Genomic DNA, 64,661 nt, shown 5'->3' with positions numbered 1-64,661 from the left:
TGTACTTGCACTTGTCTGGGGAGGAGCAGCTTCCAGAGAGGCCCATCTTTGTTTTATTAGTAACCCTTGTAATCGTAGTAGAAAACATGTGTGTTCCTTTAAAAAAAAAAAGCCTTTCCTGGTGATTCTCTGGGTGATTTCTATCCATACCTCTCTGAGCTTTTATGTTTGACAGATAACGGAGTTTCCAAGCAAAGCTTTCTCTTTATTGTTGCTCAGAAATAGCCACAGATTTCTTTCTGAAGCTTCCCCGAACAGGCAGGTGGAAGAAGCTGCTGTCTGTACAGCAGCAGGGGTGACCTGGCACCTGGCATCATAGCCCCAATCTTGCCTCATTAAGGCACAAAGCAGTGACAGGCTGTTTAGGGAAGATAGCATACTGAGTATCTTCTAATGCAAAGAAGTGCAGGGGGTGCATTTAATAAGCCATTAAGGCAACACCCTGTTAACTCTAAGTGCTAGAGAACATCTGGTCTGTTTTCCCTCTAGACTGTGGGCTGGCTTGTTTTCATTTCTTTGTGTTACAACCTTAAGACTGTCCCTTTGCCAAGCATTTGGAGAAGCCCTGCAGTGAATTAAAGAACAATGCATAAATAAATTGTATTAGCTTACACTTAATTCAGCTAGGGTCTGTAAAATACAATTTAGTCTCTACTGTCAGTCTGTGGTGAATGGGTGTTTACACTTGACCCTAGACAGTGGTCTTGGATTTAGTCACAGAAACTGATCTTGGGTGTGGTGGGGGGAGGGAAGAGGATGTACACATGGAGATAGAGGTGCCCTGAAGCAATATTTGTGCCACTGATGGAAGCGATGTACAACCTTTCTCAGAGAGAACTTCATAGTTCAGTTCATTAAAAAAAAATTGTCTATGTATTCCCAGTGCCTGGCACATAGTAGGCACTGTATAAATTAATTATTTATCATAATTAAATTATTGATTTCCCTTATAGTAATTTTCCATAAATATGGATTTCAACTGCTTTGTATCAATGAAAAATACTTATTGAATGAGGTCATTCATTCATTCAACATTAATGAGGATGCACAGTAGGCACGGTGTTGGGGAAAATACAAGGTGAAGGTAAGACACAGTCTACTTTCATGGAGCTACAAGTCTGGTAAGCCAATAAGACACGGACGTAAATAACCATTGAAAGATATCACTCCTTTTGTATTTTGGTCTCTGAAGGGGGATAAAAAATAATATTTGTATAAGGAGTGCTGATAAAATCAGCTTGAGAAGACACATAACCCAGAGAGAAAGAGTGAGTGACCATATCCAAAAAGGGTAATACCAGATTTTAAACATGAGAAATGACTAAGAATGTATGGAAATATTGAAGAAAGAAAGAAGAACACATTTACAAGGAAACATAATAAGCTCAATGTGGGACAAGTTATATAGGAAGCACTGATGGAAGAGCCAATTGGAAATGTCCTACACGTAGATGGAGAAGTCAGTTTGAAAGTCAGTTGCACAGTGGTGACAGATGAAACAGAAGGGCAACATGGCATAGTAGATAATGTACTGGACTTGGAGTCATGTAGGGATCAATTTTCACCTCTCACCTACTGTTTAGCCATAGTCAATTACTGGGAAGGCTTCTAACTTATCCCCATTACAGATAATTTTGTTTATGGTTTTCTATAGATACTACTTATCATTTTAGGAAAAACTCCATTTATCCCTATACTCTCTAGCGTTTTTAATAGTAATGGGTGCTTTATTTTGACAAAAGCTTTTTCTGCATCTCGAGATAATCATATGATTTCTGTTGGTTTTGCTTTTGATATGGTCAATTACGCTAAAAGTTTTCCTAATATTGAACAAGCCTCAAAGTCCTGGTATAAATCCCGCTCCATCATAGTGTATTATCCTGGTGATAAATTGCTGCAATCTCTTTGCTAATATTTTATTGAAAATTTTTGCATCAATATTCATTAGGGAAATTGGTCTATAATTTTCTTTCTATGCTTTGGCTCTTCCTGGTTTAAGTATCAGCACCATATTTGTGTCATAAAAGGAATTTGGTAGGACTCCCTCTTTACCTATTTTGCCAAATAGTTTAATTGTTCTTTAAATGTTTGATAGAATTCACTTGGAAATCCATCTAGCCCTGGAGATTTTTTCTTAGGGAGTTCATTGATAGCTTGTTCAATTTTCTTTTTCTAAAATGGGGTTAGCTATCTTATTTCCTCTTCTGTTAATCTGAGCAATTTATATTTTTGTAAATATTCATCCATTTCACTTAGATTAGCAGACATATTGGCATACAGTTGGGCAAAATAGTTCCTAATTGTTGCTTTAATTTCCTCTTCATTGTGATGAATTCACCCTTTTCATTTTTGATACTGGTAATTTGGTTTTCTTCTCTTTAAAGTCAAATTAACCAAACATTTGTCTATTTTTTTTAAAAAACTAGCTCTTAGTTTTCTTAATTTCAATTTTATTAATCTCTCCTTTGATTTTTAGAATTTCTAATTCAGTGTTTAATTGAGATTTTTAATTTATTCTTTTTTCTGGCTTTTTAAATTGCATGCCCAATTCACTGATCTGCTCTTTCTTTTTATTTATGTAAGCATTTAGAGATATTAATTTCTCCTAAGTACTGCTTTGAGGGACTGATAGGTGACACAGTGGATATAGCACTGGCCCTGGAGTCAAGAGGACCTGAGTTCAAATCCGGCCTCAGACACTTGACACTTAACTAGCTGTGTGACCCTGGGCAAATCACTTAACCCCATTGCCTAGCAAAATAAAAAAAAATTTTAAAAAGTACTGCTTGGCTACATCCCATAAGTTTTGGTATGTTGTCTCATTATTGTCATTCTCTTTGATAGAATTATTGATTTTTTTCTATGATTTGTTGTTTAACCCACTCATTCTTGAGGATTAGATTATTTAGTTTCCAATTAATTTTTAATCTATCTTTACATGGCCCTTTATTGCACCTAATTTTATTGCATCATGATCCGACAAGGATGTATTTAATATTTCTGCCTTTCTGCATTTGACTGTGAGGCTTTTATGCTCTAATACTTGGTCAAATTTGTGTAGGTGCCATGTACCACTGACAAAAAAAGGTATATTCCTTTCTATTCCCATTCAATTTTCCCCAGAGGTCTATCATATCTAACTTTTCTAAAATTCTATTCACCTCCTTAACTTCTTTCTTGATTATTTTGTGGTTAGAGTTCATTCGAATTATGAGAGGAGGAGGTTGAGGTCTCCCAGCTAGTATAGTTTTGTTGCCTATTTTTTCCTGTAACTCACTCAACTTTTCCTCTAAGAGTCTGGATACTATGCCACTTAGTGCATATATGTTTAATATTGATATTACTTCATTGTCTATGATACCTCTTAGCAAAATGTACTTTCCTTCCTTATCTCTTTTAATTAGATCTATTTTTTCCTTTGGCTTTGTCTAAGATCAGGATTGCTATCACAGCTTTTTTTTTTTTTTGCTTCAACTGAAGCATAATATACCTTTACTCTGTGTGTCTCTACTTCAGATGTGTTTCTTGTAAACAACATATGTAGGGTTCTGGTTTTTAATCCACTCTGCTATTTGCTTGTTTTATGTTCTATGTTCGTCTCATTCACATTCACAGATATGATTACTAACTGCGTATTTCCCTCCATTCTATTTTTCCCCTATTTATACTTTTCGCTCTCGTTCTCTCTCTCTCCTTTAAACCTGTCTTTCCTCACTAGTGTTTTGCTTCTGGGCACTGCCTCCCTCAATCTGCCCTCCCTTTTATCAGCCCACTCCCCTCCCCTTTTCCTTTGCCCTTTCCCTATAGGGTAAGACAGATTTCTTTACCCAATTCAGTGTGTATGATATTCCCTCCCAAATCTGATGAGAGTAAAGTTCAAACTGTGCTCACTTCCTCCCTTCTTTTGCTCTATTGTGATCTAATATACCCCATTCTGCCTCCCCCTTTCCTCTCCTCCCAGTACAATCCTTTCTTCACCTCTTAATGTATTTTTTTGTCATCACATCAAAATCAATTGATATCCACATCCTCTAAGTGTACTATGCCCTATTAGAGATACAGTTCTTAAGAGTTACAAGTAGCATCTTCCCATGTAGGGATGTAAACAGTTTAAAATTACTGAATACCATATTTTGTTTTGCTTTTCTTTCCTGTATTACCTTTTTATGCTTCTCTTGAGTCTTGTATTTGAAGATCAAGTTTTTTGTTCAGCTCTGGCCTTTTCATCAGGAAAGTTTGAAAGTCCCCTATTTCACTGAATGCCCATTTTTCCCCCTGAAAGATAATAACTCAGTTTTGCTGGGTAGTTGATTCTTGGCTATAATTCAAGCTCTTTGGCCTTCCAGAATATCATATTCCAAACCCTCCAATCCTTTAATGTAGAAGCTGCTAAATCCTGTGTAATCCTGACCGTGGCTCCTTGATATTTGAATTGTTACTTTCTGACTACTTGCAGTATTTTCTCCTTGACCTGATAGTTCTGGAATTTGGAGGTGATTGGTGTATTCTTTCAATGAATATTTTACTCTCTGGTTCTAAGATATCAGGGAAGTTTTCTTTGATAATTTTTTTTTGTCAGTACTAAGTCACTTTATTGGGATGTAAATGGTGGTAGTTTTTTGGTACAGATTATGAAAAGGTCAGATAACCAAAATATGCATGCACTGAAAGACAGTAGGAGTTATACCCACAGTTCCCAGGTGTGGGGAAAGGGAGGTGTGGCTTACCTCTCCTGGTCACTGTCTCCAACGGTGTGCTTGTCAAAAAGATATTCTGCAATGCCAGAATGGGGAGCCCAGGGAGCTATTTTGCGTAGGTTACTTACGTTTTCACCCAGTTGTCTTATGGACTTAACCTGTTCGTCCGGGTAGTGGGTTTAGATGAAATCACATAAATGGGAGTTGTTCTTGTCAGTTGCCAGCTTGTGCAATTCCAGTAAGGACTGACTGACTTTTTTTTCCCCCCAAGTGCAGAGCACACTCCATTGCACTCAGTCCACTCTCCCAGTCATCTTGGTGTGGTTTCCTGATATTTTGCAGGAAGATCCAGCTGCCTCGCTGGTTTCAGAGTTTCATCAGCTTCTCAGCATGCTCCCTCCACTCGTGGGATTGATGTAGGAAATACTTGGCAAAGTTCTTCAATGCCACATCAATTCAGCCAAAGTAGTATGAAGTGGACAGGTAGACATAGGAGGCGTAGAGGTCCAGGTTGATCTGCCGGTTGATGGCGACCTCCGAGCCCTGGTGGTAGTTCTGGCACACCTGAAAGGGGGACGAGGTGGTGGTCAGGGCTGCGAAGAGGGGGCAGGGGAGGAAGGGGAGGAGGAGGAGGAAGAGGGGGAGGAGGGGGAGGAAGAGGGGGAGGCTGCGCTGCGGCTGGGGCTGGGGGTGGGGGATGGGGCAGCAATGGGGAGGAGGGGGGAGTGGCAATGGCCAGAGGGGCTGCTTGAACAGGAGCACAGAAGAAGCGTAGGTTAGTGCAGGGGAAAGTGGAGAAGTGTTGAAAGGTGATAATTTTTTGAAAGATGCTGTCCAGGCTTTTATTTTGATCATGGCTTTCAGGTACTTTAATCTTTTTAAAATTATTTCTCCTGGATCTACTTTCCAGGCCAGTTGTTTTTCCAATGATGTGTTTTACATTTTCTTCTATTTTTTCCGTTCTTTTAATTTTGTTTCACTGATTCTTGATGTCTCATAGAGTCATTAGCTTCCACTTGCCCAATTCTAATCTTTAAGGCATTATTTTCTTCAATTAGCTTTTGCACTCCCTTTTCCTTGGCCAATTCTACTTTTAAAGGAGTTGTTTTCTTCAGTGGATTTTTTTTTCCAATTTGGCCAATTCTCTGTTATAAGGAGTTGTTTTCTTCAGTCAATTTTTGTGCTTCCTTTTCCAAGCTGTTGACTCATTTTGTCATAATTCTCTTGCATAACTCTGATTTCTTTTTCCAATCTTTTTTCTACCTCTCTTACTTGATTTTTAAAATCCTTTTTGAGCTCTTCCAAGACAACTTTTTGGGCTTAAGACCAATTCATATTCCTCTTTGAGACTTCACATGTAGGCATTTTGACATTGTCATCCTCTTCCGAGTTCGTGTTTTGATCTTCCCTGCTGCCATAGTAGTTTTCTATGGTCCAGGGCTCTTTTGTGTTTTTTGGTCATTCTTTAAAGTTGAGCTCTGCTCCTGGGGTAAAGGGGACACTGTCCCAAGCTTCTTACACTGGAGGCCGGGAGCCGGGTCACTGGCTTTCTGTGCTGGGGCCTCTGGGGCTGGCAGCTTGCCTGCCGTGCTGGGGCTGGAGGCCTCACAGCTGGCCTGCTGAACCAAGACTGCAGGGCCTGGTTGCTGCTTCTTGCTGTGGCTAAGAGCTTCCTTCTGGCTTGTCTAGATACCTCCTTCACTGGGCTGTGCTCCCCTTTTACCCAAGTAAGACAGACCTTTACTGAAATCCTTCTCAATTATTTTGGGCTGGAAAATTGTTTCACTCAATCTTTTTGTGGATTCTGTCACTTCAGAATTCTTCTAGAAGCTTGATTTAGCATTGTTTCTGAGTGAACCTCAGGCAACTTCCTGGCCTCTTATCTGTGTCCATTGTTTTTTGAAGAGGACCAATGACAACAGATGTCCAGACTTGCTCATGAATTGTATTTAAGTGAGCCAGAGTTGCAAGAAGTCCTCAGCCTCACTGTCTCTTCCAGAGTCATCCAAGTCCAGCAGCAAGATGAAAGATTGGTGATGATGTGGGATTCATGCAAATATATCATAGAATCATAGATTTACAGCTGGAAAGAACCTTAGACATCAATTAATTCAAACTCCTCATTCATAGACAGGTGGGGGGAGGGGCAACTAAGATACAGAGAGACAAAGAGAATTGCCAAAGGTCATTCTGACAGGAAGCAGCAGATTTGGGATTCAAACCTAGCACTTCTAACTCCAAATCCTGTGTTTCTTAGGGATTGAGTGTAAAGGGAAAAGAGAGGGCCAAAGACAGAACTTTAGGGAAAACTATTTTATGGAGTTGAAAGGAGGATAAAAAGCCAGGGAAAGAGGCAAAGACCATGACTTTCCATTAAAGCAGCACTCATAAAAGTCCTTCCTGAACTTAAAATGTATGTATGTGTGCATGCATCTTTTTTTTTTCAAGTTCAAATCTCTGCTTCATCTTCCCCACACCCCAGCAGCACCACTGGGAGATGCTGCCCCAATAGAACCACTTGAGATGTTAAAAAATATCTTCCATGGTAACAGCAAGTTGGTGATTGAGTTTGGAGCTCTATGGCCATATGTCCTTTTCCATTATTTTATGCTGTTCCTATTATTCTCTTTTGCTGGTAGGAAACTCATTGTGGGATTTCATCTTAGGCTCAACTTAAATAAGTATATCTGTGCCAAAGAGTTTCTCCTCCACAGAGTCTCCAGTTCTATGGGTTCCTTAATTGAGAAGAAGATGAAATGTCAAAATAATTGACATTAACCGGTCTTTTCCAACAAAAACTGTCACTAAAAATGGTGGCAATAGCCATATTACCAGTAAAAATCCTGATAAAATGACTAAATTTAAAAAAAAAAAGTTGTTGGCCTTGCCCAGAAGAGTTCTGAATAACGTGCTCTCTAGTCATCTCTTAAGAATAATAAGGGGGGGGGGGAGTGCAGAGCCAAGATGGCGGAGTGAAAGCAGTGACTTGCTTGAGCTCTCCTCCAAACCCCTCCAAATACACATAAAAAATGGCTCTAAACAAATTCTGAAGCAGTGGAACCCACAAAAAGACAGAGTGAAACAAATTTCCAGCCTAAGAAAACCTGGATGATTGATCAGAAAGGTGTATCATGAGGGGCTGGGAGCGTAGCACAGTGCGGTGTGGGCGCGCAGGCTGCAGTGAACCTGGAGTAGGCCTCAGAGGACTGAATCTTGGGCAGCTGTGGCAGTTTCCAGGCTCCTCAATCCATGAATGCCAAAGACAACTTAGAAGGTCAGTGGGGAAAGTCTGTTTCTGTCAGTGCTGAGATAGGAAGGTGGGGTTTCAGCTCCATTCCCCAAGAGCATGACGGGGGGGGGGGCAGCTGCTTCCTGAGCTTCCAGCCCACAGACTGAGGGGGAATCCAGTGGCTCAGCAGAGAGGGACTGCAGGGATCTCTTTGCCAGTGCTGAGGCAGGAATCTCTTGCTTTGCCTCTGTTTGGATCTGGGTCACAGTTCTGGGACGCAGTGCTGGGGTGAGGAGGAACGCTGGCATGGTAGAGCTTAGAGTGGCTGTGGAGAGAAACCCTTCCTCACAGTTACAGGACAAAAAGGAATACTTGTGGTCACAGGCCAGGAAAGGAGTAAACACCTGGCGCCTTATCATACCACCTCGGAAGAACTGAAAATTTACAGGTCCCTACAAGTATCTCTGAAAACAGCTATACAAACCCCTGAAGCTTGGGACAGTACATTCTCCACATTGGAAGCAGACTCTTACCTTAACAAAGAGTTTAAAACTCAAGTAATTAGCTGGGATCATGAGCAAGCAACACAAAAAGAGTTAAACCATAGAATCTTACTTTGGTGAAAAAGAAGATCAAAATATACAACCAGAAGAAGACAACAAAGTCAAAGCTCCTACATCCAAAGCCTCCAAGAAAAATATGAATCAGTCCCAGGCCTTGGAAGAGCTCAAAAGGGATTTTGAGAAGCAAGTAAGGGAAGTAGAGGAAAAACTGAGAGTGATGCAAGAAAATCACGAAAAACAAGTCAACAGCTGCTAAAGGAGACCCAAAAAAATACTGAAGAAAATAACACCTTAAAAAATAGCCTAACCCAAATGGCAAAAGAGGTCCAAAAAGCCAATGAGGAGAAGAATGCCCTAAAAAGCAAAATTGGCCAAATGGAAAAGGAAGTCCAAAAGCTTACTGAAGAAAATACTTCCTTAAAAATTAGAATAGAGCAATTGGAAGATAGTGACTTTATGAGAAATCACACACAGTAGAACAAATCCAAAAGAATGAAAAATTAGAAAACAATGTGAAATATCTCATTGGAAAAACAACTGACCTGGAAAATAGATCCAGGAGAGAGAATTTAAAAATTATTGGACTATCTGAAAGCCATGATCAAAAAAAGAGCCTAGACATCATCTTTCAAGAAATTATCAAGGAAAACTGCCCTGATATATTAGAACCAGAGGGCAAAATAGAAATTGAAAGAATCCACAGATCTCCTCCTGAAAGAGATCCCCAAAGGAAAACTCCTAGGAATATTGTAGCCAAATTCCAGAGTTCCCAGGTCAAGGAGAAAATATTACAAGCTGCCAGAAGGAAACAATTCAAGTACTGTGGAAACACAATCAGGATAACACAAGATTTAGCAGCTTCTACATTAAAGGACTGAAGGGCATGGAATATAATATTCCGGAGGGCAAAGGAGATAGGATTACAACCAAGAATCACTTACCCAGCAAAACTGAGTATAATCCTTCAGGGGAAAAAATGGTCATTCAGTGAAATAGAGGACTTTCAAGCATTCTTGATGAAAAGACCAGAGCTGAATAGAAAATTTGACTTTCAAATACAGGACTCAAGTGGAACATGAAGAGGTAAACAGGAAAGAGAAATCGTAAGAGACTTAATAAGATTGAACTGTTTACATTCCTGCATGGAAAGATGATATTTATAACTCATGAGACCTTTATTAGTATTAGGGTAGTTGGAGGAAAAAATTATATGTAGATAGATAGATAGAGGGCACAGGGTAAGTTGAAGATTAAGGGGTCATATCTGGAGAATAAAAGTAAGGGATGAGAGAGGATTATACTCGGAGAAGAAGAAAGGGAGAGGTAGAATGGGGTAAATTATCTCACAAAAAAAAACAGAAAAGTCTCTTACAGTGGAGGGGAAAGGGGAAGGTGAGAGGAATGAGTGAATCTTATTCTCATAGGATTTGGCTTAAGGAGGGAATAACAACACATTCAATTGGGTATGGAAATCTGTCTTACCCTACAGGAAAATAGGGGGAGAAGGGACAAGAGAGCAGGGGATGATAGAGAGGAGGGCAGATTGGGAAAGGGTAATCAGAAGTAAATACTTCTGAGGAGGGACAGGGTCAAAAGAAAGAATAGAATAAATGGGAGGGCAGGATAGGATTAAGGGAAATAGAGTTAGTTTTTCACAACATGTCTACTATGGACGTGTTTTGCATAACTGCACATGTACAACCTATATTGAGCTGCTTGCCTTTTCAATGAGGTGGGTAGGGAGGGAGGAAGAAAGAAAATTTGAAACCTAAAGTTTTAAAAACATATGTTTTAAAAAAATGTTTTCACATGCTACTGGGAAATAAGAAATACAGGAAATGGGATACAGAAGTCTATCCTGCCCTATAGGAAAATAGAAGGGGAAGGGGATAACAGAAGGGGAGAGAGATAGAAGAGAGGACAGACTAGGGGAAGGGATATTCAGAATGCATGCCATCTTGGGGTGAGAGGAGGGGGGAGATGGGTTATAAATTTGGAATTCAAAAACTTGTGGGGAGTGAATGTTGAAAGCTAAAAATAAATAAATTTATATTTTTAAAAAAAAAGAATAATAAGAGGAGAAAAAAGAATAATAAGAAAGGCAGAAAGTGGCAAGACCTATCAGATAAGGATCAAGTAAACAAGATAAAACGTCACCTGTCCATAGAGAATGATAGTGGGAATGGAGGACTAGGCTTACTAAATAAACGTTGGAACAGAATAAGACAGGGTAGGAGATTGAAGGAGTATACTGGCTTCTTAGTGCCTTTTAACCAATAACCCCAGAAAACAGTTTTAAAAAAAAGGCAACATTTCGCCTGGCCTCTGATTGTGGATTGTGCCCAGTCTCTTTTCATTGCTCTGATGCTCAGGGCTAAGTGAGCTTCATCTTTAAGCTTAAGGAGTATTACTCTGCTAAAATCACATGAGCATTCATCTAAGCCTATGTTTTCTAAAGGGGGAAGTGAGGAACAATGCATGTAGCCTGGGAAAGTTTATACCCAGCTCCTCCGGACCAGACCGGCAGGAGAATGGGAGGAGCAGGATATACTAAGAGTACGCCTTGAGAGTTCCTTGGATCACACATTTACGGTTTAAAGGAACTATAGAGGCTGTCTGGTTTGACCTCTAGTCCAGACTCCTCATTTGATACATAGGAAAACCTAGAGAAGGGGGAAGCTAAGTGGCACAACGGATAGAGTGCTGGGCCTGCAGTCAAGAAGACTCATCTTCGTGAATTCAAATCTGGCCTCAGATACTTCCTAGCTGTGTGACTCTGGGAAAGTCACTTAACTCTGCCTCAGTTTCATCATCTGTAAAATGAGCTAGAGAAGGCAATGGCAAACCACTCTAGGATCTTTGCGAAGAAAACCCCAAATGAGGTCACGAAGAGTTAGACGTGACTGAAAATGATTGAACAACAACTGAACAAAACCTAGAGAAGTTGTGACTTACTCAAGGTCACATAGGTCACAAGACAAAGGAAGGGCTTGAACCCAGGTCTTTTCATTCTTCTTCCAGTGCTCTTTAAAGAACTTGTAGATATTAACTCAGTTGCTAGTACTCTAAATGTGAGATCCTTGTCCAAGAACTCATATATAGACAACCAACCAGAGGTTCTGAGCCCTCCCACTCTTGAAATTCTTATTATAAATGAAACAAGAAGACAGACAGTGTACTGGCTTCTTAGTGCCTTTTAACCAATAACCAAAAATTATTGTTAAATGGAAGGATGGCTCACAGGTTATCCTTGAAGAGGCAAATAAATAAAATGCTAGAATTGACTTTATGATGTAATAATAATGCACTAAGAAACATCATTTCGTGGGATAATTAGTCACCTCACATCTCGATGCTTATTATAATTATTTGCAAAAAGACCACCAAAGTAATTACAGTATACGTTATCAACATCTGTTGCAGAAGATGAAAAGGTAGAGGAATTCAGGAATAACTAGATAAGATCCTCCAAATTAAATGAATATATACTTTGATTCTTGGTGATTTCAATGCAAAGGTATAAATAGGTAAAGATGATCAAATATATATAAATATATGTGTTCACGTATGTGTATCTGAACAAACACATATATGAACAATATATGCCAACATACATGTGTGTATACATACGTGTTTGTATACATGGGTGTGTATATGCATGTGTGTACATATAATTCCTATATATAGTATGTATATTTACAATGTACACACATACACACATATATGTATAGTTGGAAGGTATTGTTTAGAAGTAAATAGAGAGAAAAGCCAAAATCTTGTAAGATTGTACAGAAACTTCCTGTCTCTACCTCATAAATGAGAAAATAATCAGAAAGTGCTAGACATGGTGAGTACTGAATCATTTCACAAAAATGAAATTGATTACACATTTTAATAACAAGCAAAAACTTATTGCCAATGTGGAATCCATTCCTAAATCCACTGTCTGTGCACAGTTAGACCACCAACAAGAAGAGATAAAAATAACACAAGAGTGGGCTAGTTAGGTGGCACAGCAGATGAAGCACCAGCCCTGGAGACGACTTGAGTTCAAATTCATCCTCAGACACTTGACACTTACTAGCTGTGTGACTCTGCACAAGTCACTTAACCCTGATTGCCTGGCCAAAATAATAATAATAATGATAATAAACTAGCAGAAAGAATAAAAAATGAGATAAAATGTCATGCAGTTGAAATAACTCCTACCCGATCTATTGAAACAAGTTATTTAATGTTACCAAAAAATGAGAAATGGATGGAGGAAAGGATGTCAACTACAATAATGTCATAGAGAAGTTTAAGATGCACCTAGCACAATACTCCAGTGACTATTAGTGCCTGGCATGTAGTGAGCCTATAATAAATATTTGATTGATTAATTAATGTAAACTACTTGCCCTAATGAAAAAGATAAAAATGAAGAGATTGAAAAAGCCCAGAAATCATCTTAGAAGTCATCAATAAAGACGTGACTCTTTTGCTAGGTGGAAAGACATGGTGACAAAGAGTAACAGTGGCTTATAATAGAAAGTTGTTTACAAAATTTTACAGAGAAGTATGGTGGAAGACCAATAAACCATAGTGCCTTAAAAATAGAGATAAGCATTAGACATTAAAACCAGTTTTAGAAAAATTCGACAAGAGACCAACAAAGCAAACACATCCCAAGGCCATTTAAGGATGACACTGGAAAGAGGACAACAACTAGATGAAAAATGGGAAAGATCTGCAGTATTTTTCTTTTTAATAAGAAACTTTTTTCACCGTGAAGGACAATGGAGTCCCCACATTTAGACTCTAACATCACAACTTGGATTTGCTTATAGAGGAGACAGCACTAAAAAGAACAAAAATGGGAAGAAACAGCTGGACTAGCTCAACTGTACACAGGGAGGCCTGTGCTGTTGGTGACACAACTTTGCAGCCTTGAAGGAATCATTTCTCAAAGTATTTTAATAGAGAAAGACACCGAAGGTATAGGAAAAAATCTTCCACACTATTACCAAAAGAGCAAATGAAGGAACGTCAGTTACTACTGAACTACATGTTCACTTTCCAATCTGTAAACAATTTTTAATTAGAATGGTTTACACAAATACACATTGAGGACATCCTATTAGACAGGAACAGGTCAATTTTCGCAAGTGATATTTCAGAGTTGATCACATCTTAACTATCACATAATTAACTGAAAGATATAGAACATGCAAAATCCAAATGTGTTTGTTGTCTGTTGACTAATTTTTAAAATTGAGTCAGTAGAGCAAAACTTCACCTCAAGGATCTCCTCTCAAAAGGTGTCTCCAATGAATTTTTCAAAATTATACAAGATTACTTTAAAGCTATTCAGAAATAACTTTGTCAGCCCTGTGATTATTGAGACATAAAAGAGGAAGAGATGTTTGCCAAAGTGTTCACTGCTGTCAGCAGAGAAGATCCAACACAGTCCAAGTTGAAGAAGGATTCCTCATAAATGATGAGGACCTTCAGTACTGCTCTTGCAAATGAGATTTTGTAATGAAATCAAGTCCACAAACATTTCAGGGCTGCCTGCATGAGACAGAAAATTTTTAAGAAAAGCCTAACTATAATACAGGAAAAAACAAATAAAGAATATCTATTTCTAGACTATGATATACAGTTGGATTGACAACTCATAGCACTTGTTTATATAGCTCTAGGATAGATGGGCGATAAGCTGAGCCTAAAATTTAAGAGGAAGAAGATGGTGAGCTAGATTGCCTTTGGGAAATTTCAAAATTCTTTTAATGACTCCAACGTTCTCCCTGAAACAGACTCATTTTTCTAATACCAATGTTCATCAAGTGATGTTGTGTAGTTATGAGTCATGTAACACTACAGAGTCAGAAAGACTGAAGTGGAGGATTACCCAAAAGGCAGTGGAGAGGCACATGGTGGGTAAGCAGGCCTGTCTGCAACATGTGGCAAACGAAGAATAATGAAAGAACTATATGGTAAGGGGCGTTATCAGGGAAACGGACGAGCGAAAAAGAAGATGGTGTTGTTGTGGCCCAGAAGCAGTGGCTATAGAGCACATGAGAAGGAATTACTAGCATAAAAATGAATAAAGGGTTTACCACTCTGTCCATACCTTTGAACATCCAACCAATTCACTTATAGAAAAGTAGTCTCCCTGGCTGTTTGGCCTTACGTCAACCCAACAAACTGATTGAGGCAATTTTTCAATTGGCTATTTTCATATCTTGCATATGGGCTGAGTCAGTCAAGGATATTTAAGAATCACATTTCTCTATACCCTTACAACCCTAACATGTGTTGTTGAGAAAAAGGAATTTTAAAAGTTGCCAGATTTTCCTATCCTCTGTGGGCCATTTTGCTTTTCTTAGTACCTTTTCCTGGCTTCTACTCCAAAGAAAAGTGATGGGACTAAGATGTTTTCTCCTTTCCTCCCTTTATTTCTATCCATCCAAAGGCTCTGGGTGATTTCCTGCCGCCTTGGGTGGAGAACAAGCCGTAAGTTCCTGTTAACGAGTTATTTGAGGGCTGTGGACAAAGTTTTGGGGCAGTGTTTCTCTGACACATTTTTCTTGACATTAATTCTACATGTGGTAAAGAATAATCACATGGAAATACTCTCTCTTTGTTGTCAGTTTATTGTGTTGTTATTTATAACCAGAGTTGACATTTATGTAAGGCTTTAAGTTTTACAAAGCGTTTTACAAACATGATCTCATTTTATCCTTCTAACAGCCCTGTGTTACAAGTGATGCAGTTATGATTATCTCCATCTTACAGAGGAAGAGGCTGAAGTTCAGAAGCCTGGCTCTGCCCAGGGTTATGCAGCTAGCAAGTGGTGGAGAGGGGATCCAAACCCTTCTTCTCCATCTGTTTCCTAAGATTGCTGCATGCGGCAAACAACAACAACGTTACAAAACTTCAGCATTACTGCCTGGTTAGGGAATGAGATCACCATGCCACAGAGGAACCCAAATAAGATGGTTTGGGGGGATGGGGGTGGATGACTCTGTGGGAATATTCTATCCTGGGACAAAGAGGGATTCTCCACTTCATGATTCTGAGGAGTTCCCATCTGGAAAGCTGCTGTCTGGAATTTGGCCACTTAATCTCCCCTCCCCTCCCCTCATGATATAGATTGATGCGGAAGGACACCAGAGAGGCAGCATCCGAACACAGAATCAGGAAGAATGGAGGCACTGATTTATGGAGAGGAGGTTAAAAAAAAAAAGATAAATAGCGGCATCACAGCCAACACAGAAACAAGGCAGCATAACTCTGTGCCATAGGGGCAATGCCCTGCTATTTGAGAGAAAGGAATAACATGGGGTCTCTCAGGAAATGTTTGAACATAAAATTCGTAATACTACAATCTCTACTGAAAAACCACTTGCCTCTGCATGTGCTTTACCTGACTTTTCATACCTACCTTAAGGTGGCATAGGACAGAGAGTGCTCCACTTGGAGTCGGGATACCTGAGTTCGAATCCTGCTTTTGATAAGTCCTAGCTGTTAAACCTTGGGCACATCACTTAACCTCTTTCAGACTCAGTTTTCTCATCTGTAAAACGAGAATGGTTAATAGCACCAACTTCATAGGGTTGTTACAAAGATTCAATGAGCTATTTGCAGACCTCAAAGCTGTATATAAATTATTATTATTAATTATTATTACTTCCACCTCTTAATGCCATTGTAAAGCAAATATTCTCTCTGTCTCTCTTACATGCACACACACACACACACACACACACACACACTCATTTTCTAATATGATATAAAAGAATTTGGAACAGGAAAAAATTGTCCAAGTCCCATAGTGAAAATTCAGGGACAGCCATGGGCTACAGAAAAGTATGGGAGCTTTATTATTAGGGTGGGAGTAGGGGGAGGAATCACAGCTAAGGTAAAGTCTAAGTGTCCCATAAAGTCTCAAAGTCTCTTCCCCATTTGGGTTTGATTGTCAATGAGGCCTATAAATATTCAAAGCTATGATTGGGGAGAGCCCAGCCATAAACAGCTTATTTTAATAGGTTTGAGAAGGGGGAAAAATACAAACTGCATTTTGGAACTACAGTAGAAGCCCCTGGGTAGCATATCTGCATTGGTTCCCCTTCTATTAGCCTTTCTGTGTTTTGTTTCGGTAAAGGGGGCATGATTTATGGTCAGCTCAGTTTTACCATTGATGGGGATGGGAAGCACCTGGAATAGAGCCCAATCTTTTTCAAGTCTTGCCACCCAGGGTGCCAGTTCCATGGAGGAGTGGCTGTATTTAGCTGCGGGTATAGGCCAGGGAGGAATCTTGCCAGTTCAGGCCACCTGGGTCGATTTGGCTGCTTCAGGAGAAAACTCATGATGAAGCTTTGCCTGCCCCACCTTCTGAGGTCCCATTCCCTGGGCCAAATTCTCCATAGGAGTACACCCTGCTTCCCATCCCAACATTTTTCCTGGAATAGCTAGAACACCATGCTGTACCCTAGAGATACTACCAAAGGGAAACAGCTTTCAGAAACTGGGTTATATTTTGAAGGGAGTTGTCTAGGGATTGACAGTGGATCATAGGATCACAGGGTCATAGCAGGAAAGGACCTCAGTGTCTATCCAGTTTAATGCCCTCATCTTACAGATGAGAAAACCAAGGCCCAGGGAGGTTAAGTAATTTGCCCAAGGTCATATTATTAGTCAGTCAGTTAATAAGCATTTATTAAGTATTTGTTATGTGCCAGACACCGGGCTAAGTGCTGGAAATACAAACACAAGCTGAAAGTAAGACAATTCTGCCCTCCAGGAGCTTACTTTCTAATGAGGAAGCTGAAAGGGAGAGATGAGAGAAGGAAGAAAGAGACTCAGCTGCAGGCCTAGTAAAGAAAGTTCCAAAGTACAACCTGGAGAGGAATGAGACATGGCCGACCTGGACACCCTCCTTAAATGGAGGTTCTGGAGGAGCAACTCAATGACAGGGAAAGGTCATGGGAGTGAAGGCATCAGAGATGGAATCTGAACCCACGTTCTTTGACTCCAGAGCTCTTACCTTCCCAACTCCCTACACAGAGAGGAACTGGAGCTGGGATGGGGTGGGAGAATAAGAAGAGCAGGAAAGGTATTTGCACACCCTGAATCTGGCCAAAAAAATAAAAATTACCCCCACCCTTTCCCCTTCCTTTGACCTGTGGTGAAATCCCTAATCTGTGCCAGTGGGGCACCTCCTATCTCAGTAAGCTCACATTGCTCAGCAAAGAACCAGAGTGCATGTCCAATCCAGCAGACACATGGTTCACAAATAGAAAACCTTTGACTTACTTTCTTTTTTACATTTAATTTTTATTTTTTTCTCAATTACATGTAAATAAAAATGTTTAACATTTGGGTTTTTTTTAATTTTGAATTCCATATTCTTTCCCTGCCTCCCCTCCCTACTCCTTGAGAAGGCAAGCAATTTTATATAGATTCTACATATGCAGTCATGCAAAACATTTCCGTATTAGCCATGTTACAAAAGAAAACACAGACCAAAAAAAAAAAGCCCTATAATAAAGTTTAAAAAGTATGCTTCCCTTTACATTCATCCTCCATTCATTCTTTCTCTGGAGCTGGACAGCATTTTTCATCATGAGTCCTTTAGAACTGTTTTCACTCACTTTTTAATACAGGGGGGCAGGGTGGGTCCTTGAATTACTGCCCTTCATAATGTTTCACTTTCGCACCAAAACATTAGTACTTTTGTTTTAACTATCTCAAGTAATCTAGGTTTCTCTAAACATGCAATATTTGCAGCACCACAAATTCTTATTTCCTTTTTCAGGCCAGCCACACACTACTTAAACATTACAAACTCCTATCTCCTGTTCTATAGCCCTTATAGCACACAGGAGTCATTTATGTCCTGCTGGCAAGGTTGTTCTTTCAGTCCTGAAACTTATAGACCAGGTCCTCAGGAAGGGAAGAATATGTGGGTTTGATGTTGGGCCTTGTATTCATCAAAATAAGTTCATGGAGCAGTCGAGATGGACAAAGCTGGGCATAAAGTGAAGGATTATGCACAATTCCTCCTTTCTGATCTACTGCTACAATCTCTACTTCTCCATACAGTCCCAGGAACCATGCTTTGGTCTGTAGCTAGCTCATCTCTAACTGGCTCAAGGTTCAGCTTCCTTGAGTTCCCACATGTTTGCCTGACTCAAAACTCATTTATCAAAGGTGGGCTGACATCTCCTCTCTTAAAGCATCCTCCCTAGATAACATCATGTTCCAAAGATGAGCCAATGTATGGAAATCCCAGAGCAGGTATTATCGATAATCAACTCCGTCTTTACTCTATCATTAATATATCATTCATTGCAGCTCTAATTAGGTCTATGAAATCTATACTTTCATGGGCTGTATCTAAGAGAAAATTGCTGGTTAAAAAAAAAATTCTTGCTCATCTGAAAAATTATCTTCTAAGTCAGGGGTGGGGAATTTGTGGCCTCAAGGTCACAGGCGGCCCTCTAGGTCATTGGGTGCTGCCTTTGACTGAGTCCAAGTTTTATAGAACAAATCCTTTGATTAAGGGGATTTGTTCTGTGAAGTTTGGATTCAGTCAAAAGGCTGCACTTGAGGACCTAGAGGGCCACCAGTGGCCTTGAGGCCCCAAATTCCCCACCCCTGTTTTAGGCTAACGCATTTAAATGGAGGATTAACAGGTCCTATTTATAGTCATTTCCTTACTTATCTCAGGAGCACTAACAGCATATATTAATTGATTGACTTCTGCATTTGATATTCCATTCTTGACAACCCTTAGCTGCCACAGCATTACAATGTGAGTTCATGGGCATTATAACAAAATAAAAAAGTCAAGGCTGAGTGTGGAGTAACAGATGGGACACTGAGCCCAGAATGAAACAGGAAGACCTAGAATGAAACCCTTTTTCATTACTATCTAAATGGTCCTGGCTAAGTACTTGACCTTTCTTTGCCTCTCTTTTGCCATATGTAAAAGGAGAGGAGACCGTTGGCCTCAGAAGTCTCTTCCAACTCTAAATCTATGATCTCTCTCAGCAATTGGTGACAAACAAACAAATGTTGTCCCCACTGCCAACTGAAGATTCAGCCCCCACTATGCTCAATGAAGTATGGCTAAGAGAGATATCATGAATTAACTGCTTCTGCTTTCATGGATAGGTTCAGTATCCCATCAAGTCCTGAGCCAATCACAGGACAATGCTCAAACCTGAACAAGGCTGCTGCCTCCAAGAAGAAAAGTACCACCCCCCCACCCTCATATTGGCAAGCTGCCATGAGAAAGCTTTCTCCCATGACCATGATCTTTTATCTTCTTTTTTTCCCAATGTTCTTTTTGAATCTTTGGTGCTACTTTCCCAAGCGCTATAGGAGGGGCAGCTCTGTAAGTGACCTTGCCCAGAGTCTACACTGGGGCTCTATCATCAGCTGTCGTGTCACTTAAATGTGTTCCTAGAAAAGATTGGTGGACTGCTGCTTGAGATCTTGGAGACAAACAACTCTTTATTAAGTAATATTTAGTTGTGCATCACAAGGTGAGCAATGATTTTGTCCTTGACAATACCATTTGAGCCTTTCTCTCCTTTCCTGATCTTGCCTTTATCAAAGGTGCCGGTACCCTGAAGTTAGATTCTGTGATCCCCAGAACAAAGAGCTGTGTTATGTGTCTTGTTCAGTCATTCTTTTCAGTTGTGTCTGACTTTTCCTGACCCTGTTTGGGGTTTTCTTGGCAAAGATACTGGAGTGGTTACTTACTTAGTGAGTGTTTGAAGCCAGATCTGAACTCAGATCCTCCTGACTCCAGAACCAGTGCTCTATTCGCTACACCACCCACCTGTCTTACTATGTTATGTGTACCATATAACTATTTAACGTGTGGTAGGAGCAATACCTATTGCATGCTTGCACAACTTGCTGCCTGCCTGCAGCTCACGGCCCTCAGGCTGCTTGCCATGCCCAAGGATTTCCTCTACATACAACAGATGTCTTCCTTTACATTTTTTCAAGCCTCTCCCCCCAAAAAAAATCCTTTTGTGCAGGCCTGATCTATTGCTATTCTGATTGGGAACCATGACAACATACCTATTGTTCAGCTAGAAATTTGCCAAGGCGATCCTGAACACTTGATTGTTCCAAAGAACTTTAGGCTTACACAATTTAACTCCCTGGTCATCTAAGACATAATAGCCAAGAGCTTAAGTAATTGAGTTCCTCAGACTTCTGGTAATAATAATTATAAGGGTAGTTAAACCTTATTAAATTGAAGTTGAGGTAAAGCCAGACTCTTCCCTTATGGAAAAGATCTACCATTTTGCCTCTGAAGTTGATTCAGTTCCCATTTTGTCAGCAACCAAGCTACTAAAGACCTTAAAAAGAAAATTGTTGCAGAAACAAATATGATGTTATCAATGGAAATGTCATTAATGAAGATTCATTATCATTTATTTTGCATCTGTGCCCTAAGGACCATTGGGTCTTTCCATCTGACCAGCAGCTGAAAATTCCCGTATGTGTTGTTGTCCCCTATTAGAATATGAGCTCCCTGAGAGCAGGGACTGTGTAGCTTTTCTGTTTGTATTCCCAATGCTTAGCATGGTGTTTGGAACAAAGTAAGTACTTAAATGCCTTTTGCTCACTCATTCATTAGTTCATTTGTTTGTTTGTTCCTTCGTTCATTTCCTTAATCTATCAGTTTAGTAACCCTATCAACAAAAGAAATAAGTTTCATCTGGCCTGACATGTTTTTGATAAAGCCAAGATGTTTGTGACCACCACCTTCTTTTCTACAAGTTCACCAATTATCTCTTCAGTTAAAGATTCTAGAATTTTGCAGGAATCAATTAAGCCTAATGATCTATTGGCAGCAGATTTTATTCTGTATTTTTTTAAGATTGAGACATTCAATGATGATGATGACGATGATGATAAATAGCTAATATTTGTATATGACTTACTTTGTGCCAGACACTGTGCTAAGTGCTTTATGATTATTATCTCATTTGATCCTTACAACAACCCTGTGAGCTAGGTGCTATTATTATTCCCATTATACAGATGAGACAAACAGAGGTTAAGTGGTTCAGAGTCACACAGTTAGTAAGTGTTTGAGGCCAAATTCGAATTTGGTTCTTTGTGACTCCAAACCCAGCACTCTATTCACTGTGCCACCTAGCTGTTATTTGCTTTTCCCCACTTTTGTGGTACCTTTTCCATTGTCCATGACTTTTAAAAGATTACTGACAGTGTCTCAATAATCATATAAGCCAGTTTTCTCAGTACACTAGATTATAGTTTATCTTTGTATCAACTCCTGTTGCTCTGTCCTTTCTCATTCTCTTTGGCAGATAAAATGAAGGTAAAATAAGAGCTTAGCTACTTTGCCTCCCACATGGTATTCATCATCACTTCCCATCCTCCCTTCAACATAGGCATCAACATGGTTAATCTCCACTGTGTGTTTTTTTCCATAGTTAGTTTTTGATGTCCCAAAAGTAATAAAATCACTATGGTACTGGATGGATAATGATTAGTTCTTAGGTAGTTGACTGTGCATAGATAGTACAGGGACACACACAGCAACATATGTGTGTGTATGTATGAGACCATATCTCTTCACAGAGGCTTGAATTTCCTTTATCTTTTTTTTTTCACATGGGACAATGGAACAAAGCACCTACCACTCTTCAATACGTTAGATTTGGCTCAGGTTCCAATTTTCTGTTTTTCCATAGCAAACACACATAATATATCAAACAAAACAGAGTTCTCAAATAACCAGTCAGTTCCCTTCCCTGGGGCCCCTATGTCCTCTATTTGGCTTTCTTTCAGACATTTTTACAATTAAATGAAGCAAAATTTAGATGAAGATAAATGATGATAAATACACCATGCAGCAGCAATGCATAGTCCTTGATAAATTATTTTGGTGGGATTTTTTTTGCCTTGAGCCCAGATCCAAGCGCTTGCTGTGCTGGCTAGTGCTCTTATTGCCCTGAACTCTGCTCTTTGGTCCTTTTTACATTTTTAAAGGATGAGACTAACTTTACAATGCAAAATGCACACGATTAAACATTCTAATCCAGAGGTTTAGACTTATGGGAAACAAGATGATTCCTAGTGATACTTACATTACTAGTAGTCCAATTCATAATAGGTAAAGATGTAAAGATGAATATTTTGCCATTTACTTATGCATATTAATTGACCAATGTATACATCATTTAAATAGCTAATGCTTGTATTTTGTTAGAACTTAATTTTCTGCTTATGTCATGTGGAAAGAATCTGCAATGGTTCCTTCTTGGCTACTGAATTAAGTCCAGACTCCCTAGCCTGGTATTCAAGACTTTTAACAAATCAATCACCAATTTACATTCCATCTTTATCTTACATTATGCCTCCTCTTGTACTATATGCTTTAGCCAATATGGACTACTCACTGTTCCACATACAGACCTCACGCTTTTACACTATCCCAGCTCCCAACCTACTCACTTCATTCCCTATACTTGTTAATTGCGTTCCCCACTTCCCCATACAAACATGTCTATCCTCCAGTGGTCTTGCTGAATGTGATCTTTCCCCCTTTGGGACTCTCATACTGCTTCCTACTTCTCTTCTTTGCCTAGCATATTCTTTTCAACGTTTTGGTACCTTATCTTATCTCTACTGCTAGATTATAAACTCGTTGACGTCAGTGACCATTTCTTGGATCATGTCTTCTCTGTCTTTGTATTCTTCATGGTACCTTGCATAATTCCTACACAAGAGCTTTAACAACAGTACTGATGACTGTCAGAGCTTGGATCCCCATTCCCAGGATGATCCTGTCTATCTAGCTAGACACTCCTCTGACTGACCAATATTTTTCAGCAATTTTTCCTCCTAGCTAATCTTATCTCCCTTCCACAGACTATAGCTTCAAATGGTTAGATTGTGCCAAGGGCAGCAGCTAATATAGTTGAATGCATTTATTGAAAACTAAAAAAGATTATAGTTCAAATCCATGTTTCCCTGACCCTATTCCCAGCACCACCCTGTATCTCTAAAAAACTATCTTATGGCATCACTAGGAACTAATCAGAAAATATTTTCTCTATTGAGGATGTACATGTCCCCTCTTACCCCTTCCCTACAGATGACTATAATGTATTTGTAGTATCAGAGGAAGCAAACGGTTTGAAGACCTACTATGCACTGGTTAGGTACTATCCTAGGTGCTAGGAGAGTTTTGAAGCAGTAAAAGTCTTAGGTCCTGCCCTCCAGGAGTTATTATAGTTTAGTCAGGGAGGAATCCCCATTAGACAATCAAAGAATATTATAAAACAGCAATAGCATAGTATAAATCAGAAGGGCAACAAGAGTTCAAAGATCAAAGTTCAAAGTCCAAAGCAAGGAAAGATGAAGTTTAGTGTGCTGTTCTACAAACCATTCTGAGAGGGACGTGGAATTTAGACACAGTCCACATTTGAATTATTTTTCTTCATGGGTCAATTATTTAATTTTAAAATCAAACTTTTTTATCTTTTTTTAAAAAAAGTTTGTTTCATGCCACAGTCATTTACCCTTAAGATTTATCCTTCATTGAACACTTCCATCATTTTGTAACCACTCCCCCCAAAAAACTTAAGCAAAACTAACACTGCACAATTGTCTGACTGTGTATATAATGCATTCCATATCAATGGCCCTAACTTCTCTGAGAAGTAAAAGATACGTTTCCTTATCACTTCTCCAGGACTAAGATTGTTTACTACCATTCATCACAATTTGACTGTTTTTTCGTGTTGCTACCATTTAAATTGTTGTAGTCATCAAGTATTTTTCTCTTGATTCAGTTTTCTTTCTTTACTCAGCATCATACAAGTCCTCTCAATGTTTCTCTGAATTTTTCATATTCTTCGTTCCTTATGGGGTCTTATTCATCCCTCCTCCAATCCAGTCATTTTTGTAGAGTCATTTCAAAACAGCAATTCTTCTGGCCATATGTATCTCTTGTACTGAATTAAAACTAAAACCAACATGACATGATTCCTAAAATATTAGAGAAAGATGAATAGGAATTGGTGCTAGCTTGGCCAAATATGTAGATGTATTTGCCCGGCTTGCTCCTGTAACACAATCCTGTGTAAATCATCTTCCCTTTCTGCCATCTGAGTTTTATCAGGGAAATGCTTTTACCGAAATTCATCCTGAACACTTCAGAATCTACCTTCACAAGAGTAATTAACCACTACCCAGGAAAAACAGATAAAGATTTAGAATGAATTACATGTAGAGACTAGAATGTAAACACAGAGATCTCAATTAACCTTCTAATCTATAGGTCAGGAGGGGGAGGTCTTCCAGTTGCAAGAAAAATAAAATGCGGATTTACTAGAGGCACGAGGAAGCTGGTTGGCAGGACTTTGGTTATAGTTATGAATTGTGTTAATAGTAAGCAAACAAAGAGTTCTGAGGTTCAGTTTGGAAAAACAAAAAAACCGCTGAGTCCAGGTGCACAGCCAAAGCTAACCCCAAATGTGACAGAGTTTCAAGTACAGGGGTTCTGGCTACAGCTGACCCAGAGCAAGCATAAACTATGCATTTCAGGATTCTCATTTCCTGCTCTAGGTGAAAAGAAAGGTGAATGTGAGCGAGTCTGCATTAAGGTAAACAAGCAACAGCCCCTTCTCAAGCCCATAAAATAGGTTGGTGTGTAGTTTGTTTCAGATTTAGGTGAAGGTGCATACTGGTCCTCATTGTACATAAGCCGGGGCACACAGCCCACCTCGGCACAATGCCCATGGGAGTCAAGCAAGGACAATCAGAGCATTGTCCTGCAGGTTTTCTGGCTCACATATCCTTGGCAGTGAGAGACCCATAAGGAATTCTTGGGTAGGTGGGTGTGGGTGGTTGATTATTTATATCCACAAATATTAATTCAAAGTCTGAGAGAAATTTTCCTCAGACGTGCCCTAGTCCTGCACCAGTCAGTGGCCAGGAAGTAAAGAATGACCAGAAGAAGATTGCATGTGTTTCTCACTATCCCTTTTCCCTCTTCACTGAATCTGCAACTTTGCCTATTCCGTACCAGTCAACCAGATGCAAACTGAAAATTTCAGGCAAATGTATTTAGTCAATATATTGAAGACAAGACAGCTGGATGATAGACAAAATTTGTGAGATGTTTTTATTGAGATTCAGAGGATTTATTATGTTGTGGCAAGAGCACTTCAGATTCTCGCAAACAGAAACCTTTCTTAATTTTCACTAGTTAATCTGATGACCAACAGACAAGCGGCTATGGAAGCTCCTTTCCCAACACCATGACTTTGGACCAGAGTTTGACTCCTTAATTGTTTCTCATGGGCCATCCTCTGCCTTCCATGTTGTAGCATCAGCATATCTCACTCTCAGTTAGACCTATTTTACAACAGTATATGTATTCCAGAATACGAACTTTATTTTCCCCTCAGGACTAATCAGTCCTGCAATAGCTACATCCTAGAAAATTTGACTTCTCGAAACTGAAAGAGGGACATTAAAATCTCCCAGACTTCTTACATTGGAAGTACCTTCCACCTCTCTGGTCTCTCCTGTCTTCACTCTTTCCCTCTTCCTCTTCATCTCCATCTCCATCTCCACTTCCTCTCCTCTTTCTCCAATGCCTCCAGCTCAAGTACCTTCATATCTTCATAATCACCCCACACCTTTTTCAGCTTCCTTTTGTGTTGTCCTCTGTACTGGGGGAAAGAAAAGGGAGGCATCTTCTCTAGATGGAATTCCAAGAGCATCCCTTGAGTCCTGATGACAATCACCCTCTCCATATACAATCTGCCTCTTTACAACTTTCTCCTATTATTCTATATTCTATTCTCTGTGCTGAGCAGAATAATCTAAACCCTGTTCTTTGTGACAGCCCTTCATGTATATGAAGAAAACTATCATACCCCACACCCAAATCTTCTCTTTTTCAAGTTAAATATCCATAAGTTCTTTTAATTAATCCTCACAGAGGCAGCTAGATAGTGCAGTGGATAAAGGGTAGAGAATGGAGTTAGGAAGACCTGAGTTCTAATCCAGCTTCAGACAAATCCTAGTTTTGTGACCACTTAAGTCACTTAACTTCTGTCTGCCTCAGTTTCCTCATCTGTAAAATAGCACATACTTCCCATCTTTATTGTGAGGATCAAATGAATTAATATATGTAAAGTACTTAGCACAGTGCCTGGCACATAGTAGGCACTGTATAATTGCTATGTTGTTGTTACTATTATTATTAATCATATGGCCTGATCTCAGGGCCCTTCACCATGTTAGTCACCCTCCTCTGGACCTGATGTGCCTCATCAATGTCTTCCCTAAAATATAGTATCCAGAGCTGAACAAAGTACTCCAGAGGTGACCTACTCCATTCTGCACCTGATGCCTTTTCAATGCAGCCTAACACCACATCAGCGTTTCGTGTTCTATTGTTACCTCATCCTGAACTAGACAATGAAACCCCTCAGACTTTTTCATAGGGACTGTTCTGTCACGAATTCTGTACCTCTAATATTGGTTTTTTTCTTCAAACATAAGGCTTTACTTTCTCTGTATTAAATTTCACCTATAATAATAAGCAGAAATTATTCTTAGTATTCTAGCTTATTAGCAAGCTTCTTTTGGATCCTGACCCCATCAACTAATGTGTCAAAGATCCCTATTATTTTTAAGTCTTCTGAAAACTTGATAAGGATCTATACCTACACCTAATAAAATGATAATTTAAAAAATTTATTAGCCGAGGGTCAATGATAGATTCATGGAGCACCCTATTAGAGACCTCCCTCCATGTTGCTATCAAAACATTGGTGATTAGTCTTAGAGTTTGTTCATTTCACCTCTTAGAAATCTCCTAAACTAAAATATTATCTCAATCATATGTCATAATCTTGCCCACAAGAATAGCATGAGGGATATTGTCAAACATTTTGATGAAATCTAGGCATAAATAAACACTCCCCCATAAATATTCCCCCATCTACCACACTAGCAAGCCTGGCACAACAAAAAAGGGGGAGAAGATAAAAATGAATTTGGCAATGACTGCTCCTGATAAAGTGATGTCCTCTTCTAGTTATTACTGTTTTCTAAATGCCCACAAACAATCCCTTTAATAACAAATTCTATAATTTATCCAGGAACTTGAACTAAACTCACCAGCATAAAGTCTAGAGATGCTATCCTCTTCCCTTTTTTTTGAAAAATCTGCCCAATATTTGCGAGTCTCCAGTCTTAGGACATCTCTCTTATTCTCTGTGATTTCACAAAGAAACTTGATAGCAGTTCCACAGGAACATCTACCATTTTTTTAACTTGAGGTTTCTTTGTTTGTTTGTTTGTTTGTTTTCCCTTAGTACTCTAGGATGGTTCATCTGGGCCTGGAGACTTGAACTCATTTAGGGCAGCTGAATTCATCCTCATTATCTTCTCACTGATCTTGTGTTTCAATTTCTTGTTCATCAATTTTTTTGTCCTAGCTTTCCAAGTTTGAAGATCTAGAAACTCTCCTTAGCAGACAAAACAAATAGATAAACAAAGATATATTGAGTGTATCTGTTTTTTTTTCCCCATCAACTTCCCATCCACTTGAAATACAGCTTCTCTCTTTTCTTTGATCTGTTTCGCGCCTCTAATATCACTTTAAAAACAAAACTTTTTTTGGGAAGTGGGAGGCATTCTTCCCCAGCTTCAATTTTTTCTGAGTTTTACCATGTTATTCTTGTACTCATCTTCTACTGCCTGCCTTTGCTTCACTCTTCCAGTCATTAGTCTAAGATTCCACCTCCTGTCTCCCAGCCAAGTGCAGTTTCCTGAGGGAATGAGATAAAAGTCAAGTAGTTTTGAGGGGAGCAAAGAATTGGGAAGAGCTCCCAGGAAGGGTATTCATCAGGATCTTTAGGAGCAGTAGAATGGAAAGGCCCTAGCAGCCAGGGGGCAGCATGAGGACACCAGATGCCTCCTGATCATGAATGGACAGGCTAAAGAAAGTCTTGCTCTACTGAACAGGCTTACCTTGAGTCAGTTGTTCAAGCCAAGTCACCTATCTCTGATAGGCTTGTACCAATATGGTTGGCTGCTTCTACTTCCACCTGAGTTAACATTCCTCCCCTCCCTGCCTTTAAAAAAAAAATATTTGCTGAGCAACATGCATGACACAGGGTTATGCCGGAAGGATACCAAGATGCAGAACCTTATGAAGTTTTTTCCACCAGCCTAGAATATATTGTCTTCATCCCAACCCCCTTCATCCTGTTGTTATCAATAACCTTTCTTTGGCCATTCCAATAAAACTTATTTACCATGAATACAGGATATGAATCAAAGTAGAATAACTCAGTGCAAAAGGTCAGGCATAAAAATTGTGAGTATATCTCAACCACTCCAGTGTTTTAATTTTGCTAAGGATTGTAACCATATTAAAACAAACAAAATCCTTCTAAAATCTTTGCTGTGTCTCTGAGATATATTGCCCCAAGGGCACCTTCAAGGTTGTCAAACACATTCCACAGGCTTTAATCAAGTTACAGAAAAAGCAAATCAAGACTTTGAAGTACATTTATTACTCTCTCCATGAGCCACATTGCAACTACCATCACAGTCACACCATCTATTCTAGGGTAACTGAGCTCCTATCTCTCCTGCTGAGCTTTTGGTCCCTGGAGAGTAAAAATAGAGACAGCCTAAGGTTATCCCTGAAAGTTCTCAGAAAACAAAATGCAGAGTAAAGTTACTTCAGATTTGACAGAGATAAGCACTGGCTAGTTCAATATACATATCAGTATCCATCCAATTCATATGCCTAGAAGAAACATTTACTTGACTATCTTGCCATCACCTTAAACCTGAAATGTCTAAAATCTAACACATGTTTATTTTTTAAAAAACCAGTTTCCCTTGAATCCATCTCATTTTCCATCAATGGTGCCATTTTCTCCATCATCAAGCCTTGAAACAGATTTAATTCCTTCTCCTTCCTTATTCCCTATATCCTTAAATTACTGCCAATTATCCTTTCATAATAATTCTTCCCTGCTACCTTGTTAGTCCATGCCTGTTATAATAATTTCTTCACTGGTTTCCCTGCCTCTAGTTTCTCCAAGTCTTCATGTTCCACCTTACATAACCTGACCACTATAACTAAAATCCCTTTGTCACATCATACTTTGCTTCCAAAGCTTTTAAAGGCTTCTCATTGCCTACAGAATAAGTCACAAGTTTTACAGTTTAGCATTCATAATCTGACCCAATCTTCCACATCCAAAGTTATCTCCTGTGTCCCCTTACTAACCATACTCTCCAAAATGAGCAGCATGCTCTCTTCATTGTCCTTGAACACGTCATGCTAATTCTTCTTTCCAAATCTTTGCTTATGTCATTTCCCCATCAGTAAGTCAAGTATTTATTAAGCTCCTACAATGTGCCAGCACAATGCTAGGTACTGAGGATAAAAGTACAAAGAATGAAACAATTCCTGCTCCCTCCTCTTTCCCCCTTTCCAAACATCAAAGTCCACCTCATATATAAGACCTTTTCCAGCCACTCTAACTTTGTTGGTCTCCCTTTTCTTTAAATTCCTACGCTATTAATTCACTTTTCAGAACACCTACTTAAGCATTTCATCATTAATGTTTTATATGGTTATCTAATTGTGTCAGATGTGCTTGTCTTACATCCCCAGCTAGACTATAAGTTCTTAGAGGGAAGGCATTCTGATTAAATTCCTTTTTTGTCTTTCTCAAATGCCCCACTCAGTTCTCTAATATACCAGTGCTTTAATGGCTCTGTGATCTCATCAATGTGAGTCCAAAAATGTGATTCACAGCTCACTCATGCCTTGGCCATGCTGTGTGACTGATATGTAGTCCACCATAAATCCACGATAGCAGATCCATTCAACTTTCTGGGTGACTTCTTCTTATTCCTCAGACATTGCATGAATATCAGTGGATTGTGTGGCCTGTCTTTTTGCCATGTGACTTGCCTGTTATTTTTTTCCTTTTTTTTTTTTCATATTTTGATGACATCATTTACCATCCATGCTCTTTTCTTTGCCAACTTGGCTCCTGAATCTGTGGGTTTTTCTACATCCATCCCAGCTGCTTTCTCACCCTGAAGGTGCTCTAGACCCTATGCTACATCCTCTGATTGGTGAATTACTTCCTTGAGCCTCCATTTGAAAAAGTACTCAAGACAGTCATGCTCACTTCCCTCCCCACTCTGCTTCTGACCCCCCAGAGCTTGACACCTTATCCCCTATGCAGAGAGCTGCCCCCTCCCACATCGGCCCTCACCCTTTTCAGATCCCTTTTATGTGTTGTCTCCCTCCATTAGAATTAACCTCCTTGAAGGGAGCTGGTGTCTTTCTTTTTGCTTATATGTGTTATTTTAGCATGTAGTGCAGTCCCAGGCACATAGTAAGTGCTTAACCGATGTTTCTGTTATTATTATCCATCTATCTATTATCTATCTATCATCTAGCTAGCTAGCTACCATGCTTCTCCTACATAGTTCTGTTGATTGGTTGATAGTGTTTTGCAGCCTGCTCATCCCTGCCACACATGTTTCCATTGACTTTTGGGTGATCCCTAACTCCAATTATATATTGTGTTCCATAACTTGTAGCCATTCAACATCACTGAAAGAAAATAGTTATTAAAAAGATGGGCTTTTGTTTCAGAGAGAAGCCTGGGGTCATTAAAAGAACTTTTCAGTTTACTGAAGGCAATACCTCCTCTTCTCTTCCTCTTCAATTCCGGGCTCAGGTCTTTGTTCATTTGCAATACCTGTCCGAGAGATATAGCTATTAATACAGGAGTGCTATGGATTGTATTTCCAACTGCATGGGCCAATAGTGTCAAACTCAAACAGAAATGGGCACTACTAATCTGTATATAAGGATCTTTGTAGCCACATATTGACTTAGTTTTAAAATATACTATTATTTATGGGTTTTTTTATCTCTTTTGTTAAATATTTCCTCATTATGCTTTAATCTGGTTCAGTCTCACTCAGGAATAAGTGCCTCACAAGCTGTTTGCTTGATACCACTGATCTAGGCAACAGAAATTCTTCATTCACTTGGTTCTTTATCTGTGAATAATTAGCCCAAAATCTTTTGAGTGATCATGGAACTTCTTTAGGAGGTTCTGTAATGTTTCAGCATTTAGTGCAATCAACACATTGCCAATCACAAATAGGAGCATCTGATGGCTGTAACCATCTACAGAGAATCCCTTTTCCCCTTGGATCTTGTGTTCAATCTCCCCCATAACAGTAGCAAAGACCTTTGGCAATCATCTTCTGGTTTTATGCCTTATATGGTATTAATAATCAAAGTCATTGAACAAAGATTTCAAAGAAGGTTGTAAAATTTTGACATGCACCTGGGAGATGCCTTATTTGCAGAGATCCTTTAATAAAAGCAACGTTTTATTCTGCTGAATTAAATGCTTTTTTTCAAATAGTCAACAAATAACAAGCAAAGTAGGATGTTGCATTCTCTATGCCATTTAGTCAACTGTCAGTCAATAAAATTTACTAAGCACCTACTAAGTACCAGACAATGGGGATATCAAGAAAAGTAAAAGATAGTCCTTGCTCTCAAGGGGCTCACAGTCTAAAGGGAGAGACAACATACAAATAATTATGTATAAACAAGGTATGTACTGGATAAATTTGAAATAATCAACAGAAGGAAAGCATTGGATTTAAGGGAGATCGTGAAAGGTTTACTGTAGAAGTTAGAAGGAAACTAGGGAAGTCAGGACATGCAAATGAAGAGCAAGGCATGGCAGTGGCCAGTGAAAATACCTGGAGTCTGGAGACACAGTGTCTTGTTCAAGAAATAGTAAGGAAGCCAATGTCACTGGGTTTCACAGTATGAGAAGGGTAAAAGATTGGAAACGTAGGGATGAGACATGTTATGAAGGGCTCTGAATACCGAACAGAAGATTTTGTGGCTGGAAATATAGTCTGCTATGGAATACCATTTGTGGAAGTCTGCCTGTCCTCCCTCATGCATTCATCAAGAATGCTTTCAATGAACATATAGATTATTCTTATAATGAGCTTGTAGAAATGGAAAATTAAGTGCACAGATCAATAGTTAATGGTATTCTTTTGGTTAACTTTTTTTTTTGATAATAATAAAGCCTGACATTTTTTCCCCCAAGCTTTTAGTGTCTTCCCTTCTATGCCTGTAAAAACCTGCAGAATGAAGAAAGGTAATACAAAATGATTTCTGCTAGAAGCGTGCAAGAATGATAACTCTTCTTTCCCATACAATTCCCATGAGATTTCACTTTGCCTTTATTATGGCAAGACATAAATTGATTCTATGAGCCATCAGACTACCAGCAAAGCAAATATACTATAATAATGACCAGAATAATCTCCATCAGATCTTCCAACACTAAATTCTCATGCTATCATTATGGATTTGGAAATACAATACAGAAAGATTCAAATGTCTGCCAAAAATAATTTGTTAGAGGGTGAATTATACTGGGGACACACACATATGTATATATGTACACACACATGTGTGTTATGTATATATACATGGTGGTTGTTGTCCTTCATTGTCAAAGAGGACCAAAATGACATCACTATGTTAGAGCCAGGTTACAATGTGTCCAGCTGTGGCTGATCAGACCAATACAAGCTAAGAATATTCTACCACAGGTTGGGCACAAATAGTCCATGTGAACATTTGGGATGGATTCTCTAAATGTGCACATCTCATGTTTCTTTTGAGCTATTTCAATTCTGCCTTGTTCGTTGAGCATAGCACCTTCTCTGATGAGGACATGCCATGCTGAAAGGTCCTTTGCCAGTGTCTCCCATGTGTTATAATCAATTCCAAAGTTCTTAAGAGAGACCTTGACAGTATCCTTGTGTTGCTTTTTCTGACCACCATGTGAGTGCTTGCCCTGTGTTAGTTCTCCATAAAATAGTCTGTCAGGCAAATGTATGTTTGGCATTTGAACAACATGGCATATGCACACACACACACACACACACACACACACATATGTATATGCATATACATACATATAGAGAATACAGTCTATATCTACAAATGGAGCTAAAGCTCAGAATTTTCAAGCAGCTTGGTGAACATCTGGTATATGAATGTGAATTTTTATTGGGAGAGGAGGTTATAAATACTAGGCTATGTTAGGTGTTGAGGACATCAAAGTTCTCATAAATTATAATGCTGGTTTAGGGTTGTGATTCCTTTACCTGTACTAAGTACTCAATCCGTTGATTGATTGGAGTTTCAGGAATGCTTTGAGATATATGCTCCTGGCATACATCTTAACATTATTTGATGGTTTGCTGAGTGCTTCCTTTCCAACAAAACCAACGGAAGTAAAACTAGTATTATTATTCCTATTTCATAGAATGTAAATTCTCAGTCTCAAGAGAGAGGAAGTGACTTGCTCAAAATGGTTCAGTTAATGAGTGATTAAAAAACATCTTTGGATTCTTAAGTCCAGTTCTATGTCTATTACTGTGCACTGCTTTTCTCCGGGTTTATCATTCTAGAATATGTTCTCTTTAGTATTCCTTGAAGGAAGCCTGACATTCTGCATCTTAATCTAACATGACACTGCACAATGTTGTCTGATGGAGAAAAGTATTGCGAGAAATGCCAGAAAAGGGAAATACTCTGAATTGCCAGGAGACTGTGGCATACTATTACACTGATGCATTTTCTGCATTTGAAAGACAAGTCAACACATTACACCCTGAGTCCCTTGAGTTTGACAAGCACAGTTGGCAAAGGGACATTTTAAGGAGGAGAAACCTAGAGGGGCAGCTAGGTGGCACAGTAGATAGAACACTGGCCCTGGATTCAGGAGGACCTGAGTTCAAATGTGGCCTCAGACACATAACGCTTACTAGCTGTGTGACCCTGGGTAAGTCATTTAACCCCATTGCCTAGCCAAAAAATAAAAAATAAAAGAAGAGAGAAGCATAGAGGGGCACCAAGGGCCAATCTGTAAAGCACAGACTATGGGCAGCTAGGTGGCGCAGTGGATAGAGCACTGGCCCTGAAGTCAGGAGGACCTGAGTTCAAATCTGACCTCAGACCAAACACTTCACACTTACTAATTGTATGACCCTGGGCAAGTCACTTAACCCTACTTGCCTAAAACAAAACAAAAAACAAAAACACAGAGTAATGGGGTTGGTCTGAGGATTGGGGATGCGATGGCAAAATTATATGGTGGGATAAAGCCTGGCATGTTTCTCATTCTAGGTCTATGAATATTAAATTAAGCCCAATGTGAAAGCTTTTAGTCCTCTTCTATCTATCCTTTTATCAAAATCCTATCTAGGTTTATTTGTGAGACAGAGAATGAAAGAGGCTTGAATTCTATCAAGTTATTTGTAGGAGAAAATAGTCACTCTCCCACAGTAGATTATATTTGGGGATAGGTGATATAGTAGAAAGAGCACCAGGCCTAGAATGAGGAAGATCTGAGTTCAAATCTGACCTCAGATACTTAGCTGTGTGACCTTGGGCAAGTCAGTTAACCTTGTTTGCCTCAGTTTCCTCATTTATAAAAATGAGCTGGAGAAGGAAATGCCAAACCACTCCAGTGTCTTTGTCAGAAAAACCCCAGATGAGGTTCTGAAGAGTCAGACACAACTGAAATGACTTGAACAACAACAGCAAAGAGGGACGTTAGAGATCCAAACACATCATTTTAAAGATCAGGAAACAATGACATCAAATTAACTAAACCTCTGTCTTCCTCTTTCCCCTAAGCCTTCACTGAACTGAAGCATCCCCCAAATCATTTTAACATTCTATTAGTGGAAGCTTTGCGTGACAGTCTCTCACATGACACGAAGGGTACCTCGGGGGATTGTCACCTCCCTGACTTGTCCCCACCCACAAAATCTGGGAAATTCACCGCATGACACCCCCCAGCACTTGCCACCTCTCCCCTGATGACAGCACACCGTCGTCAAACAAAACTTAAAGAAGAAAAAACTTGTTTATAGGTTAAAGAAAACAAAGGCATTCTTATCACAGCTCCCAGAAAACATGGCTATGGATGAACCAGCCTTGCCTTGAGACCAATATAACTTCAGTCCCTTACGGCCATCCTAGATAGGCTCTTGGTAGGTGTGTCCTGTTGTGCTAATAGGACACATACTTCATTTTCCCACAAATCCCAGAAGATGGCGCCTATCACTCCTCTGGTTCTCTACAGATCCTAGGCTAGGGGCTCAAGTCTATTCTTCTAAGATCAGGGAGCTCCTCCCAGTCACTCACTGCCATTTTTCCAAGTAAATCCTCCCTTCATCCCTGAGCAATCTCAGTAGAAAGAGGGGACCATTTCAGAGTTCCCCATCCTGAAGTCATGACAGCTCACATGCCAAGGTTGGACCAGCGCACCTCCCCTCTGACACCCTTCCTTTGCACATCTCTAGCCTTGCACAAAAAGTCAGGAATGTGAATTCACCATTTTGATCTGGCATTGGTGCTCTCCAAAAAGAGAAAAAAATGACATTCTCTGCTACATTACTTTGATAGAAATGTTGTAACAACCTCTGCCTCTGTTAGCATCGAGTTTTCCTAGGGGACGGCGTAACAACCCCAAACCCACTGTTGTTTGTTTTTGGAGAACTGCCTAGCTTTGCCTTGGAGATATGCTTGTTTTTGGGACCTACAGGTACTGCCATATGGATCTCTTATACCTACTGAGTGACAGACTGGTTAGACAAGTTCCAGACTTTTTACCCTTTGAACTGTCTTTGTTTGAGAGGTAAAACCAAACTTCTGCTTTATTGTGTGTATATGTATGCATTTAAATATTCTGGCCAAAAAAGAATGAACATTTCCAATAAAAATTCTTTGAACATCCAAGATGCTTCTTGAAAAATGCAGTACTCCCTCATGGCTCCTAATTTGATAATACTGACTGTCCTGGGGTTTCATGTTGACTTTAAAAAAATAGTAATTAATTCACTATAGTATACTATATATGTGTGCATATATGTGTGTGTGTGTGCACATAGACACACACACATATGTATACATATATATGATTATATAAGCTAAGTAGGTGGCTCAGTGGATAGACAGAGTGCTGGGCCTGGAGTTAGGAAGACATGAGTTCAAATGTGACTTCAGACATCTAATAGCTGTGTGATCTTGGGCAAGTCATTTAACTTGTTTGCCTTAATCCACTGGAAGAGGACATGTCAAACTATTCCAGTACCTTGGCCGAGAAAACCTCATGGAGACTGTTGGTGTGCTGTGGTCCATAGGATTATGAAGCATCAGAAACAACTGAACAACAACATATAATTATATGTGTGTATGTATATATACATATATATATATATATTTTATATATATTATATATATATACATATATATATATATACATTTTTTTTTATTAAGTCATTACCAACTCTTCACAAACCCATTTGGGGTTTTCTTGGCAAAGATACTGATGTGGTTTGCCATTTCTTTCTCTAGCTCATTTTACAGGTAAGGAAACTGAGTCAAACAGGGTTAAGTGACTTGACCAGGGTCATACAGCTAGGAAATATCTAAGGCCAGATTTGAACTCAGGTTTTCTTGGCTCCAGGCCCAGGACTGAGTCACCTAGCTTCCCTGTATGTGTGTGTATGTATGTGCGTACGCACACACACACACACACACACACACACACACACACACACACACATATGCATGTATCTTTGGAGTTCCCAGAAGAAAACACTATTCTCATTGCCATGAAGAATTATTGAAAAGCAAAATATATAGTCATTCCTCTCAAGGTATTTACAAGCCATGGAGGAAACAGCAATACCACATGTTAAGATTGTAATGCTCATAAATTATTCCTGGAGGCTTCTAGATACCCTGTGGTCATCCACAGGAAAGCTGACTACAGGCCTCTGGTCCTAATATTTAGACTTCTGAGTACTCTGGCCCAAATCCCTTAGAGTTCAACATTTTTATTGAATGTTGGAATAAAGATGTAGATTACATACTTATCAAATCTGTGGATGGCACAAAGCTGGAAAGGCTAATACGCTCAACGTAAAGGGGGTTCCCCCAAAAAAGATCTCAGCAGCCTAGGTCAATGGGTCAAATCTAACAATATGATATTTAATAGAGATAAATGTGTAATCCTACATACTAAGGTTTAAAAAATGTAAATGTTATAAATACAAGATGGGTGGAGACATGATATGCAACAATTAATGGGAAAAGAACATAGGTGTTTCAGTAAACTACAAGTGTTACAAGAGCTAAGTGAACTTTGGCTGCCCAAAAAGCTAGAGGTGGTAGTAGTATTTGTTTTACTTGTTTGTTTTTAAACCAGATCTGTGATCTCATCAGTATAGGGAGCTCATGGTAAGGAAACTCCTTTACAATACTCATTCTTATAACCACGTCTAGGATATGAGAAGGTTGTGACCTACCCTGAGTCACAGAGCCAATTCACATCAGAGACAAGGACTTTAACCTAAGGTTTCTGGTTGCCTGTTTTGAAATCTTAGACCTAATTAACAGAAGACATGATCAGACTGCTTCTGGAATGTTGTGCCCAATTCTAGGTGTTACATTTTAGATGAACATATACAGATGGATTGAAAGAAATGGTCGTGTTTAGCATGAATCAAAAAGTTAAGGAGACATGATGTGACCTTCCGGCATTTGAAGGACTGGTTTATAATTATTTTGACCACCATATATAGACAGAGAAAGAGACAGACAGACAGGGAGACACTATCCAAGGTGAACTAAACAACCTCTACAGTCACTTTCATGATAGTTGGAGGTTTTTAGCACTGCCCCAAGGGTTCAAGCCAAAAAAAAAGTGGGGGAGATGGAGCTAGTTGGAAGAGGAAATACTCCCTGCTCTAAGACTCTGAGGAGATTGCTCCAGACTTGGAAGAACCAGGACGGTGTGTGAAATGAGACATCTGGCCTGTAACCCGTGTAAAGGCTGCTTCTGGCTTTGGGCTCCCCTCGTTAGCACTTTACTGCATGATCAAAATCCTGTGATTTTTAATAAAATATATAAAGGTACTGTGAATTTCAGGAAGTTAAAAAAAACACAAAACCTTGATTTTGTACCATGGTTCCCATTTAATAGTTCACAAATCCTTTTGGGGTTCGTAATGATGATCCCGGGGTTTATGCTAAAAATTCTTTATTGACAACTTAAGCCAATAATTAATTACTCATTAATAAATAATTACCCAATCATGTCATAAATATATTTTTCTTCTGTGACAACAAGCATGTGTGTGTGTGTGTGTGTGTGTGTATTTGAAACATGACGAGTTTGTTTCTGTAGCTATTCAGCACCATCAAGATCATGGGCATAATGATATAGTAGAGGCCAAAATCAATTCTGACTTCCTTGTTCACTCTTCTCCCATTCCTGGGACACAATGGGGAAATAGATGAATTTTCTTATCCAACTTTCTAGGTCCCCTACTCTCCATCATCACCACCCTAGCTCCTTTTCCTCACTTCCCTTCATACTACCATATACCCACTGTCCTTAACAACTCAGCAACCCCTACTCAGTACTAAATAGTTTGAAATATTCCATATCTTTCTCAACCCATCCCCCATAAGATTCATCTCTCCCTATGCCCCATTACCTTTTCAGGTGATAATAAATAGTAATGGAGATTATCTAGAAACATTATAATTAATTGTTTTATTATTCCTTTTAGATAATCTAGCAATCTAGCAAAGGATTTGCTGGAGCCAACTTGGACCAGCTCTCAAGAGCAGATTGTTAAATTTTCAGTGTGAGCATTTACTCCTTGGAAAATGGCAAATGGTGCAAATCAGGGTTTGATTTATTCATTTTTTATTGATTGTCTTGACTTAAGAAAGTGATGGAGAAAACGTTCATACTGAAGATCAAACTTAAAAGAATGTCTTGTGTAATTTTTTTTTCTTCTTCAGAGACACGATTATTAAATGTTTACCAGCACACTGCTAATTTTAACTCAGTTACAGAAGTGGCAGATTGTTTGAGGGAAATTGTTTTTGGTCAAGTGTAACTTTGAAGCCTTTAAACTCAAGCTGCTTAGATGTACAATCCTTTACCTACTTAACAAGGAAATAGAATAATTAACACAATGTCTATAGAGATTTTGAAGGAAAGGCATCATCACATAGCGAATAGAGAGCTGCCATCAACGTTAGGAAGACCTGGGCTCTGGTTCTAATACATACAAGCTGTGTGACCTGGGGCAATTCACTTTGCTTCTGAATGCTTCAACAACTCTCTAAGACTAAAAGTTGCAGAACAGCTGGCAGCTACATTGATAGAAGGAATTTCCTCACCTGGAGTTTCTAGGTCCAGGGGGGAAAATAATAAAATAAAATGATGCTTTGAGATCCTTGAAAGTGGGAAACACACACACACACACACACACACACACTCACACACACACACACCACACACACAAACATGATTCAGCAAGGTACAATGGAAAGAGTCTTGAATGTGAAGCCCAAGAACATGGGTTCGAACTTCAGCTTTGCTTTTTATTATCTGTATGATTTTAAGTAAGTCATTTAACTTCTTTCGGTCTTGATTTCCTCATCTGCTAGACTGGATAAATCTTAAGGTTCCCTCTAGCTATTAGCGCTATTGCCCGGGCTCAAGCAATAATCAGTTATTGGCACAAATGGATTAGAGTAGTGGTATGGTCATCTGAAACTAGTAACTAAAAAATCATATACTGAGTGTTATTGTTACAATTGTTGTTGTTATTGTTTATTATTGTTATTATTCTTTTCAGGCTGGTTTACCTCCCTTATTCTATTTTTTATTTTATTTTTTAAATTTTATTTATCTTATTCCAAACTTAAGAAATAAAACAAGCATTACCATAACACAATTAATAAAATCAGTTTTCATTCCTTGAAACACCTAACAAAATGGAAAATTGGCTGTGACGATTTTTCATTTGGAAAGCCAGTCTTGTTATTAAAATTTATAATAGATAAACAACAAAAAGCAAAATTTCTGCCTTGATAGTCACAGGTTGACTGCAATAGTATCACAATCATTTAATTTAACCTTTGTTATCCTAATTACCCTGTGTACCTACACTCAGAAAACCTTCTGCTTAGTAATGATCCTCAACCAGTAGATAAGAAGCTACTAAACCATCTTTAAGGCCAACATGGCAGATATCCAATCCGGAGGCAGTGTCTATATCCCATAATCTGTAGTTTTTCAAAATTTCCAGGAGGAAGGGTCTAAAAGCTGTGTCATTTCTTCCACTCTACTCAAAGACTTCATTATCCTTTCCCCAATAGGTCTCCCATTTAGAAACTTGACAATGATGGTGCAGATGAGGATGATGAAGATTGATACTTTGCCACTGATACTAGCTGAAGCAATGCCATAGGATCCCCAAAGTATCTCAAGCTTTGAGGAAAGGAGAGGTAGCTCCTTATGATATTTAGGACTGGAAGGTATCTTAAAGGTCATCCAATCCCATCATCTCACAAAAAAGGAACCTGAGACACAAAAGGAAAGTGATTTGCCCTAGGCCACACAGGCAATATGGAGCAACACCCAAGAGCTGTATTTAAATCTCCTGACCCCAAATCCAGAGCTCTCTCTACCATGCCATAGTGGATTTCACACATGCAGACACACACATACATGCAGACACACACACACACACACACACACACACACACACACACACACTTTGGAAAGAGCTACTGTAGAAGCCCTCCTCTTTAAACAAGACTGGTCCCACATACGTTCAAAAGAAAAGGGACTACATATTATAGGATTATAGACTTTGAACTAGAAGAAGACTCAGAGGTCATCTTGTCCAGTCCCCTTATTTTATAGTTGAGTAAGCTGAGACCCATGAAAGTCAAGTGATTTGTACAATGTTACATAGATAGCAAGTTATCAGAGGTGAGATTGGAACCAGGTCTTCTGACTCCATAGCTTGAGCTCTTTTCACTGTACCAAGTCATCTAGTTCAATCCCCTCATTTTATGGATATAAATATGAGATTTTGTGGCTTCCATTCTATCTGGCCAACTCATTAACCAAATTATACAAACTTTATGATATTATACCAAGCTGCTAGACTTGTCAGTCAGCTGAGTGACACGCCAGACAATGTCCATGACTCATGAACTTTTTTCTCCCCCCATCTTAATACCTAGCTAGGCACTTTAACAAATGTGTTAGAGTTACATCAATCAAACAAAAAGAAAATCTGGATCCAAGGCAAAAATTATCTGGGAGTTCCCACACTAGTCTGAGTTTGGTATTTATCTGATCATCTTGGAATTCTATTCTCATTTCTCTTTCTCTATACCCCCCCCATCTTTTTCTACTCTTATCTCTCCCTCTCTTTCTTTCAATTGGACCATTTTCTTCTTTCTCCATTGTTCAATGAACATTTAATAAACTCTTACTATGTTCCAGACACTGTGCTCACCTCTCTCTTTGTGTATTATTATGTATATTTTTATAAAAACACAATTTAAGATGAATTGGGGGTTGGCCTTTCTCAACCCAGGGCTGAGAATGAACCTTTCCTAGAGAGAAAGTGAGCAGTATCCGGTTATAAACCAACTGTGGGTCTTATAGTTAATATATTTATATATTCAACATTATTTATGGGAAACAGAGCTTTTAATTTTCCCTTGGTGTGAAGACTCTTCTATTTAACATAGCTTAGCCCACCAGAATACCTTAATTTGACCCTGACTCAAAATTAACTTTCTCATTTAACATGGGACAGAAAAAATTAGAACATTTCCTTTTCTTTCCACATAGCCCACCTTCTTTTTCGTCCCTTTTAATATGGTGGAAATTGGAATGGGGAATAGGATAACCCAAGACAGATGTCAGTCAATACCTTTACTAAGAGTCACTCTGTGCAAAGCATCTACAATGAGGGGACACGGAGTCACAAAAAAGGTGGTCCATAACTTCAGGAAGTCTATTAACTATGTGGGTAAGAGGAGAAGGAAAGAGAAAACACTCATGCAGCAGCAGCAGCACCACTGAATCAAGATTGCTTTTGCAGAACCTTCCCAATGCATAGGGCATGGTATATTTCAAATAAGAGACATAAACTGTTTGATGATGGATTGGAATGTTAATTGAACATACTAAGGATGCAACATTATATAAACCAAAAGCCTGCATCCTGAGTAAGCTCCAAGCAGAGCTGTGAGGTAGGGAAGGTATGGGAAGAGTCTCTCAAAACAGTACAATACTAAGCAGAATTTGGAAAGAGATGAAGGATGCAACAGAAGAAAGGACATGTTCAATGACATAGTATTAGAAAGAGTAGTAAGGTCTTTTAAAAATATACTAACACTATTAGCTTAACTGGCTATGAAGTCAGGTTAGGTGACTAACAAATAAAGGACTGATAAGCAGGTTGGGGAGAGACAACAGCTTTGAACATAAGGTTGAATCTAGATTTGATCAGAAGAGGGAAAGGACCTTGAACTAAAAAATCATAGACTATTATTAGAAGTGGGAAGAAGTTTAGTGAATACTCAGTCTAAACCCTCCATTTTAAATATGAGGAAACTGAGGCCTGGATAGGTTAAGCAACTTGTCCATAGTCACACAGCTAGTAAATGGCAGAACAGAGACACAAGCCCTGGCCTTCTGATCAGATGGGCAGTGAAACTCTCCAAAGACCAATACATAATCCTTTCTAAAACCCCTGATTTGGGTAAAAGATTTTTATTTGAGTCAAGACTTCACCACTGCTATGTGGCTATGGACAAATCATGTAACCTCTTAAAGCCCAATTTCCTCATCTGTAAAAGGGAAGTAGTAATGCTCATATTTGGCAATAAGGTCATTGGTGACTTTGGAGAGAGAAATTTCAGTAGTTATGTGGATGGAAGACCATTTTATCTGTTTCTTCCTGTTCACCCAATTTCCAAACCCATAGACTTTTAGATTCAAGTTTCCCTTCCTCAATGCAGACACTGTTTCATTGTCTTACTCAACACTCACCTTCTTTCAGCTTCATTATCATCCTTGAGGGCAAGGACTATTTTTCATTTTGTCTTTGCAACCCTAGTCCCTACTACAGTGGCTTGCATTTAGTAGGTGCTTAAAAAAATGTTTCTTGGGTTGGGGAGAAGTTCTGATCTCACAGTGGTGTTGGGACTAACATTAGTATGCTATAACGCTAGCTGTGTCATTGGCTGGGAGAGAGATGGGCTAGAGAACTATATTCGTAAGCCCAAAGGAAGCCTCAGCACTGGTAAAAGCATCCCCAGTAAGCTTCAGGTCTAGGAGACCTCTTAGGAGAGGGGTGATATCAGGTCTTCATATCAGGTCTTCATATCAGTGTGCTGACCTATAAATGATATCCTTGGGCTCTGTATTTCATGAATTGAAGGGAATTATCAACAGCATATTGTCAAACAAAGTTACTAATAGTAGAACATCACTTCAACTAATTGCTGACTCCTTCTTCCACACTTTGCCTTTCCTGTGTTGGATTTGGCCTTGCTTTTATCAGTTTTCTTGGATCATTTTTAGTAGCAGCCTCACATTCTAGATTTCCTAGCCTTTCAGGGCAGCTAGATGGCGCAGTGGATGGAGCACTGGCCCTGAAGTCAGGAGGACCTGAGTCCAAATCCAGCCTCAGACACATAACACTTACTAGGTGTGTGACCCTGGGCAAGTCACTTAACCCCATTGCCTAGCAAAAAATAAAATAAAATAAAATAAAATAAAAAATAGATTTCCTAGCATTTCAAAGAAATTTGCCTTATGTCTATACTTGTGGTTTTCCCAGTTAACCCTCATGCATTCTCATTCAGATCACTCCCAAAAGTCCCAACCTCCCTTCCCTCCAGTTGACCCAACCAACTCATTCCCTAGGTGTTCTCCAAGTACCTGGCTCCTGGCTTCTCTTACACCCACTTCATACCAGATCTCCTCTGGAGAACAGTCCTAGAGAATCCCTGCCTGCCCCACCTCTGCTACTTTCCTTCAGTTTAGCTTCTTTGGGGATTAGAAGGAAAGTTACCTGATTCAGCAAAAATATATTATCCTGTTAATGACTAACATGGTCTTAACCCTTCCATTGACATTTGCTTTAAAATAAAACAATTTGTCAATAAACATTTATTGAGTACCTACTCTGGGTCTGGCACTGTCTTAAGCACTGGGACTACAAAGGAAGGCAAATGGCAGTCCCTGCCCTCAAGAGGCTCCCATTCTAATGGGGAAGATAGCATACAAACAACTATGTACAAATAAATCATATATAGATTAAACTAGAAGTGATAAACAAGGAAGATGTTATAATTAAGGGGGAATGGGAAAGCCTTCCTGTAGAAGGTGGGATTTTAGCTGGCACTTGAAGGAAACTAGGAAAGCCAGGAATGGGAAATGAGGAAGGAGACCATTCCAAGCATGGGGACCAGACAGCAAAAATGTCTGGTGATAGAGTGTCATCTTTGAGGGGAGCAAGGAGACAAATGTCACTGATTCACAGAGTATGGTGAATGGGGGAGGGAGAGGAGAATGTAAAGTGTAAAAAGACTGGAAAAGTGGAGGTAGGGGGAGGCAGCTAAGGAAGATCTCTGAATGCCAAACAAAAGATTGTGTATTTGATCTTGGAGGTGATAGGAGCCACAAGAGTTTACTTAGTGGGCACATGGGGGACGGAGGGAGAATAGGGGGAAAAGAGGGATATGACAGGGTTAAGTCTGTGCTTTAGGAAGATTATTTTGGCAGCTGAATGGAGGATGGATTGGAGTATGGAGAGCCTGGAGTCAGGCAGACAAAAGAGCAGGGCTATTGAAATAGTCCAGGCATGAGGTAATGAGGGTTTGCATCAAGATGGTGGTCTTGTCAGAGGAGAGAACATTCAAGAGATGTACTGAAGGTAAAACTGATAGGTCTTGGCAATAAATTAACCCAAACAAATCTCTCAGGGACCAGAATTTCTTGCAGTATGACAAAATAGTTAATAATGTCAATGCTATGTTTCAAAAATGCTTTAAATCATGATTGATTAGAGAAATGCCAATTAAAACAATTCTGAGTTACCACCTCCCACCTATCTAGATTGGCTAATGTGACAGAAAAGGAACGTGATAATGTTGGACAGCATATGGGAAAACTGGGACATTAATGCACTATTGGCAGAATTGTGAACTGATCCAACCATTTGTGATGGAATACTATTGTGCTATGAGAGATGACAAACAGAATGGTTTCAGAAAAACTTGGAAAGATTTCTATGAACTGATGGAAAGTGAATTGAGGAGAACCAGGAGAACATTGTATGATGTAACAATATTGTACAATGATCAACTGTGAATGACTTAGCTATTCTCAGCAATACAATGACCTAAGACATTTTGAAGGACTTATGATAAAAAATGTTATCCAACCTCCAGAGAAAGAACTGATATGGTCCGAATGCAGATCAAAGTCTACCTTTGTTTTTTCTTAGGTTTTTTTTTTTGCTTTCTTTATTTTTCTTGTTAGATTTTTCTTGTTGTTGTTGTTTCGGTCTGTGATTTTGTTTTGTTTTTTGTTCCGAAATGTGTTTTGCATGACTGCACATGTATAATCTATATCAAATTGCTTGCCTTGTCAAAAAGGGGGAAGATAGACAGAGGAGAGAATATGGAGCTCAAAATTTAAAAAAAAAACAAATGTAAAAAATTGTTTTTACATGTAATTGGAAAAAAATTAAATATAACTTTTTTTAAAGGCAATGCTGAGGAGACATTTTTGAACAACGCTCCTTAGGTCTCTTAAATAATCTCAGATAGAAAACTACTGTTGTATCTACTTCTAAGGCCAGCCTCAGTTTTAGCACCTAAAATAGTTTTTTACAAGTTCTCATTGAGTCAGTACAGTAGTCTCAAATATAACTATAATTAAGCTGAAAGAGATGAGATAGTCAACCTGAAGCAAACATTTTCATGGATTTCTCCCCATTTCAAAGGAAATCATTTATCATAGGATCACAGGACAAGAACTGAAAGGGAACTTAGGAGCCATCTACTCCAAACCCCTCATTTTATAGATGAGAAAATTGAGGCCTGGGGACGTTAAGAAACTTGCTCAATTTTTATATTGGTTATTAATAAGCAAATATATTCTGTCCTGTAATACATTGATATTCTTCTTTAAAATGGAACTAATAATTTTTTCAGCTCATAATCTAGGAAAAAATGAGAAACTGGAAACTAGAAAAAATGAGAAAAGGATATAATGTTTGGATGGAATCAAGTTCTCAAAATGGCATGGTGGACATTGAGCACTGTTAGGAAGACAATAGTTTAAGAAAGCAAAATCTAATTAAGTTATGTGTGAATCACTAACACCAATTTACTCTGTTAGCCTAGGAATTCCATATCTCTTCTCATGGGGTCATCTAGAAATAAGGGATTAGAGAAAGACTGAGTTTAGGCCAACTCAGGAATTAATTAAAAAGATTTCTTTCAGAAGACCAGTTGAGAACAAACATCATCTGCTTAGCTGGGTATAATTTATTTAGCAATCTCATAATGATTTCTAGTGAGCACCACTTCCCTTCCTAAGGACTCATAAAACTATCTGCTTAAAATCCATTCAAGAATGTTGTCATCAAGCCCATTAGTCGATAGTTTCCAGACTCTGCTTATTCCTCCTTTTCAAAAGTTAAGACATTTGCTTACCTCCGGGACTTCTGCTCCTTCTCCTACCCACTGTGACCCAATGGCAACATGGAGGGAATAGCAGAAGAAACATGAGGTGGCATCAGAGATAACGCAGCACTGGGGTCTTGGGTTAGCTCTTGGGAGGCAGTGTGGTTCAATGGAAAGAATGCTGGATTCAGAATCAAAGGATTTGGGTTTGAATCCTGACTCTGCCTCTTACTGCCTGTGTGACCTTGGGCAAGTTATTTTACCTCTATGGACCTCAGTTTCCTCATCTGTAAAATGAGGGAGTGATACTTAACCTAGTTTAATGCTTGGAGTTGCTAGTGATGACCTACATTTAGTCATTTTGAGTCTCATGTGGCTTGATACTAGGCAATCAATGACTGGCTGTCATCTTAGACAATTCCTTTTGCTTCCTCTCATCCATTCTACATGACAGGTCCATCTCTAGGATCCACCAATTTAAAAGAAAAATATTGAATAAACTTTTAAAAACAAACAAGGTTTTGGTCTTTTTCAGATCATCCACTTTAAAATCAGATATGAAAGCCCAACAGAGAGTGAGAGAGAGAGAGAGAGAGAGAGAGAGAGAGAGAGAGAGAGAGAGAGATATTTTTAAGTGCTATCAAAGTTTCCAGTCTCATGGGAAAATGGAGGCCTGATAAAGACCCTGGAGAATGCCCATTCTGGCATCATTCTGATTTGAAAAAAAAAAGTGGCCTTCTATAGAATTTCAAACAGACTTGGAAAGTAACACAAAGGAAAGAAAATTCATTGCTTACTTATTATTTATCAATTCATTTACCTTTTTTTAAAATTATTCTTATTCTTTTACCTTGCTCATTGCTAAGGGTTTTAAGTAAGATTGTGCTTCTTGTTTTTAATGTGTTTGTTTGCTTTTGTTGATTATTATTAAGTAAAAAACAAAATTTTTTAAAGATTTCCCAGGGATCTAATGCTAGAAAGCATTTATAACCCATCTTAAAATATACATTATGGCTTAATAAGTTAACTACTGAGGTGAGGGGTTTGCTCTAAACTCCCTTAGTTTCCCTATAAATTAAAGGCCAAGGGTATGTGCTGGTAAACGTTTAACAATTGGCTCTCCAATTGTATGGCTCACACATTTTAATTTTAATCTGTATTACTAACATTTTCCCCATCACTTCCTTAAGTATGGAATAGATAATCAACAAAGCAATAAATCAAGCCCTAATTTGTAGTTTACTGATTTCTGAGGTATAAATACTCACACTGAAAAATTATCAATTGGCTCAGCAGGTTGGAGCTGGTTCTAACACAGCCCTGCATATGACCTGCCCTTCCTGACCCAGTGGGTTCTAACCTCCTTCTCACAGAATCTATCAGGTCTACCACTGGCTTAGCTAAATGTCCCTTTTCCACTACTCTTTCCTAGTTTGCTAGAAATTACCTCCAGTCACCCAAATTCCTACAGAGGTCCCTTAAAGCCAGCTTATATTAGCTCAGAGATTATTGTTAAATTTTCAGTATGAGCCTTTATATCTTAGAAAACAGCAAATGCTGCAAATCAGGGCTTGATTCATTGCAGGGTGGGAGGGGTTATTTGTTTGTTTGTTTGTTTATCTAGACTTAAGAAAGTGATGGAGAAAATGTTAACAATACAGATTAAACTTTAAAATCTGTCCTGCTTTTGGAAAGCCGGTTGTTCAATATTTATTAGCATAATGCTCATTGGACAAAAAGGAATTCAACTTTACCCTTTGTCCTCATTGGACCAAAGACAGAGGATGCCCAAGTCAATCCCTCCCTGTAGCACAAATGTTTAATACTCACTCAATCTAATTTCTTAAATAAATAAATGAATGGATAAATAAATAAAAAGCCTATAGTTAGACATTGCTTTAGTAAGCAGCATCTCAGTTCCTTTTAGGTATCCTGAACACAGCTAACTCCAATAAGAGCTTTTCAGCAAGATGTCTTAATTTGGAAGGAGCTTTTCCCGAGGATGATGATTGGCTGCCAAGGGGATTCGTCTGTGCTTCCCTAGCAGGAGAGAAGGTGGCCATTAGAATTGATGGTGGACCTGAAGTCTGCCCTTCCAGAAATACTATGAAGAATGATGCAGCAGGGTCATGGACAACCGGGAAATAGTGGTAAGAGGCAGATAGGTCCTTTCCAAGCCACCACTCAAACAAGAGCTTTGGAATAATCCCAAGACAAAGGGGGCAGAAGCACCAGACTTGGCTAGCTGCACAGAGTAGAGGTAGGCTAATTCCAAATCCAGATGCCACAGCATGTGACATTCTCTGAAACCCTAAAATGTTATCAGCAGGAAGTTCGTGTAGACATGGGCATATAGCATCTTTTGAAGATGAATTAACTTCCTTTCAATCACAGATAACCCATATAAGGTGTCCCAAAAGATTTAGAGCAATTTTAAGCTATGGAAATTTAAATGTGGCTTTTAAATGGCATTAAATATAATCTCTAAAAGCTAAAAAGTGCTCTAATATTTTGGGGACATTATCTAGAGTGTAGAATTTTGCAAAACACTTTATGTACCTTATCTTATGTGAACTCCACAATACCCCTTTCAGATAGATAAGTACTACAGATATTATTATCCCCATTTTACAGGGAAGGCAAGTGAAACTTGGAGAGGTTAAGGAACTTGCCTAATGTCACATATGTAGCAAATGGCAGAGACAGAATTTGAACTCAGGTTCCCTGACTCCAGGTCTAGTGCTCTATCAACTATACCATACTGCCTTCAACTAAGGCTCTGAGCCTGTTCATATAGAGAGAATAGATGAGATACTTTTTGAAGTAAGGGCATTCACTTGGATTCTCAGGCACCTGAGACAGCTAATTTCTCAAATGGACCTTAGTGTTCCAAAGAAATTAATGTCCTTAAAAAACAGATTATTAAACATGGCCTATGGCAAATGTCTGACCTCTCTAGTCAGGAAACAAAACACAGATTCCACTATTTGCCACAACTTTCTGGCTTGAAATAAATGCCTGCCCCTACTAGGAGCAGAGAAGTGAGGGAAGGGGCCAAAGTCTGAATATTGACATTTCTGACAATGCATTTCTAATTTCAATAGTTGGCAATGAAGAGAACTTCTTTGCAGCTCAGGGCTAACAACCTTAGGTCACCGCATGCGTATCACCGAAGGTCCACTGGAACAATTTTTGGAATAACATATGACTCCCCTTCAGTCATCTATCTTAAAAAGAAAAATTCTTGCTTTCATTACCAATACCCTGAACCAGACAACTCCCCAGCACTTCCCTAGAGAGCCAATTTAAATTGTAAGCCTAATTTTAAAAGGAGGGAATGAAGGGGGAAAAGACAATTCTCTCAAATTGCTAATGGAAATGAGAGGGAGGTTTGGGATCATGGAGGCTGATCCTTCAACATCAACGTATTACCGCCTTGAAAAACAAAATCACACACGGCAAAGGAATGTTGATTCAAATTATTGTGGATCTTAGGGAACCTGTTCCTGGCACTTAAAAACTATACCAAGAAACAGCATCTGACAATATAAACCAATCCTGGATCCCCAAGTCCTCATTTCCTTCCCACAACTGTTATCCTTGTATCTTTCTTTCATTAATTGAAACATCTTTTTTATTATTATTACAGCCCTTTTTGTGATAGAATTGAATTGAAACACAGGTACCTTCTTTAATAAATCTGAATGTTCCACAGACCCTCTCAAGCCACATAAATTACTCCCACCTATGGGAAAAGAGAACAAAAATAAATCTCCTAGAACTTGGTGAAGACATTTTTTTTTCTCAAAAAAAACCCCTATGTTTTTTTTTCCTTTTGCAAGGCAGAAAGCATGGATTTCAAATAATCCTGTTTATAATTAATCTCTCCTTTCATATTCATATCACATTGTCTCAATCCTTATGTTATTCCCTATAACTGGGAATTAAAACACTTTTTGGATTGCAACTGTATTTCATCTTCTGAATTATCCATTATTATTCAATCATTAAATGCCAGCAATGTGATTGGAGTTAGAAAATCAGTGCTCTAAGCCCTGGCATGCTCATACTAAGGAGAATTCTTGGAAATAAAGAACTTAAGACCTGGCTTCCCAGGTCAAACAAACAGTCCACCAGGCCCAGGTTATGTTTTATGGAAAGGCACAGGTATTTTCTTTCTGTGTCATCAATCTCAAAAGGTTAAACATGGACCCCAAACATCAATCATTTCCCTTCAAAACAGTAATAGTTCCATCCTTCATTCATTTATTCAAGCATTTCATGCTACCATTTACATTTTCAGCATAGGCTTTCATCCCAGGGCTAATGAATCCCTGTTTTCCAGAATCACAGTATTTTAGAGCTAGAAGGGATTTAGCAGCCATCTAGTCCAAACTATACTCAAACAGTAATCTCCTCTACAACATATCCAACAATTAGTCATTCAGCCTTTTCTTAATGATCTCTAATGGAGGTCTTTAAGACTAAGGCCCATTCTACTTTGGCATCAAATATATGGAAAGTATTTTGCAAACCTCAGAGCACTATGTAAATTTGAGTTATCATCACTGAGTCATCATCATCATCATCACCATCATTGTCATCTGTCACCATCACTCTAATTGTTAAAAAAAAAAAAGGAAAAGTTGTTTTCTGACATTAAATTTAGATTTGCCTTTGCAACTGCCCCTCATTGCTCCTAGTTGTGTCTTCCCAGGCTAAGCAAAACAAGTTTAATCCCTCTTCTACATGATAGGCTCTTAGTGAGTTAACCAATAAACATTTAAGTGCCTACTATGTGCCAGGCACTATGCTCAGAGAAAGGGATACAAAGAAAGGCAAAAGAGAGCTTTAAAGGAGCTCAGTCTAATGGGAAGACAATGTGTAATCAACTGTGTACGAACAAGATATACAGGATAAATTGGGGATAGCCTCAGAGGGAAGGAACTAATTGCTGAGGGCTGAAAGAAGGCTTCCTGTAGAAGGTGAGACTTCAGCTGGAATTAGAAGGAAGCAAGGAGGAGGTGAGGGGAGAATTCCAGGCATGGGGGACAGCCAGTGACAAGGCCTAGAATTGGAGATGAGTATCTTGAGTGAGGAATAGTAAAGAGACAGTTGGTTGCAGAGTATTGGAAGGGGAAAGGAAGATGTAAGGTGTAAAAAGCCTAGAAGTGGGGAAGGAGACAGTTTCCAAAGAGCTTTTAATTTGAGGGTCCTTAAATATATTATGAACTAGAGAAGAAAATGGCGAACCATTATCTTTGCCACGAAAACCCTCAGTGGAGTCACAAAGACTTGGACGTGACTGAAAAATACTTTATGACAATTCGTATGCTCCCCTAAGTCTTCTCTTCTCCAGATTAAACCTCCCTAGTTCCTTCGACCAATATGCTATGAATTACAAACATTCTACCATCCCGGTTGCCCATCTCTGAACATTATCTAACTCTATCAATGAACTGTTAAGAACTCTAAAATGTAGCACCCAGAATGAGATTGATGCACCATTAGTTATAGTAAACTGTTAAGAACCCAAGGAATGACTGACAATAATTTGCCACTCCTGTTCTTTACTATACTAACAATAACAGCTAGCATTTTATAGCGTTTTAAGGTTTGCAAAGCACTTTACATATGTTACCTCATTTAAGCCTCATAACCACCCTAGAAGGTAGGTGCTATTATTATCCCCATTTTACAGATGAGGAAGCTGAGGTAGAAAGAGATTTAAGTGACTTGCCCAGGGTCACAGAACTAGTAAGTGTGACACTGACCTCCTAGTCATTCCATGAACAAGACAACACATTTCTCTGCTCTGAGTATTTTCCCTAACTGCCCCATGCCTGGAATGCTGTCTCTCCTCAATTCTACTTACTGACCTTCCAGGCTTCCTTTAAGTCCTAACTAAAATTCCATCTTTTACAGGAAGCCTCTCCCAACTCCTCTTAATCCTTTCACTTTCTTAATTATTTCCTATTTAATCCTTTATATAACTTATCTGTATATATTTGTTTGTATGTTGTCTCTCCCATTAGACTGTGAGCTCCTTGAGGGCAGTGACTGTCTTTTGACTCTTTCTGTATCCCCAGCATTTAGCATAGTGCCTGGCACATAGTAGGCACATAGTAGGCACTTAATAGATGTTTATTGATTGGTGAAATCAGGTTGGACCAAATCTGAATTGTCTTCCTGGCTAAAGGTTGAGCATTCTATCCACTGGGCTGCCTATAAAAACAAGTTATTCAAACTCTGAAGCTTCTTAAAGACTCATTCTTTACTTTTTTCCCTTCCTCCTTCTTTCAGAGTACATTGGAGAAAAGGGAAAATGCATCTATCTCCACTCCCCTGTTCGGCCACCAGGAAGAGCAATTATGACTTACAGTCAAGACACACGGCTCTGGGAGACATGTGCTTGTGGGCAGCCTGAGAGAAGAGCCCTAGGGCACTGCTTCCCAGCTTCCTTTCTGTTTTAGAGCAGAGATATTTTGAGTTCCAAGGCAACATGAACCTAGAATCTAGTTTTCTAGGTAAGAAAGATTTTTCTGAGCACACTAGATTTGAGAATTGTCTTATAGAAAACTCAATGTTCAAGAATTCCTGACTCAGATATTTCCTGATTCAGCATATTTCTTGTATTTAAAAAAAAAAAAGAAAAAGGATACTCCACTTGGTAACTGTAGAGAACAAAGCTAATGAGTTACTCAGACGGTATAAATCTGATAAAAAGGTGTTTGTGTGGCCCAAAAGTGCTAAAGCATATGAACTTACTAGTGAGTCTCAATCACAGGGCTATATATATATGTATATATATATACATATATATACACACACATACATATATGTAGATATACAAGTATATGTATAAGTGTCTATATACATACATGCACACATATATACATATACATATATACACATACATATATACATAATATTGAGAAAGAGATTTATAATTTTCATAGTAATCAATATGATATGTGTAATGCATATACTAATAATTTCATTTTCTCAAGAGCTGCTTCTCTGGCTTGGGAGTCAGAGCTCACAATGCAGCTTAAACTGATTAATCAAAACTCTGACAATGCTCACAATCATTAGACCTTAAGTGAAGTGAATCAAAGACTGTAGAACCTGTTCCCGTCACAGAACTCTGGTTCTGTACTTTAGGGGAGGTGGTCCCAACCCCCAAAGACTTGACTCCAAAATTATTGTATTGTGGGACTTTTGGCTTTCTCGTGAGAAACCACTAAATGATTGTTTGTAATCCACCTTCCCCACTTATGATTTAAATATATAACCTGTGTTTTTACTTCAGCTAAGGGAACATTCCTCACTCTGAAACTGCTTAAACTACTTGATTACTGACATTTCCATCTCCAGGCCAATCCTGTTAACAATATATACACATATACATATACATACCTATATACAAATAAACGTGCATACACACACACACACACACACACACACACACACAATGTCTTCTGGAGTCTATGTAGGACTTTGTAGAAAAACAAGACTTCCCAGGGACAGAGGATTGCTTTGATAGCAACCACAGATTCAGTTGTCTTCTGGAGGGGAGCTGATATACAATTTGATTGTCTCATGTTTCCATATTTGTTCACTGGCTCCTGAAAACTCAGCCTTACTTATTTAGTACTTAGTACTGGTTCATTTTCAGTGGGTAAAATAAAGACTGTCCAATAGCCAATGCTCATATTGTACATTGAATGCATGTGTAGGATTTAAGGACCCTGCCACTCACTTTTGAGACACTTAAGAAACAAGTTATTATACTTAAGCTTTATTTTTGGAAACTTTCCTGTATTAATTTAAAATGAATCAATGGCCTAAAGGAAGACAAATTAACCCTTGGGGAGCAATTCCCCCAAATTAAACTGGTTTATGTGATTCCAGAGGTCCTGGGGGATGGAGAGGAGAAGTTCTCAAGGGTTATACCATTTTCTTGAATTTCCATAGTTCTGTTAATTATTTTCAGTCCTAACTTTTTCAGTAGATAGGCATCATAGCATAATAGAGAATTGGTTCTGAAGCCAGGAGAAACTGGGTTCAAGTCCCTTATCTGACATATCCTCTCTGTATGAACACAAGCATATCACTTCACCACCTCTCCAGTGCTCTAGACAATTCTTGAAGAATAAAAATTGCAGAGAAGTTCCCTTAGGAGAAGCAATGTAGGCCCAAACTCTGAGATCACTGATTCCCTTGGAAATAGATCACAATGCAATTAGACCATAGAAACACATATTATTGGGGCAGCTAGGTGGTGCAGTGGATAGAGTACTGGCCTGGAGTCAGGAGGACCTGAGTTCAAATCCAGACTCAGACACATAACTCTCACTAGCTGTGTGACTCTGGGCAAGTCACTTAACCCCAATTGCCTCAGCAAAGGGAAAAACAAAACAAAAGCAAATCATATATTATTAAAACTCAAAGGGATCTTAGAGATTGTTTTAAAGGTGAGGAAACTGAGGCCCCAAAAAGTACAATGATTTGTTCAAGGTCACACAGCCAATCAGTGATAGAGCCTAGAGGTCTCTACAGCCTTGGTCTCTTGGTCTCTTTTAGTACTCTTTACACATTTTTATTCTAAACTCAATGAATGAGTGAGTGAATGAAAAAGCATTTATTAAGTCCTTACCATATGCTGCTAATAATCCCTTGTCTTGGTATACTGCTTTGCAGCTTAATGTGCCATCTTCACACTCCTCCCGGGGAGATGCACTTATTTAATGATGGTGCCTAGGTGAGGTACGATGAATTATTGCTAGATCTTAACAAGTCAAGCCTCTTGGCTCCCAGCCTGATGTTCTAACTTCCAAATCCCATTGCCTGCCCCATGAGTGATGCAAGCTAAGCCCATAGGAAGCATCCCCAAGTGGTTTTAGTCCAGGAATGGGCATTGCCCATTATGAGTCACCACAGATGGGAAGAGGAGAATTAAAAGCTAGAGACGCTTAGAGGCTGAGGAGTTTTGCCCAGAAGAGCCTGTGAGAACAAGTATTACACCTATTTGCGCACTTTACATAATAACTAGCACTTAGATAACATTTTGAGGTTTGCAAAACATTTTACATGTTAGCTCGTTATATCCTCACAACAACCCTGGGAAGTAGCTGCTATTGTTTTCCCTCATTTTATAGATGAGGAAACTGAGGCACGCAGAGATTAAATAACTCACCCTGAATCACACAGCCAGTTGTGTCTAAGTTAGGATTTGAACTCAAGAGTTCCAGACTCTAAGTCTAGTCCTCTACACACTACACCACCTAGTTGCCTCAATATCTGCAATTATATTTACCCCCACCAAATTCCTTTGGTTCTAGGAAAGGGAAAAAAAATCAAAAATTGCAACAAAATTGTATAGACCAAGCATGACTTGAATGAAGAGGTGTTTTAGAGGATACTCCAATCCACCCCTTCACTGAGATGGGAGATCCACAGTCTTACACATTGTATATATTTTTGGACTTTTTCAGTATATAGATTGGTTATGCTGATTGTTACTCTTCTTTTTCTTTTCTTTTTTTATCTTTAAAAACACTATTTGTCATATGACATGGCTCTCTGGGAAAGGGGAAAAGGGGGATACTAGAAAAAGCTATGATGATGTAAAAAACAAAAGAAATCAATAAAAAATTATTGTTTTGAAAAAGAATACACATATTGCTTACTACATCTTTCCACAAAGATGCTTGTTTTATTGTCAAAAAAAATATATAGAAAAACTACTTATTCAAAACACACTTAATTACAAAATAGAGACTTAAAACAAAATTGAATCTGTTATGCTAAATTAAGGAATTATTTTATAAAGGTGCAGCTAGGTGGTACAGTAGATGGAGTGCAGGGTCTGGAGTCAAGAAGACTCATGTTCCTGAGTTCAGATCTGGACTCAGACATTTACTAGATATGTGACCCTGGGCAAATCTATTAACCCCGTTTACCTCCATTTCCTCATCTATAAAATGAGTTGGAGAAGGAAATGGCAAACCACTCTAGTATGTTTGCCAAGAAAACCCTAAATGGAGTCACAAAGAGTCAAACATGACTGAAAAATGGCTGAACAAAAATCTTATAAAAGTAATCGTATTTATTCTTGTTACATTATCAGTAATACTAAATTAACAAATCATCTTATTAAGGTAATAGAACTTAATTATGCAAACTGTGCTCAAACTCCTGGGCCTAGGTAAAACTGTGGATGACTCACAGAAGGGAGGGATCCTCTGTGAGAGCTGTAGACCAAGGTAGGTTCCTCGTGTTTGGGGAAAGCCTGGCTGGGCCTCTGGAATGGATGAGATTTGCACACTCGTAGAATGTAGAGTTTTCTAAGTTTAGAAATCATATGGCCAAGGGCTGGGCAAAGTACTGTGGGAGGGCCAAATCTGGCCTGATGCCTGTTTTTGTAGGGTCTGTGAGCTAAAGAACGTGTTTTATATTTTTTAAATTCAATAAAACTATTAAGAAATGTGAAAACTATTCTTAGCTAGGGCCATACAAAAACAGGCAGCAGGCCAGATTTGGCCCTCCCACAGTCATCCTCCCACCCCTTCCACAGATGACTTCTAAGCTTCCCCTAAGCTCAATCATTCTATGAGCCTGTGAATCTCATGAGCTCTTGAGGCCCAGCCTTGCTTGCCCCAAGTATGAAAGACCTACATTGATCTAGAACTATCATAGAAGATAGAATTTATTTGACTGACTGAGCCTTCTGTCTCTTCCACACTAGTTGGCTTTGAAGTCACATGCAAGGGCTATAATTTTATAGGAAACTAGCCCAATCTCCTCAATTCTTTCTCTTGTTTTGTGTTTCTTTCTGCCTTCTATTTTCCAAAAGAAAGTGGGACTCAGAAATGAAGTGGCTTGCCCAATGTTACAAAAGTACTAAGCTGCAGAGTCAGAATCTGAACCCATGACTTCTGACTTCAAATCCAGGGCTCATCATAATACTAGTTAAGACTGTGTTTACCCAGATATTTATCCTAGTGTGTTTGGTTCTTTCTCAAGACTGTTATGGTGAGGTAGAGTCAGAGGACCTGAATTCAAATGCTGCTCCATGTCTACCACCTAAATGACTTTGGGCAAATCACTCAACTGCATTGAGACTCAGTTTCCTCAACTCTAAGATGAAAAGGTTAGATGACATGACCTTTGAGGTCCCTTCCAGCTCTAAACCACTGAGACTATGAGACAGCTAAGGAAGCAATGTAGCACAAGGAACTCAGCAGAGGGACAAGATGTAAACTTGTATCCATCAAGAATTTACTCTGTGATTCTGGACCCCTTGTTCCAGCAGTCAGTGCAGCAATTTCCCCAAATCCTCCCTATGGGCCTCCACAGAATCCAGCTCTCATTTCTGAAGTTAGGAAGAAAAAACTTCTGGAAAATGCAACCTGAACCAAAACAGGGAAAAAAAGGAATTTTAAATTATTTTATTTTTTCATAAGTAAATTTCTATCACATCCCTATACTTAGCCCAATATTTTGCACACAATGTCGGGCAGATGCTTGATATTTATTGATGACCATAAGGACACTGCTGGTCTTGCTTGTAAAGACCCAACAAAGCACTGTGGAACTATTTTAAAAGTACCAAGTGTGCATTAAGCCAAACCAAACTTGTTGGAAATAGATCCTAGAACGAAAGAGAGAGGGGAGGTAGCATGTTCTTTAAAAAATAAATTAAAAAAAAATTAAATCCATCAGCTTCTCCCAGAAACCTCTTTTCTCTCTAGACATGAGGGTTTCAATTTTTCAAGTACTTGTGGTCAGGCAGTCCTCCTGGGCTAGAGAGCCTAGAGATGCTAATCTGTCCAGCCATTGTTGCAGACTCCACCATCCCCCACTCAGGGCTAGCCTTTGTCTTCCTGCTGCCTGTGCTGATGTCCCTGTGTTCCTTTTCTTTGCAGGGTCCCAAGCACCAGCCTCCCTAATGAAAAGACAAGAGCCTGCTAGCATCTATTTTAACAGACAGCAAAAATTAATTGGCTTAAGCTAAAATCAACCAACCAAAGCTGTACTTCACATCATTCTGATGGATCAAATACTAGTGGGTTGGTTTGTTTTTGTTTTTGTTGCTGTTGTTGTTTAATTTGTTTCCAAATGTTGGGAAGGGAAAATCATTCTGGAGAGAACCTCAGGTCGTTTGTTTACTTTCATAATCAGTACCATCCTATGTAGTGGTTTAAATGTGTATCTCATTCTTTACAGTTGCTCATAGGCAGCGCTGAATCTTTCTGGGAGTGACCCAAAGGGGATTTTCTGCCCTGACCTCACCCCCAGGACCAATACTCCTGTGATCTGCAGTTTCAGGTTTGCCTTTGTATCAACAGCACAAAGCACGATGCCATACACATAGTGCATATGGTCCCCTATATTTGATGGTAAGTTCCTTGAGGGCAGGGACTGGTTTTGCCTTTTTCTTTATCCCCAGTGCTTTGGACAGTGCCTGGCACGTAAAAAGTGCTTAATAAATGCTTGTTGATTGATTGATCTGGTTCAATCTCGGAGGGGAAGCAGATGTAGCAGTATTTCCTATAGTTCAGATAAAAACCACTTGTCATGAATGTGACAGGGGGTACATTTTTTCCCTTTCTGTAGCAATGGGCTACTCTCATCATGACATCAATTCTCTCCTGAAAGAAAGTTCAAGTCAGAATGAAAAAAAAAAGCCTCAATTCTTTGAGACAATTGTCAGATTTTAAAAAGCATTCGAAAAAGGAAAGAATAGGATTATAGGGAACCCGGCACAAACCAGAATCCCAAGCAAAGGTCTATCTTTTCTCCCTGGTGTTTTAATGGATGACTTTTTGGTTTGTAAGTGGTGACTTGGTACAGATTGAGCTAAGGGGCCACTTACCCTCCTGGCTCCTTAGTCAGTGTTTTAGTTGTGATGGAGTCAGGAATTAAAACATTCATTCAAGTGGCATTTATGCAAGAGCCATTGCATTGAGTGAAAGAATTTTTCTGCTCACTTTATTCAGGTAGAATGGCCCTCTGGAGCCCAGTCATTCCAGATTGTCCATTAGGGACAGAAACAAGCTTTAAAATGTATGAGTTGTTTTCTCACTGGGTTCCATTGTTTTCCTATGACTCATACCCTGAATGGGAAAGGCAGTTCAGCCTCCCTTTTTGTGGATTTGGTTGAGCCGAGTTGCCTGCTCTCTGTCTCACCATGGCACTGACTGACTCACTGATCTGGTCCTGCAGGAGCATTTTTCTGGCACTTCAAAAGACACTGGGATTCACTCCCAACTCCTAAAAATAAAGCTGTGATAAGGATAGGCTGATTCTTCGGGCTTGAGGTCATTAATGTGCTAATGGTTATTTTCAGTTAGGGCATTTATTTAACAAGGTACATTGCCAGACAAGTCACTATTATATTGAAGTGAAATTATTGTTGTCCAGATGCTATTGATGAAGGAAATAAATGGTGCCATTTTCTTCAAGAAAACTCAAATGGGGGTCAGGAAAACCCATAGACTTAAAAGAAGCCTCCCTATAGTCCCAAATTAAAGGGAATCTACAGGCTTCTGAACTTCCTCACTTATAGGGCCAAAGATTTAGATTTAGTCCTTAGAAATCCTATGACTTACAGATGAGGAAACTGAGGGCCAGGTCACACATGTAGTAAGTGCAGAGCTAAGATTTGAACTCAGGAAAATTTATATAGACATATATATCTCTTTAGATCATGGTAAAAAGAGGAAGGGTCTTCCAGATTCAGCTTCTTCCATTATACCACATGACTCTTGGTATACAACTCTATGAATCTTTGATTGGCATAGCCACATATGTGGATTCCAGCCAAGGCCAGTCTTACAAGTAAGTGCATAGGCTACCACCTACACAGGTAATCTGAGGGTATCTGAGAAGGCTTCTTCTTTGGAAAACTCTCCCTGTTAACCACAATCAGTACCTGAAATTCCACAGTTATTTAACTGTGGAACTAAATATTATTTAATATTCATTCCTTTGAGTCCCAAAGACTTTTTGTCTTCAAGAGTCATCTACTAAAATGCAAATATTCCTGGGAAGGTTTACTAATTTCTCCTTTTAGGTTAATGAATATCTTAAGAGAATCAACCAGGCAGATATTCCTTAAGTAGATACAAATCCTTGTTTGGATATGCATATGCTAAATGAAAGGGTATAGGAGAACAGAAGAACCAAGGAGAAGATCAAGTCAGGGGAAAAGAGAGGTTGTAAGTACGGCCAAGATGAGCTTTGCCTTCCCCTACAGCATTGCCCAAGGTTGGGCTGGTTCCTGTGATGGCATACTTTGCTGTTTGCAGGAGGCCACAGAATCCCTTGGCGAGTTAGGCTTTAGGAATCCAATCTCTCTCCCCTCTGTTTGGGTTTCCTCAGATTTTCTCTGTTCAATCATGCTTCAGTAACCTCTCATTAAATGATCATGGGATAGACAGGGATCCTTTTGTGGGCCTCTAAAATTTAGCAGTTGCTTAATAATAATTCCCTGTATTTTTGGCAGGATATCTTTCCTCAAAGAAACTCCCAGTTCTTTAACAACCTCATCTAGGTTGTTTTCAAAATACCACTATGAGGAGAAATTCTTGTTCATTTTTTTTTGTCCTCAAACAGCAACCCACAAAAAGTATAAACCACCTTTTCTTCCCTCAAAGAGCAAATTGTACTCATATCGAGTCATAAGTAGATTGAGGCAACCAAAGTTTTACCCCAGTGGTTAGCATGCTGTGCACAGACATGCTTCCTCTCTCCTCCCCACCCCACACCCATTAATCCTTTACCAATTTATGCCACGTAGTGTGACTGGCACGGGACCATCTTCCTCAGCATCTCATGGTCATGAAGTCCAACTTCCTAGCATCTTCCCATCTGCTATCTCTTCCCCTGTCTCTCTTCACAGAATTTTGGGGTAGGAGACCATTGGCTGTGCCTTGGGGGCACAGGCTGGCTTTTCTGGAGGAATGAGTTGCCCCAGCACCTAATTGGACTATACCCTCTACTCATCCCCTGCTCAATTGAATTTACCTTCCAAACAAGAATCCCCAGCTATGGCTCTGGTTTTACAAGCCTACTTTGGAACCAACTTTGTGCTGAGTTTACAAAAAGCAGTTGGTATTTTTCTCTTACCTGGCTGGCATTACTCAAGTATGGTAAACCCATTTGGCTGTGTCTGTACAGAAAACTGAGCGCTGTGGGGAAGAACAAAGAGTTTCCAAAGCTATCTACTAAGGGTATGCCTGAGCTGAAAGCCAGAACACATCTTCTGGAAGCACTGTCACCAAATCACTCATGAGGGTTCCTGAAGAACTGGGAAGCCACAAGGGAAGCCAGTCTTCAGAAAGATCCCCTAAAGCATCCACCCATCCCACCTGGCTTCAAAACAATCATTGGGTCTGTTTCCTTGGGAACAAATGCTTCCTTGGGATAGTGCTTCTCTGCAAGATAAAGGTCACCTTTAGAAATTCCTATTCACTGTTCTTTAAGAGGCTATCAAATCTAATATTCTCCTTCCCATTGAAAGCTATCCCTGCTGACATGCCTGTCCATGTATGGAAATAGGCCTGAAAAGCTCCAGCAGCCCCTGACAAGAGTTTGAACTGAAGATGGCCTTTGCCACCCATTATCTACTCATGGGCTGCACCAGGTCTTATCTCACAAAGCATTGCCCTGTCTCTAACTGCTCCATCTGGGTGATCTGGCCCCTGCTGGCAGTCTCCAGCATTCCACAGCTATCACACAACCCTGGCCCTGCTCCAGTGTCCACAGGAGGGGATGTCATCAACCCTGACATAACCAACCTGCCACTTATGGAGTGACCTTTGGTCACAGATTTCTCTAAGAAGCCTCTCCTGCTTCAGACCTCCCAGGGTCCAAGTCCACTAACTGGGTCAAATAACTTTGTTAAGACTGATGAACACAATATAGAAAAGTCCTTATCGATTCTCTAAAAACGCTCTCAACCAGTTCCCACCTTGTGACCTGCCTTTCTGCCAGCACATAGTTAATCCTCTCAGCCCATAGCTGTCCCATCCTCATCAGACTATCCTCAGGAAGCAGAGAGCTGCTCATCATTACCATAATTTGCTTTCTTACCTTCCCTTTAAAAATAGTAATCAGATAATAAAGTCTTACATGTCTTACAGGGAAAACTGAGCTCTCTTACAAAGAAACTCAAAACACTGTCCAAAATTATAGGATCCTAGGCCCATACCATCTCCACAGTCTGACTAAACTGTCCAGACTTATGTCATACTATTCTACCTTCTAACCAAGCTGGACTGCTCATCAAACCCTCTTCTTATCCTCCATTCTCCTATTTCTGAGTCTTTGTTACTACAACCCCTATGTCTGGAATGGACTCCTCACCTTTCCCTTCTTCAAGGCCTGATTTGAATGTCACCCCCTCCATGAAGCCATCCCAAAAATCTTTCTCCTTAGATAAAAGTGATTTCTCCCTTTTCAAATTTTTCTGATCCTTTGCTTATCCTTATCTCCTTCTCCCTTGGCTGGTACTACAGTTATATGTACATGTTTTTTCACTAACACTCACCACACAAGCAGCCCATCTCATTTTTCAATCACCTATTTCCAGAATGGTGTCCCTTCTCTCATTTCTTATGCATAGGTTATCACTGGAAGAATGCTGCAGCCATATACCTCCCTGTTGATGCAATGGAGGAACTTAGAATTTTTTAAGATTTTGGTGTTCCAAGATTCACAACCATGCACATCATTAGCAATATTGTTATGTTTAAAAGATAGGTGAGGTTTTGTTGTTGTTATATTGTTTTCTCTGTGTGTGCCAGGGAATGTTTTGGGATAAAAAAAAAAAAGCCCCGCTCTTCAAATTCCAATGCAATCCAGCCCACCTTCTTACTCCTCTTCCATTCAGAGCCCAAACCACTGTCCATGTGCAGTAATTATCCCAGGTTTACTCTCTGGTTTACAATGACCTGCACATCATAGTCTCCACAGTAGGCATTTTTATAACATGATATAATTTTATGCTATAGTAATTACTGTCCATATCTGTAGGCACATTTATCAAGGAATACTGTATAATCTTAACATGTGCATGAGAGGCTCCTTGTTGGAAAAGAGCCTCTAAGGCTGTGTTTTTCTTTATGGAGTCAAATGCTTTTTTGTAATCCAGAAACAATAAACAAAATGTGATCTTGTACTCTTTCCACCTTTCAGTCAATTGTGTGACTGGAAAGATAAGGTTGCCTTAGAAAATAGTTTGCAAAAGGCTATCTGTTACACAGCTAATGCATTGATGTGTTTTGCTTGACTGTATTTATTGGTTACAAGGGAGGACTTCTATCTGTTGGGCATGGGGACCAGTGGGTAACGAGAATGAGGCAAAAAAAAGAAAGAAAAGAAAAGAAAGAAAACATACATAAAACATTTAAAAATACACAAGAGAGCAGAAGGCAATTCAGAAGGGG

General features: G+C 39.2%; 1 pseudogene; it reads right to left on the bottom strand.

The window, feature by feature from the left end:
• Window positions 1-4,723: 4,723 nt before the first annotated feature.
• LOC110196946 (ferritin heavy chain pseudogene) lies at window positions 4,724-43,577 on the bottom strand (annotated as a pseudogene).
• Window positions 43,578-64,661: the final 21,084 nt, after the last annotated feature.

Source organism: Phascolarctos cinereus, unplaced genomic scaffold, assembly GCF_003287225.1.
Source record: "Phascolarctos cinereus isolate Bilbo 61053 unplaced genomic scaffold, phaCin_HiC Scaffold_5;HRSCAF=322, whole genome shotgun sequence".
In the NCBI taxonomy this organism is placed as follows: Eukaryota; Metazoa; Chordata; class Mammalia; order Diprotodontia; family Phascolarctidae; genus Phascolarctos; species Phascolarctos cinereus.
This window is presented reverse-complemented; position numbering and strand designations above follow the sequence as displayed.